A 71,623-nucleotide genomic window follows, 5' to 3' on the forward strand; every position below is an offset into this window, starting at 1 on the left:
AAACGCTGGCTTGCATCCATAGATGCTTCTTGAGCAAATCCCGGGACGTCATTCTCCCCTTGTACTCGGCCTTGGTGAGGCCGCAGCTGGAGTACTGCATCCAGTTTTGGGTTCCACAAGTCAAAAAGGTTGTGAAGAAGCTTGAGAGAGTCCAGAGGAGAGCCACGCACATGATCAGAGGTCAGGAAAACAGATCTTACAATGACAGGCTGAAAGCCATGGGACTCTTTAGCCTGGAAAAGTGTAGGCTCAGGGGTGATCTGATGGCCACCTATAAGTTTATCAAGGGTGACCACCAGGTTCTGGGGGAACGTTTGTTCACCAGAGTGCCCCAAGGGATGACGAGGTCGAACGGTCACAAACTCCTGCGAGACCATTTCAGGCTGGACATAAGGAAGAATTTCTTTACTGTCCGAGCCCCCAAGGTCTGGAACAGTCTGCCAGCGGAGGTGGTTCAAGCACCTACATTGAACACCTTCAAGAGTAAATTGGATGCTTATCTTGCTGGGATTCTATGACCCCAGCTGACTTCCTGCCCTTTGGGCAGGGGGCTGGACTTGATGATCTCCCAAGGTCCCTTCCAGCCCTAATGTCTATGAAATCTATGAAACTTAGTGGGGAGCAGGAGCAGCCCACCTGACTTCAGTCACCTCCTCCAAGAGATTCGTGAAGAGGAAGAGATATCCAGACTCCGAGAGACTATGTGGGTCCCAGAAGAGGTTTCCCCCTGGAGAGGACCCATGGGTCGGGTGCTAACAGTGGCTCCCCATGAGGAAAACTTGTTGGGAGTGGAGGAAGAGCCTATGGCTCCAGCACTAGCAGCTGCTGTGTCCAGAACTCCCCCCCGGAGTCGGCCCTTTCTCTGTCCTCGTGCCTTGGGAGGACCTTGGCCCCATACCTGCTTTAGGAATCTAGGAAACTCTTAGATTCACCTCACGAAATCTAAGAACTCTTATGCCTCTCCCATTGTGATTGCGCTGAAGAAGAATGGCCAACTCCATATGTGTATTGATTACCGGACTTTGAACGCCTGGACCATCACTGATCAATACGCTGTCCCGCAGGAGGCTTTGGACTGTTTAGTAGGGAGCAAATGGTTTTCAGTACTAGACCTCCGCAGTGGCTACTACCACATACCTCTGCAGGAAGAGGACAAAGAGAAGACTGCTTTTATTTGCCCTGTGGGGCATTCGTTCAAACTAATAGAATCCCAAGGGATATCCAGGGCTCCTGCCACCTTCCATCAACTAATGGAGAAGGTGGTTGGGGATATGCATATGACCCAAGTACTGGCTTATTTAGATGATATTCCTGTTTTTGGAAATACCCTGGAGGATTAGCGGGGATTACGGAAATGTGGTGGGACTCAACGCATTATTGGGTGGTGAATGTCAAGGGCTATAGGCTGTACAGGAGGGACAGGATAGGAAACAGAGGTGGGGGCATGGCACTCTATATTAGGGAGGAATACACATCCTCGTCAATTAGCAAGGAGTCAGGGGAGTGGCACTCTGAAGTGCTTTGGGTTAGAGTACAAGGCAGTCGAGGGGAAAGAGACTTAATGGTGGGAGGCTACTACAGACCTCCCAACCAGGGAGAAGAGCTTGACCAGGAATTCTTGGGTCAGCTCACAGAGGTAGTGAAGGCTAAGGATGTGGTAGTCATGGGGGACCTGAACTTCCCGGACATCTGCTGGGAAGAACAGTCAGCCAGGTCTGAATGCTCCCGTAGGTTCTTGGCCAGAGTGCAGGACCTCCATCGAACCCAGGAGGTGCACAGCCCCACCAGGGTAGATGCCTTATTGGACCTGGTGCTGGCCACAGGTGACAACCTGGTAAGGGGGCTGCGGGTGCTCAACCACCTGGGTGACAGCAATCGTCACCTGCTGGAATTCACCATCCAGCGCAAGGTGGCAAAGGCCTGCAGCAAAGCAGCAGCCCTAGATTTCAGGAGGGCAGACTTCAATGACCTAAGGAGAACAGCTGGGGAAGCACTGAGATCCCGGAGGGGAGGGGAGCCAGGTGTCCAAGAAGAGTGGTCACTCCTTAAGGAGATGATCCTCCAAGCCCAAAGGGAGGTAATCCCAACATGGATCAAAGCGGGCAGGAGGGCGCAAAAGCCCCCATAACTCACCAAAACCATCCGGGAATGTCTCCTAGCTAAAAAGGAGGCGCGCGCACACCCAATGGAAGGGAGGGGCCGTCACCAGGGAGGATTATACTGTGATTGCTCGGGGATGCAGGGGCACAGTCAGGAAGGCCGAGGCGGAGATGGAACTGGGACTAACTTCCCAGATCAAGGACAACAAGAAGTCCTTTTTTAAATACATAGAGGGCAAAAAGAAGGTTCCGGGTAACGTGGGGCCCCTGCAGGACACGCTAGGAAATTTGGTCGTCACACCAGACGACAAAGCCAACCTATTTAACAATTTCTTTGCCTCCATTTTCCTGAGCAGGGACCAGAACAGTCTCCCCCCTTACACCCTATGGGAGGCCCATCTAGGCCAAGGGTTAGTGAGGAACTAGTTAGGGAACTTCTGGAAGGACTGGCTGTATTCAAATCAGCTGGTCCGGACGATCTCCACCTTAGAGTACTGAGGGAATTGGCTGAGGTCATTGCAGGACCCCTGGCACGGCTTTATGAGCACTCGTGGTGCTCTGGTGTGGTGCCAGAGGACTGGAAGAGGGCCAATGTGGTTCCCATCTTCAAAAAGGGGAGGAAGGAGGACCCGGGAAACTATAGGCCAGTTAGTCTTACCTCAATCCTGGGCAAGCTTTTTGAGAGAATTATTCTGGCACATGTCCACAAGGGGCCAGCAGGGGAGATTATGCTTAAGGGAAACCAACACAGGTTCATTAGCGGCAGGTCCTGTCAGACCAACCTGGTGGCCTTCTATGACCAGATCACCAAATCCTTAGATGCAGGGGTAGCAGTGGACATAGTCTTCAACACAGGCCTTCAACACTATCTCTCACCCCATTCTCATTAAGAAACTGGGGGACTGTGGTGTCGACACCTACACAGTCAGATGGGTCACTAACTGGTGGGAGGGCTGCACCCAGACAGTGATAGTGGATGGGTCATTTTCGACCTGGAGGGATGTGCGCAGTGAGGTCCCCCAGGGCTCAGTCCTCGGGCCTGCACTGTTCAACATCTTCATCAGCAACTTGGATGAGGGGGTAAATAGCACCCTGTTCAAATTTGCTGATGACACTAAGATGTGGGGGGATGTGGGCATGCTAGAAGGAAGGAATAAGCTGCAATCAGACCTAGACAGGTTACAGGAATGAGCGGACGAGAATAGGATGGGATTCAACACTTATAAGTGCAAGGTGATGCACCTGGGAGGGAACAATCAGCACCATACCTACAGGTTGGGGAACTCCCTTCTCAGCAGTGCGGAGGCAGAAAAGGATCTTGGAGTCATCATTGATGCCAAGATGAACATGGGGAGGCAGTCAGGAAGGCCAATCGTACCTTGTCATGCATCCACAGATGCATCTCAAGCAGGTCCAAGGAGGTGATCCTCCCCCTCTATGCAGCACTGGTCAGGCCGCAGTTGGAGTACTGCGTCCAGTTCTGGGCGCCGCACTTCAAGAGGGATGTCGACAGCATGGAGAGGGTCCAGAGGAGGGCCGCTTGCATGATCAGGGGGCAGCAGGGCAGGCCCTATGATGAGAGGCTATGGGACCTGAACTTGTTCAGCCTCCACAAGAGAAGGCTGAGGGGGGATCTCGTGGCCTGTTATAAACTAGTCAGAGGGGATCAGCAGGCACTGGGGGAGTCCCTGTTCCCCCGAGCACTGCCAGGAGTGACCAGGAATAACGGTCACAAGCTGGCAGAGGGTAGATTTAGGCTAGATATCAGGAAGCGTGACTTCATGGTCAGGGCGGCTAGGATCTGGAACCAACTTCCAAGAGAAGTGGTGCAGGCTCCTACCCTGGGGGTCTTTAAGGGGAGACTAGATGTACACATTGCTGGGGTCATTTGACCCCAGTACTCTTTCCTGCCATGGCAGGGGGTCGAATGCGATGATCTGCTCAGGTCCCTTCCGACCCTAGAAACTATGAAACTATGAGACCTAGGTATCCAGATGAGAGAATCCCAGTGGAAATCACCAATTCGCAATAACTGAACGTGAACAATTGAACTTACACTTTATCTTACACAACAAATATTTATTTTTTGTCTGCACTGGGTTCCCTCTAAACTTAAAAAAATAAATATGCTGCCAATAGACAAATGTTGGAGATGTGATACATTGCAAACAGAGGTTCATCACATGTTTTGGTCATGCCCTATTATCAATTTTGAAAAGAAATTATAACTAGAGTTAACATGGCTTTGAACACAGTGCTGATGCCTTTAGCAAAGGTGTGTTTATGTACAGGAAACACAGGAATTCAGACTGACTCCTTTTCACATCACAGTCTTACAATGGGCCTTATTGACAACACACTGTAACCCATACATATTGCTGTGTTGGAAAAGTCTGACATCTCCAAAGGCTGAAATTTGCTGCAATGAGATGGCATAGTTGGCATCTATAGAGTCATGTTTACTGGGCTTAACAGCTTTTAGAAATTCAGTGCAATTTGGAAGGAATTCTTGGAATACTTTGGTAGCTAGAATGTTGCTCATTGCACACTTCTCTCCTTCTATCCAACCCTCTTTCCTCCTTTTCTTCTTGTTTATTTTCCTTCTATTGCTTATTGTATGTGAGATCATTTGGGTGCATGTGTACATTTCATTTTTTTTCTGATTTTTATATTTGTATTTTAAAAAATCAACACCAATTTCAAAAAATGATTTGCCATACTTAAAATATGTGGAGCTACTTTCAGGCTTGAACACCAGTGTTTTTCTTTGGCAGAACTTATAAATTCCACAAACTCATTAACCATACTTGTTTAGGTTTTTTTTCTTTTACTTGTGCCTCTTCTCAAATCCAAGTAAGGAAATCAATAATTTGGAAAGTTTGGAGGGATAGGAAAGGTGGTATTCATGCAAGTTTGCACAAGATAAATTGGACACATACAAATGGGTTTTGTATTCCAGCCCTAGAGACTCTGGTATGGAAATATGTTTCTTTTGGGTGCTGGTGGAGCTGAGTGATATAGAAAAAAGATTTGAAAACTGAAATTTTTGAGAGTTAATGTGAACAAAAGCACTTGTTCTGTTCCAATCTTCTCTTTACTTCACTGGGAAAACCGACTAGTTTAGACAAGCTTTTCCGGAGTTCAGACTTGTTTTTTGCAGGAAAGCAGGTGTGACTGGCAGACAGTGAGGCAATGTATATACTGATGCCAGTCTTGCCTAATCTTTTATTGCACCATTTCATACTACCCCTTCTGGCTAATGTTCCCAGAGAAAGCAGCAGAGAAAGTCACACCCACAGTCAGGTTAGGATGACTGGATTTGGAACAGCAAGGTTTAGAAGTGGAGGTGGAAAACTGCCAAAGCTTTTTCTTTCAGATTCCAAGAATAGATCATTTTCAAAGGGCATCACTTTCCCACTGCAAGCCACAGCTTTACATGCGTCAACTACTCATTGATGGTGTAGCTTCTCATTGGCGGAATTAAAAGACTGTAGCCTGGCTGTCTCAGGAAAGTGGTTCACAATACCACACTGTTCAGCCAGAGAGTTGCCAGAATTATTAGTTAGATATCCATGAATAATGTTAAACTTGTGCTCTGACTGTATTTCAGTAATCAAGAACCATAGATGTAAAAGCCAGTCATTTGACACTGATACTTCTGCCTCATTGGTGAGGTTAATTGAAATAATTCTAAAAATGAATAAAAAGAACAAGTAAGAAAAAAAGGAATAACCAGTAATTCAGTTGAGTAAGCTTGAAAACACAACCACTTGGACCCAAATGTTCAGAAACTACAAGCCAGTCAAAAATAACTCAATTTTAATTATTCTCATAATATTTGGGGGGGGATTGGATTAGTTGGTTTTGAATGCCGGGTACCAGCAATACTGGAATAAGCCTCTCATCTAACATACTATGCCCCTACAGCCCACAATGCTTTTGTAACAAGATATCCAACACACCATCCAGAGAGAGACAAAGTTTGTGAAGGATCATGGCCAAAGAACTGATGTAGTCTTTTCGCATTTAGAAACCTTTAAGATGCTCAGGAGGAGGCATTTAATTTCTTATCAGGTTATGCTATGCACTACAAGAAAAGTAAACTCTCTAATGAGCCATGTGAATGAGATTTGCTGGCTGAAGACTCATTATGGGGCTGTTGAAAACTCCACTGAGATTAACTGGAGTATTTCAATTTGATTTCACGGTGCTTGTATTGGCACCTGTGATAGTTACCTATAGCAGAATTCTGCTGCCTTTTCAAGGACTGCAGAGTGCTCCAATGTGAATGATGTGGCCCATAGGAGACAGGGTTCAGAAGTCCCTGTGGTCTCTATAACCCACAGAGCTTTGTTTTATATAGATACATTTGCCACTCTCCCGAGAAAGGAAAATGTATTTCTAGCATCTTTATCAAACCTGAGTGTCCTGGCATTCATATTCAGTAGTTGTGCCTAGCTAGTAATGCATATCATACACAACAGAGATGCATCAATTAAAGAGAAATTGTGTACCACAGTCTGAGATCTTATACCAGCTGTTGAAATACTATTATTAAGTTCTCATAAACCTGCCCAACAAACCTCATATAACAATCCCCATATCCTAGCCAGCTATACACCCTTCACTGGGGCCTGGGAAAAAGGTCAGGCCCAACAGCCTACTGGAATGTTAATATATTCCAGAGGTCAGCAATATTTTTGGGCAGAGTGCCTGCTGAAAACACCCACAATTTCAATTTGAAAGATGTTGGTGTGTCAGGGGTGGATGATGAGGGAGCTACAAGGGGCCCAATCCTTGCTGTCACCATGTAGCCCAGCTGCTTCCCTGGCATCCACCTAGAGGCACGTGTGCCAAGCAAAATGCCTTAGAGTGCCACACTCTGGCACCTGTGCCAGGGGTTGCCTACCCCTTGTCGCACTAGGTTGAAAACGCCCAGTTGTGGCTAGGTCAGTGGGCTGGACACCAATGAGGACACAGTTTATGATTAATATGCAATATTTATTTGGCTTTAACCTATAAAATATTGACAACTTAAGCAAATGATTTCCTATATAATACTACTCTGACAACATACAATAATCAAACAATCAAAGCTGAGGAGCGATGTCCGTTGGGTCACCAGGTTCAGGTCAAGGCCCCTTGCTTTCAAAACCACGAGTGGTTTTGGTGCGGCTGGCCAGGACCCTAGTCTCAGACCTGGTCAATGGCTCATATTTCTTAAAAGGTCATTTAACAATCAAAACATAATCAATCAAAACAATTACAAACAGCTAAACAGGAAATTACGTCCGTTGAGTCACGGGGTTCAGGTCAAGGCCCCTTGCTTTCAAGATCGCGGACGACCTTGCAGCTAGCCAAGACCCTAGACCCAGACTTGGTCAACAGCTCATGTCTTTTACAGGAAAGACAGACAAATACAAACATAAATAGCTACAGTCTTACGTGCACGCTTACCACTACAGCAAACAAAAGGAGCGGCTTCATGGCTGGGAACGTTAGTCTCTTTGCGGAGGCCTCAAGAACAACCCGAGGCAGTGTTCGGGGTGGGGGGCGACCCTGTGGGTGATCAGTCCGCGGGCCCTTTGATGCTTGAAGTTACAGTTCGAACTTCCCCCGTCAGGGCCTCATGGCTCTACCCTTTTATACCCTTACTCTTTTTCACTTATTTTTACTGGCCAATTGTGTTACCTTCCTGCCAGCGTTCTGTTCACTCGTCAGCAGCCCCTTCCTCAAACAGTCCCCTCGTTGTCTTCTGCTTAGCCAGTTATGTTGTAATTTCCTTCCTGCTTCGATGGCAGTTTGATGCAATTGACTTCCCTGCCTCATGAGCGTGACAGGGGTCACCCGTCCAGAGGCTTGTGTTATGGCCTAGCATTCTGCCATTTTGCTGCAGCCTGGCCATTCATCTGGGGAGATGCCCGTGATACCCCTGAAATATTCCATATCTGGCAGAGCAAAAAAAGAGGCAAATTTTCAAGTCAAAGGGCCTTCAAAAATATATCCTACCAGCATCCCCCTTTTAGTAATATAATATAATGGAGGCCCACATTTACTACTTCTGCTGAGGTTACCACTCATGCTAGGACAGGGGACCAAGTGGTCTTGCTTAGCAGGTGGGATTGCTCAATAGGAGGAGGATTACTAGCAAAGGAAAGGAAGGAAAGTATAACATCAGGTATCAACCCGTTTGTGGTCTGAGAAGTTAAAAGCAAAGTACTGAATGGTCAGCTTATGTAAATCAGCATGGTTCTACAGACTTCAATTGAGTTACATCAGTCTGAGGTTCTGAATTAACATTTTGAATAGTACCCATGACCCTGATGGTAAGTAGTTCAAACCTTAGGGCTATGGTACAGTGTGTTCTGGCATAACGTACCACGTTAAACAGGCACAAAGCTTCTGAAAAGCCTCTGGGTTCAGCACTTTGAGGACTGCATTGCAACACTCAAATCTCAACAAAGTTGGGGGTTTATCTTTTTCTTTTCACCCCATTCAGCTTTAAGGGTTTCAGCATGTGGTCAGTGGAAGACCCTTTCTGAGACATTTCTAGTTCACTTAAAGTGGAAGTTTCAAAAGCATTTAAATTACTTAGTAGCACAAGTGCCACTGAAGGTCAATGGGTTGGGAGCTTCTAAATCTAAATTACCCCTCCACATAGATCTCTAGCCTTTCAGTAGGAGGCCCAAGTGCTTTCATTAATGGCCAAAGGTATCTAAAACTGCCAGCAAGAGTGGGGTGTCTCACACCCTCAGAGCACCAAGTAGTGATTAGTTCACAGGCACCAATCGCTCAGGCACCAATCGCTCAGGAAAAGGGAGACATCATGCTCTCAAAAGGGCTTTATTGTAACAACTAATACAAAGATGGCTGACAACTTCCCATTGATATCATCATGTCAGACCTCAGGCAGGGAGTAACCCTTACCACACTTGTCTGGCTTTCATGGTATCCTGAGATCATCTGAGTCATAGTGGTTTAGTACTATATTAATCATCACAACCACGTAAACAAAATTCCAGAAACAGATTATATCATATAACTACCACTAATCCTAATCTGTGAGAGCAGGATTATAAGTGATGTTTATCTTATAATTATTGTTTTAATGAAATGTCTGTTGTCAGAACACATGGTGATTCCACAATCTTTTTTTTTCAATACACTTTCTTTATCTTATCCATCTTGGTGGCCTAATTAATGATCCAGAAGGACAGAACCGCCCTCCTCTTCCCTTCCCACCCCTTCCCTTTATAAGCGTTCTCCCTAAACTCACAGCAAGCTCAGGTACTGCACATCAATAAATTAGAGAGATGTGTTAGGGCAGGGGTATCCAACTTGCCTCTAAGACAGATCTGGACTGTGATGAGTTGAAACTGGCTGGAGTAGCAAGCTTAGCAGCAGTGGTGGCAGGGTGGATGGCAGCTGCCACAAGGAGGTTCATGCAGCTTACCCCTAACATCCCCAGTGGGGTCCATACCCCAGATTTTTGGTGGCAGGCTCTAGCCACACTTGCCCCTTCCCTAAATTCCTGGCCCTCTGGGATTAGATCTGGCTGGCCCACAGGCCATATGTTTAACACCCACATATCAGGGTACACTCAGGAATTAGTGTATAAATACATTTTGTCCTACCAGCAACTTGACCCTGTGAAGACCATATGGCTACCCAAAGGACCACTTTGGAATATAAAATTCAGGTAACGGTGCAGAAGTTTTCAGTGCATGGTTTGCTCTAAGAAATGCTACTTTGTAGCACTCTCAAAAACAAGGTTTCTTATGAGAAAGCTTAGACCTATCTCTTCCTTAGGGGCTGTGGTGAGGCTTATGGGATCGAAATAGGTTAAATGGCACCTCTCCGGTGTGCAGTTATGTACATTGGAGAAGAGGGGAAGGAACTGCTGTAGGTGCAGAAGTATTTGACTCTTTGCCACTCTCCTTGTGAAGTCTTAGCATTGGAAAGAAAGTTGATCCAGGTACTCCTCTGTACTCGAGAAACAAGGTTGTGTGGTTGTACAACAAATGGCTGGTTGTACAAACCCAACAGACAGAACATCATTAATAATGTAACTGAGACAGAAACAACAACTGCAACAAATCTGCTGTGAAATTTACAAAAAGCTGGATTGTGTCACCAAAAGGCACCAGAAATAAGCTGACTCTGTTACTCTTGTAAATGTCATCAAGCAACACCAGGTACAAACATACAAGAAGGTGTTAATGTCTGCCATGGAACTGGTCTTCCACCCCAGGCCTGCCTGAAGCTGACAGGCATGCTAAGCACTCTTCATTTTAGCTAAATGGAAGAAGCAGTAAAGCCTCCTTATGCAGTAAAAATTTCCACTAGTTTGATTTAAATTAATTTTTTGGGAACATGAGGGTGGTTAATCATGGGAACAGATTGCTGAGAGAGGTCGTAGAATCTCCATTGCTGGAATTTTTTAAGTGAAGGTTAGAAAACCATTTTTCTGGGTTGGTTTAAACAGAGATGATCTGGCTTTGAGCTGTTTTTTTACTTCTTCTCAAATCCTTGCATGTCTGTATGTTGCTATGAGTGTTCCAGGTTACTATGTAGTTTTACTTATATATCTACACTGACAAAAAATGTGGCAGCCCATCTGGAGCTGGACAGCTCATGCACCTGACATCCCTCTTACTTTCTGTATCAAGAATCAAAAACTGCCTGTCTATAAATTTAAATTAATAAACAAACATGTCCATAATTGGTATCTATTTCTTTAAATGAAGGCTTTGTATATGAAACTGAGGAATAGCTCAGGTTCAGAATAACAAGTTCTGTTCCCATCCAGACTCAACCACCAAGTCCCACGGTCTGCCAGACCCTTCTTTGTTAAAGGGCCAGGTCCTCCTTTTGTGGTTTCAAATCTCCTTGGGTAAAACCCAAATCAACTTCTCAGGTACTTCTAATCTGCTAAAAAAATGAGGTGTCTGACAACTGGAAATGATTCAAGGAAGCAGAGTTTGGAAGCAAGGTTACCTAACAAAGCCAGCAGGGAGAGTTTGGTGCCTCCAAAGGGCAATTCAGAAACCCTGTAGGTTGAGCTGGAAGCCTTCTAGAGCCTGCCACATTGTGTTAAGGTCTGAGTCTGATGTCCTGCACCTCCCTGGGATTTAGATACCTGATTCAGGTCTGCACAGTAAGTACCTCCATCTGCTTTGTTCCAAATCACTGAGCCCTCTTCTGAGGTTGAGTGCCTAAATGAACAGCACTTAGTAGCAGTAATATTTCCATCCATCCTGGTGGTTACAAAACTCATCCAGGATGTAAGAGACCTAGTTCTATACTCTGGCCATCAAGGGGACTAAAATACACATCTTTCACCTCCAGGAGAGTGCATAAGGCAGAACAAGTGCCACAGCCCTGGAGCACCCAGTGGCCACAGTGCTTCCTGCACTTTCCAGACCAGCTTGCAGCTCCCACTGGTGGTACCATGGAGGGTGAGCTCCAGAGAAAAAAAGGATTGTGCCCCTTTAAGATCAAGTGGCACCCAGCCTTCCAGGAACCTAGCACATGTAGGGGGTCAGCTCCAGAGAAAATAAGGAGTGGGCCACTCAGGGGGCACCCAGCCAGCTGGCAGCTCAGGGTAGGGCAGCATGGGGGGTTGAGGAGGGTGGCAGGCTCCAGAGGAAAGAAGGATTGGGCCCCTCAGAGCTGAAGCAGCAAGCTAGTCCTATCAGTGGTGGGAGGCCAGACTTTCAGAGTGTCAGATCATTATCATGCAGAGCAAATTTTTCATTCTCCACCTCAATTCTGCTTCCTGTTCTTCTGCAACAGACTAAAAAAGAAACATGAAGACATTGTGGCTGACAGCACTGACTTAGTTTACACTAAGCAGCATTATACATAGGCTACAAGTCCTGTCCCTGCTCACCAACCTTCTAGTAGCAAGTCACAACTGTGCAGGTGAAGGACAGCCAGAAATAGGGGTTTTTTGCCTTAAGATGTCACTGCTCCACTAAGCCAAACACTAAGTCCATTAACATTTATGCAGCTTGCAGCATAAGGTATGACAAGGCCCTAAGTCCTCTTAGACACATACTAGTTGGCCTTGTGTATATAGAAACAAAATATACAAACAGTCAAGGGATTGGATGAATAAATTATATTCCTGCTGACAATTCTAAATAGAAAAGTGTCATTCACTAAGTACACTGACACAATCAGCTGTGTATATTAACATTACTTAGCTCATTTTCATGTTACAAAACATTCCCAATAGAAACACGTAATTAATTCCACAGTCACAAGAGCACATATAAATTATATTGAGGCTAGGCTCAAGTACCATACCCTTTTATTTTCTTCCAGTTCTGTGAATGCAATCCTCCCTTTCTTCCAACCAATTGACAACTGCAAATTGGTAATGTACTCTTTTGTATAGGGTGTTGTTTTATTTAGCATCTTGCTCTGCTACACCCAGTCTTTTAACATTGCTGGCTGATTCCTTCTAAAGTCACACTCCTTGACACCTATCAGTCGCCTTGTCTACATGGTAGTGGTGAAATGGAAAGCTCACATATGACTCTCAAAGGCTGACAAAGTTTAATAGAGGTGGAGAAACTGAAAAGACAATAAATAGCATTTTCAAGTTGTGTTGCACCAAAGCTTTTATTCCACTCTTTTTCCTTACCATTGATTAGATTTTTGCCTAACTTCCCTTTTTTAATTGATATTTTTATACTGAAATCATTGCAAGCTTTGTGCATATAAGTTTATCATTTTACTTTATTCTCTAATTAGTCATTATCACTACGAAGCAAAACTTATATTGATCCTTTAGGCTGACTTTGCATATGGTTGAAGGCAGGGGAGGGGTGTTTTAATTAGAGTGGTTCTTGGGCAGCCGCTCTAATTAAAATACCTCACCATTATGTGTATTAAGCCCCTACACAGTTAAAAATGGCTGCAAGATGCTTTATCTAAACCCTTGATAGGCGCCTGCCCCCTGGTCAATCTTGGGATTGGGCATCCTGCTCCCTAACCCCCCACCCTTGCCAATGGAAGTCTCACCTGTTGCCTCCGGAAGTACTCCTTTTGGGAAGGGGGCTTGCTGTCTTGGAACCAGGAAAATAAACAATTATATACTAAAAATCAACTATCCACAATAACATATTGTAATTTTATTTTTAAAAACTATTTTTGTCCTGATCTGTTTGTGTTTGTATTGTGTATATAGAGGTGATTGCATAGTAGCTCAAAACAAAGTCTTACTCTTGTATATTGGGGCGGTATGGAGGGCTATGGGAGTATGGGTGGGTGGGTATGGGCTTTGTGGGGGGCTGTGAGTAGGTGGGGGGGTGTGAGTGCGTGGGGGGTTGTGGATGTGGATGTGTGTGGACATGGGGTATGGGGGAGGGTGTGGGGGATATGTGTGGATGTGGGTGGGTGGGTATGGGGGGTTTGTGGGGATGTGTGTGGAGGGGGAGAATGGCTCTGTGTGTGTGTGTGTGTGTGTGTGTGCACACACGCACATGTGTAGCAATAATCAGGGTTCCCCATACAGACATGAGTCTGTGTGGGGGGAGTGTGAGGGGAGGGTGTGGCTGGGTGCAGTGTTTGTGGGGTATGTGATTGTGTGTGGAGGAGGGTGTGGTTGCGGGGTTTATGGGAGAAGGTTTGAGGGTAGGGTGGAGTGTGCATGAGAGCCCCCCATGTATGCCTCCCTGAGTTGGTCATCACCCACCCGCACCCCCACCCCACAACAGCCCAGAGCCCACGTGCCCTGCAGCCCTTTGGGCACGCCTCCCCACCACCAACAGCACACAACCCCGTGCTAGCCATGGTGCATCCTGCTGCCCCCTGGGCACACAGAGGGGCTGGGGCAGCTCCACAGCTGAACTGCCTTTCTAGGCAGTCCAGGTGCAGCAGCGGCTCCTTCCTGCTTCTGCTGCCACTGGCTCCAGCCCTGTGGTACTAGTAGGGACTCATGCACACAGTCCCAAACTGGCGCACTCTATACCTGCTCCAGACTCACCCGCCTAAGCTGGGCAACAGCAGTGGTGGCCAGGCAGAAACTGTTGCTCATCATGGGAGGGGGGGAATGGCCCCTCACCCTTGCCACTGCTGGCACTTCCTGGTGCAGCCAGCAAAGCCTGCACCCTGCTGGGCTGCCCTGCATCTCCAGCACTGTCACCACCACCTCTGGGCTACCCAATGAGGCAGCAATGACAGTGCAGAACAGCTTCTGGACAGCCTAGAGGCAGCAGTGATGGCACTGGAGATTCAGGGCAGCTTAGTGGGGTGTGGGCTCCACCAACTACAACAGGAAGGGCCTGGCAGCAGTGAGGGAAAGAAGCCATTTTTCCCCTGTGCTGAGTGACAGCTTCTGCCCACTGCTGCTGCTTAGCTTGGATGGGTGACTTCAGAGCAGGCACAGGGCATGCCGAGTTGGGGCTATGCATATGGGTCCCTGTGGGTACCACAGGGCTAGGGCCAGCAGCAACAACAGCTGGAAGAAGCTGCTGCCACCTGTCTATAAAGGCAGTCCAGCTGCGAAGCTGCCCCAGCCCTACTGCATGCCCAGGGGCCGAAAGACGTGCCACGGGCATACAATGTCTGGTCCAGGTGGGACCAAGGGACCCACCACAGGCTGGACAAAGCCCCTCTGTGGGCTGAATCTGGTCTGTGAGCTGTATTTTGCCCATCCCTGCTCTAACTACTACCTTGGACAACACATAACACCAGCAGAGTCTCCCTATGCCTGAAGAAGGGCATGTGTGCCCAAAAGCTTGCGAAGACCATTTTTTCCAATTATTTCATAGTTTCATAGTAGGTAGGGTCAGAAGAGACCTGAGCAGATCATCAAGTCTGAACCCCTGCCCTGGGCAGGAAAGAGTACTGGGGTCAAACAACCCCAGCGTGATGTTCATCTAGCCTCCTTTTGAAGACCCCCAGGGTAGGAGCAAGCACCACTTCCTTGGAAGTTGGTTCCAGATCCTAGCCACCTGACTGTGAAGTAGTACCTCCTGATACCTAGCCTGAATCTATTCTTGGTCAACTTATGGCCATTATTCCTTGTTACTCCCGGTAGTGCTTGGGGGAACAGAGACTCCCGCATAGCCTGCTGGTCCCCCTTGGCCAGTTTGTAGATGGCCACCAGATCCCCTCTCAGCCTTCTCTTATGGAGGCTGAACAGGTTCAGGTCTCGTAGCCTTCACTCGTAGGGCCTGCCTTGTTCTCCCCGGATCATGTGGGTGGCCCTCCTCTAGAACTTCTCTGTGTTGTCCACATCCCCCTTGAAGTGCGGCGCCCAGAACTGGATGCAGTACTCCTGCTGTGGCCTGACTAGTGCCACGTAGAGGGGGAGGATCACCTCCTTGGACCTGCCTGAGATGCATCTGTGGATGTATGACAAGGTGCGGTTGGCTTTCCTGACTGTATCCCCACACTGCCAGCCCATGTTCATTTTGGCATCAATGATGACTCCAAGATCCTTTTCTGCCTCCACACTGGTGAGAAGGGAATTCCCCAGCCTGTAGGTAAGCTGCTGGTTCTTCCTCCCCAGGTGCATCACCTTGCACTTGTCAGTGTTGAATCCCATCCTGTTCTCATCCACCCACCCCTATAACCTGTCTCGATCTAGTTGCAGCCTGTCCCTCTCCTCCAGCATGCCCACTTCTCCCCACATTTTAGTGTCATCCGTGAATATGAACAAGGTGCTTTTCATGTCCTCGTCCAAGTCACTGATGAAGATGTTGAACAGTGAGGGCCTGATGACAAAGCCCTGGGGGACCCCACTGCCCACATCCCTCCAAGTCAAAAAAGACCCATCCACCAACACTCTCTGGGTACGGCCTTCCAGCCAATTTGCGACCCATCTGACCATGTAGGCATTGACACCACAGTCACCTAATTTCTTAATGAAAATGAGGTCAGAGACAGTGTCAAAGGCCTTCCTAAAGTCCAGAAAGACTATGTCCACTGCGACACCTGCCTCCAAGGATTTTGTGGCCTGGTCATAGAAGGCCACCATGTTCATACAACTGGGCCTGCCTCTAATGAATCCATGTCGGTTGCCCCTAAGCATGATCTCCCCTGCTGGTCCCTCGCAGATGTGCTCCTGGATAATTTTCTCAAAGAGCTTCCTCAGGACCAAGGTATGACTAATGGCCCTGTAGTTTCTTGGGTCCTTCTTCCTCCCTTTTTTGAAAATGGGGAAATTAGAACAAATTGAGTTGGTCTAATAAAAGATATTACATCTACCCAAAGAACCTTGCCTACTAAAGCAAGAAGCACTTGCTCAAAAAATGGGAGACCTGGGTTCTTGGCCCTCCTCAGCCTGAGGGAGATTCAGGGCTCCATTTCCAACTTTCCTCAAGGTCACTATAAATACTAGCTTTTAGAATAGTTTGGGGGGAATGCAACTGTTGGTGTCAAACTTTGTCACTGTACAGAAAAGAAAGCAAGATTAATACAAGCAAGAGGGAGACTTTGCAACACTGTACCTAGACTCCTGGTGGCCCTGGCCAAAATTTAGAATTGGGTCTCCCCTTCACCAGAGATAATAATCAATCAAACAAATAACAATAATCAGACAAATTAACATTTTCAGGCCCCCTTTCTGTTCAGGCCCTGGGCAGAAACCTGGTTTGCCTATGCCTTTGTCCAACCCTGAGCATTTACCAAGTTTAAGAAGCCATGAGGTGAACATTTGTTTCAAAACTGCACGTGGATTCACTTGCAACTCATGTACTTTAAAGAAACCTTACTATGGGTACACGAATGAACCATCCTGAGCTGCAGGAAGACCAGCAACTATAGCGGAAGGCCAGCTTGGCCTAGCAGAGAACTCTTCAGTGAGTTAAAATACAAAAAGGAAGCTTACAAGGAGTGGAAACTTAGACAAACAGCTATGGAGAAGTATAAGAGTATTGTTTGGGCATGCATGGAGGAAATCAGGAAAGCCAAAGCAAAACTGGAGTTGCAGCTAGCAAGGGATGTGAAGGGTTTCTACAAGTCAGCAACAAGAAGATCAGGGGAAGTGTGGTGGCCCTTACTAAATGCGGGAGGCAACCTAGTGACAGATTATGTGGGAAAGGCTGAATTATTCAATGTCTTTTTCACCTCAGTCTTCACCGACAAAATCAGCTCCAAGACTACTGCACCTGGCAGCACAGTTTGGGTAGGAGATAAGCAGCCAACACTGGCAAAAGAAAAGGTTAGGAGCTGTTTAGAAAAGCTGGTCATTCACAAGTCCATAGGGCTGGACATAATGGACCTAAGGCTGATGAGGGCATTGGCCAATGTGATTGCAGAGCTGCTGGCCATTATCTTTGAAAACTCCTGGCTATCAGAAAAGGTCCTGGACAACTAAAAAATGGCAAACATAGTGCCCATCTTTAAGAAAGGGAAGAAGAAGGATCCAGGGAACTACAGACTGGTCAGCCTCACCTCAGTCCCTGGAAAAATCATGGAGCAGATCCTCAAGGAATCCATTTCTAAGCACTTGAACGAGAAGAAGGTCATTAGGAAGAGTCAGCATGGATTCACCAAGGGTAAGTCATGCCTGACCAACCTGATTGCCTTCTGTGAGATGACTGGCTCTGTGGATGCAGGGAGAGCAATGGATGTGATATATCTTGACCTTAGCAAGGCTTTTGATATGGTCACCCACAACATTCTCTCAGGCAAGCTAAGGAAGTACAGGTTGGATGAATGATGTGTAAGGTGGATAGAAAACTGACTTAACCACTGGGCTCAGAGGATAGTAGTTAATGGTTCTATGTCTAGTCGGTAGCCAGTATTGGAGTACTCCAGGGGTCAGTTCTGGGGACAGTTTTGTTCAGTATCTTCATCAGTGACCTGGAAGATGACATAGAGTGCACCCTTAGCACATTTTCAGATAACACATAGCTGCAGGGAGTAATATACTGGAGGGTAAGGCTATGATTCAGAGAGCTCTCAACAAATTGGAGGACTGGACTAAACGAAAACTCATGAGGTCCAATAAGGACAAATGTCAAGTCCTGAACTTAGGGCGGAACAAACCTATGCACCAGTACAGACTGGGGACCAACTGGCTAAGCCACAGCTCTGCAGAAAAGCACCTGGGGCTTACAGTGGACAATAAGCTGTATATGAGCTAACTGTGTGCCTTTGTTGAGAAGAAAGCTAATGGCATACTGGACAGCCTTAGTAGGAGTGTTGCCAGTAGATTAAGGGAAGTGATTATTACCTTCTATTCAGCACTGGTGAGGAATACTGGAATAAAAAATCTGGAATACTGTCCAGTTCTGGGGCTCAAGCTACAGAAAGAGGGTGGACAAATTGGAGAGAGCTCAGCAGAGAGTAATGAAAATGGTTAAGGGTTGGGACACATGACTTCTGAGGAGAGGCTGAAGGAACTGGACTTTTTTAGTCTAGAGAAGAGAAGACTGAGAATGGATTTAATAGCAGCTTTCAACTACCTAAAAGGTGGTTTCAAAGAGGATGGAGCTAGACTGTTCTCAGTGGTGGCAGATGACAGAACAAGGAGCAATGGTCTCAAGTTGCAGCAAAGGAAGTTTAAGTTGGATATTAGGAAGAATTTTCTCACTAGGAGGGTAGTAAAACACTGGAGCAGGTTACCCAGAGAGGTGGTAGAAGCTCCATCCTTGGAGGTTTTAAAGACCTGGGAAGAAAAAGCCTTGGCTGGATGATCTAGTTGGGAATGGTCCTGGTTTGAGCAGAGGGTTGGCCTACATGCCTATCTGAGGCCCCTTCCAACCCTCATTTTCTATGTTTCTAGTCTGTCCTTGGCAGCTAGTGTCCTTCAGCTAGTCCCACCATTAAAAAGAATTCCTCTGCTACAAAAGCATGGCCCTTTTTTCTTTCCTCAGCTCAGGTTTCCTCTAAATAATGCGGATCTTAGCCAATAATTTGACCAAGTGTGCTCCATTTGAATGCATAGTCATCAAAGTCTAATGACACTCTGTTTCCTCCGAATTTCTCAGGCTTTGTGCTTTTTAAAGACCAATAACCACCACCAGATCTGTTGGTCTGGGAAGTTTCTGTTCCTCAAACCATAGATTTTTGTGGAAAGACTGGACAAATGATTTCATACAGGAAGTTTTTATTCTTTAGTTCTCCCCAGGTGAGATGATTAATGATGGTCTTTAACAATTGGCTGATTCATGTCAATTTTATTATCCTATGCAAACTCAAAATACCCCACAGCTCAGATTATATAATTTCCTTTATAGTAGTATCTAAATCACTAACAAATTCCTGTGATTTAGGATCATAATTTTACATACTACTTTTCATCAATGATCAACCATTCTAACAACTGTATGCAGTTGAAATGACAGGGGAATGCTAATTATCTCTCTCTGTTTATTGCCATTTGCTCACGTGCCTGGGATCCCAGCAGATTGAGCCAAGTCGGAGCAGCCCTGGCTGGCAGGGGACCCCAGGGGTCAGCCTGCCAGCCTGGATCTGCTCCCTCCAGCTCAACATGCTGTGGAGGGGCTGCCTGGGATACAAGGGTACTCCGGTGTGGGGTGAGCCAGCAGGCAGCCCCAGCACTAAAGCACCCTTGTGACCCAGCCAACTGGCGTAGCATCTACACATGAGCTCCTGTGGAACTTTTTACTTCATAGCAGGCTAGTACTTTATTTACTGGACACATCTATATGTGCAATTAGTGCTATATGGGTTGACTGTGCAGTAATTTAATGCACAGTAAACCCACCCTGGGCAAGTGTCTACATGTGTGGCCATTTGCGAGCTGATATGCTCCTCATGGCACTAGCCTGCTCTTAGCCTTCTCTAGCCCTGTGCCAGTTGCCTCTGGCCAGGGGCCCTCCCTTAAAACCAGCTGCATGGCCACCTGCATTTCGGGCCTAGCGCAGTCTATAGCATGCTGGCACAGCACTCTGTGGCTCTGTCACCAGAGCCTGTGCTCACTGCACAGTGGCTGCTCTACCCCCAGGAGCGACAACCCATCCCCTAGGCTGTTCTCCGTGCTTTGCTACTGCAGCACCCGCCACCTGGCCCATGTCAGTCTCAGCCGAGTCTGCCCCCCCCCGTGCTGTGTGGCTGCTTGACCAGGTTTACAACAGTGTCTGAGGCCCCTTGCCACCACAATGATGCTGCCTAGCCCTTAAGCTGCCACCCAGACCCCAGCAGGGACACCGACAACATGCACATGGATGCCACCACCAGTGTCCTCCATGAGCTCCTGGGGCTCCAGCCCCACCACCTGTGGGCCATCCAACCAGCCAGGACTGGTGGCTGAATGTCGTTTACAACACCTGGGACAACAAGCAGTGGCTAGAGTCCTTTCAGATGACACAGGCCACCTTCCAGGAGCTCCTCGAGCAGCTCCACCTGCACCTGGACTGGTAGACCACTACTGTGCAGTTGCCCCTCCACGCGCAGCCCTGGCAGGCCATTGCACTGCTCAAGCTGGCCACTCCTACCAGCCTGCACTACATCAGCCACCTCTTCAGCATGGGCAAGGTGACTACTGGGGAGGCCATACTGGAGCTCTGCAGCGCCCTTTAAGACATGCTGAGGCACACCGTGCTCTGGATGCACAACCTGCTGGAGGTGATGGTAGGGGTTCCACGCCATGGGCTTCCCCCCATTCATCAGGGCCCTGGATGACACCCACATCCCCATCACCTGCCTGTCCCATGGCAACCACCCCTACTACAGCCAGCAGAGCTTTCATTTCACCATGCTGCAGGCTATCATCAACTACCGGGGCACCTTTACCAGCATGAGCACCAGCTGGGCTGGCGGTGCCCATGATGCCTGCGTGTTCTTGAACTCCAACCTGCCAGCGCTGGTGGAAAGCAGGCACTGACAGTTTTCTGCAAAGCACTTTATTCCCCTCCACAAAGACCCTGTCCCCCCTTTCCTCTCCAACAACAGACTCCCCTTCCCCCTCACTCTGAAACCAGAGAGCCCCTCTCCCCTCCCTGCCAACCCACAGAGCCTCAGTGGGGTGGGGGGCACCTATGGAGCAGAGCCTGGGGGCAGGAGCCCAGCACCTCAGCCTCTGGCTGCACAACCGCAGGTGTGCATGCCGCAGCAAGACTGGTGGTTGGAGGGCTTCCCTTGGAGTGAGGGTGGCCACTGGTCTGCCAGCATGGCTAGCTTTCCCTCATGAAGGCAGTGGCCATTGCCAGCAGGGCCCACACACAGTGCTGGCTCTTCTGCAGGCAGCTCCTGCTCCAGGGGTGGCATGGAGTCAGGGTGAACAGGAAGAGGGAGGCAGGGAAAGGGGAGGGCTCTGTTATGGAGGAGTGAGGAGGAATTGCTCTGTTGTGGGGGAGGTAGGGTGGAGGGGGTTTGTGTTTGTGGAGGGGAATAAAGTGTTTTTCAGAGAACTCTCTACAGTGAGCATGGCGGAGCACGAGTGTGGTGGGGCTGAGGCTGGCTGTCCAGCCTACAGCAGGGAGTGCAGAAGGAGGCAGTCAGCCAGTGTCCTGGCCCCCACTGGCAGGTAAGTGGCTCACCCAGGGCCTCAGCAGGAGGGGCTCATTGCAGTCACTGCTGCTGCAGCTGGTGCTCCCAGTGGCAGGCATCCTCTGCCTGCTGCACCTCCTCCATCCAGGCCTTGCAGAAGCGCTCCCCCTGGGCCTCATAGATGTTATGCAGCATGCAGGCTGCAAGAATGACCTGGGGCATGTTGGCCTCAGTGACCTCAAGGCTGGCCGTGAGGATGCACCCACATCCCTCCAGGTGGCTGAAGGTGTACTCCACCAGGGGTCCAGCCCAGGCACCTGTTGAAGTGTGCCTGGTGGGGGTCCAGCTGTCCAGTACAGGCCTGCATGAGCCAAAGAAGAAGGTAGGTAGGGTCCCCAATGAGGAGGGACAGGATGGCCACTGTGCCCATCTGGAGGTCCGGCACACCTGGCGTGAAGTGCCCATTCTCCACTAGGGCTAGAAAGGTGAAGTCGCAGAAGACCTGAATGTCATGGGTGCTGCCCACCCAGCTGGCACTCACATTGGTGAAGCCACCCGGTGGTTGACGACAGACTTGAGCACAAGTGGAGTGGACACCCCACTGGCTGTAGTAGGGGCAGTAGCTGTGGGGTGGGCAGGGGACAGGGATGTGGCTCCCATCCAGGGCCCCAATCCACTGGGGAAAGCACAGGGCACAGAACCCCACCACCACCACCAGGTCGTGTACCCACAGCACAATGTGCCCCAGCACATCCTGGAGGGCACCACAAACCTCCAGGACAGCCTCCCCAACCATCACCTTGCCCATGCTGAAGAGGGGGCCAGTGTAAATGAGACGGGTGGGCATGGCCAGTTTGAGCAGGATGATGGCCAGCCAGGTGCTTGTGGGGAGGGCCACTTCATGGTGGTATCCTGCTGCTCCAGGTGTAGGTGGAGCAGGTCGAGATCCTAGAAGGTGGCCCGGGTCATGTGAAAGGACTCCAGCCACTGCTCATAGTCCCAGATGCTCTGAACAATGTATAGCCACCAGTCGTGGCTGGCCAGGTGGGCCCACAGGTAGCAGTGTTGGAGTTCCAGGAGAGCATGGATGGCAGCAGTGGTGGTGTCCAGGTGCAAGTCATCAGTGTCCCTGCTGGGGTCCAGGCCGCAGCAGTGCAGTGGCAGGGGGCTGGAGATGGCACAGTGAGCCTGGGCAGGAAGCCGTGTCACACAGGGGGGCCGCCAGGGCTGAGACTGACCTGGGCCAGGTGGCAGTCAGTGACGCAGTGCAGCATGGCAACCAAAATTTCCAGCCGAAGCCTGGGGTGCTAGATGTCTATCCCAGGGCCGGGGGATGAAGCAGCCATGGTGCAGTGGGCACCGGCTGTGGTGACAAAGCCACAGTAGGATGATACAGAACTCTGGCCCAGAACACAGGTGGCCAGGGAGCAGCACTGCCTTTTAAACATGGCTGCCAGCTGCAGGCAGCTGTGGCCAGAGCCTCTAGCTCCCCCTGGTTGTTGCAGGGGGCTGGTGCTGGGCCTTAGGGGGCAGAAGCAGACTGCTGCCAGGAGCAGCAAATCTGCTTCCAAATTCCTGTGCACGTAGACACCTGCCCAGGGTTTGTTTAGCATTTGCATGCATAGATATGCCCTGCAACAACTTTAATTCTCTGACGTGGCATGAATAAGATGCCGTGATAAAAATGGGAGAGGACAGGAGCTATTGCAGTAAAGCCCACACTATTTTGATGCAAAATTTTGCCAGCACATATAAGGAAGTTTGCCCATGAAAGCAGCAGTTGAAGGGAGTGACTATTAAAATGATGCACAGTTCAAAGAGTCTTTTTGCCAAAGTTCTGGTCCACTAAACAGGGTTAATTAATGTTCTGTGGCTCATTAAGGCTTTTAGTTTTCCTCATTTATGGCTGTCTGCTACCACCATGTGGTTATTTCAGGCTAGTCATTAAAGCTTCATTAACTCCTTTAAAGCTAAAATAAAAACTGTGTATCTAATACTCCACTAAAATAAAGTCTGCAGACACTCAGCACAGGAAACACCTTTGAACTGTTTCTGATATGCACAAAAGAAACCTTGTAACATCTTATTTAGAGAGGAAGTTCCAGATTCTGGAAGAACAATGGCTCTTCAGGAATCACTAGAGAATGCCCTGGGGTGTCCATGGTAGCAGAAATCTATAGGTAAGCTCCGTTCTTGTGTTTTTTGTGGTTCTCCAGAATAGCATACCCCAAGATACCTAGTGCTAGTGGACTTCCATTGAGAAGAAAAATACAGCTCTAAAATTGCATTTTTTAGATATCATAATTTAAAAATTGAGACTTTATACAAATTAGTAATTTGAAAGTCTAAGACTCTCAGACATACGGCCATTCAATTTCTCTTGGGAGAGTTTTAAAATGTTCAGAATTTTTCCCTCAAAAATGGGTACTCTAGGCGAAAATAACCTGGGAATAACAAGGGTTAAACCACTGGGAGAGCAAATGTCTGTACATGTTCTGAGTGAAGCCACAGCCCAGTCCTCCAGGGTGCTTTGTTTCCCTTCCCTAGGGGACAGTGGGTGCATCTACACATTTGTTAATATGTTGTAATTGCGGTGCGTTAAGTTTAGTACCTGTAATAACATGTACTAACTTAATGTGCCATAATTGGTGCCACTGTGCAGTAGCACCAGCACACACTTTTTTGCAATGCTGATGCACAGCAGACTAATTCTACTGTGCATTAGCACATTAGCATGGTTTTGGACTGCTGCGCCAATGCACAGTAGAATTAGTCTGCTGCACATTTAGCATCTCGTGTAGATGCACCCAGTGTGTCACTTGCTATACTCTACTGCTCCAGCCAAGCAGAAAACAGAACATAATCCCTACGTTGTGCTGCAGAGAAACACAGGCTGACACTAAGCAGTCTGGGTCAGCCAATCAGGGCTGCCCTGTGCACTGCTGTCATCTGTCACCAGGCAGACTGAGGGAGCCTGCAGAACATGCTGAGATGTATGCACAGGGCCCCTACATGTGCAGTATCAGCATTGCAAGCTCTCCTTTTCAGGGGCATAGCATATGTATGTCTGTTCAAGTGTCTCCAGGTAAGTTTTTCTACCAGAACAAACCCAGGCAAATTCTCCAAGATCACTTGAACATGTGTACATAGTCTCAGCACCTGAAGAGCCCAGAACAATGAAAGCTACTATAGAAAAATTGTGGATAACTGCATAAGTCAGCACAGCTGGGAGACTTCGAGCAGAGTCAGCATATCTATGAAGGGTTCCTTCCAAGTCTGGAGAGATTCTGTTTAAGGAACAAATGAAGCCAGGCCACCAAGCAAAACTAGGCCCAGATTTTAGTGCTGTGGGATGGACAAATTAGATTTATCCTAAAAATTTTCTTCACTTGAACAGAACTGTCTACATATTCTTATACAGTCCTCATCCCTGTAGTAACTGAGCATTTCCAGTAGTACATTAAGCAATATGGACCGCAAAACAAATGTTAGTTATTTTTCTCTCTTATCTTCACCCAGCAGGATTGTACAGTGTACAGTTTTTGCTTTCATGGGGCTTACTTTGTTTAAAGTATACAGATACACCATCTTTATGTTGGAGAGGACATAACTGAAGTAGACTTTCTTATATTTAAAGAGAAAGGGGATGAGGCCTGATTCAGTCTCAGACCAGGCACACAAAAGATCTGTCTTCTGCATAAATGAGTTTCTCCCTTTGTATAGCGCAGCCTGGGAAAGAGGGGGAGTTTTGTTACTTGACTTGCTCCTCACTCCTGCCTCCAAAACATGATGATGGGGAAAAAAAAGGGAAGAGGGGGGCAAAAATTACAGAAGTCCATAGGATTTAATTTAATTTACAGCCTTTATTCAACACTTAGAATTCATAACTGTAATAGTGCTTTATTTCCATTAAAAATAAAACTTGAATATTATTCACAACTGTGTGTCCAGAGAGAAGGTACACTAGCCCCTCCTGAAGCCTTCCACCTTTTGGGTGGCAGCCAGAGAAGGGAAGTCACATTCCTTACCTAGTCCTTTCTGGATCTGAAATCACCTGTTAGCTTAATTTGAAAAGTTGTCAGGCAAACTGTTCAACTGCAGTGAGTGTCAGGGAGAGGGAAAAGCACAAGGAAGGTGCAGAGACACCTCGTAACATATGCTTGTCTACATGACAGCAGTAGTGGCTGAAGAGAAAAGGCTAGGCCCAAAACCCAGAAGGGACGAGCTTGAGACTTAGAGAGAAAAACATTATGGGGCAGAGAAAAGGAGGAGTTTTGTGCATTATCCAATCAGATCTTTAAGCATGACAGGTCCTACCTTTAACTTAACAGTTGTGGCATTTGGTCTGGTAAGTGGACCCAATAAAAGCAGTAAGGATAATACTCTTTAACAGAGTTACACAGAAGAACATACTTCGTTGAAGCATGTGTTAGAGGCACTTCATGTAATGAAAACAGCTGCAGCATACTGACTGGTATGTGTGTGCACAAGTGCACCACTGCCTTCTGTTGGCTGGAATGTTGAGATTCACTCTAATGGTGCCCAAAATGCCTGACAGTTAAATAAGATTGGTCTTTAGCTCATGAAGGAGCATGTTGTGCTTTAAGAGCAAGAAATCCAGTTATCTTCCTATTTATGAAGGTGTAGTAAGCATGAAATCTCAGGTAGATACAGCTCAATTACACTTTTACTTCCTAATCTAAATTGCTGGAGGCATTTTAGTAACTAATCTAGGAAACTAGAAATCCATTTGCACTATTTTTTGTCTCTGTGGTATATCAGTAATTGGTCCACTGGCAGTTTCATTTGTAGGAGTATGACACTGAGGAAACTACCTCTGGAAAAACTTCTGTGGTAACTGACCTGGAGATCCAGAGGCTTACTCTCCTACATCCTTGAAAACAGCACAAAAGGCATGTATATAGCAGTATTCCCAGGGAACACATTGTGTCAAATGCTCCACTACTGTAACTCTGGGAGAAGAGCCTGGCCACTCCCCAAATTTCCATCAAGGCCTCTTTGGGCGTGTATACATGTGCTCTGGTGGGGGGTGCATTTTAATTAGAGTGGCTCCAAGAGTTGCTCTAATTAAAGCATCTGGAGCATCACGTGTATCACCATCCCCATGCTGGAAAATGGCGGTGGGAGCACTCTAACTAAAGCTCATCAAATGGACTTTAGTTAAAGCACCCCCAACACCATTTTTCAGCGCAGGGATGCTGATATACGTGATGCTGGAGTCTGCTGGAGTGTGGTAATTACCACGCTCCAGAAGACTCTATTAATCGACTCTGCTCCAACAGACTGTAATAACAGCACGCTGGAGCAGCCTTCCTGCATGTGTATAGGTGCCCTTTATGGCTTTGGTCTTTCTTCTCTCACTCATCCCTAAAAAAGTAGTCTAAGCCTTGTTCAGTAGTTTAGCTTTCTTCTCTATCCCACTCCACCATGGTTGCGACACTTCCTTTGCAGTGCTTAAATGCACAAATGTGTTTGAAAGCATAGTCCCTAGTTTCTTCTTTTTTCAAATACTTGCATTTCTCCTTTACTTTTCCTCCTCTTCCTTCCACCACTCCTAAATTTCCCTGTTCACTGACTTCAGAGTGTCCCAACTTCCTTGGGTCTTTCACACTGAATATAACCTATGTTAGCTAAGAGGTTTCCTTCCTTTAGCCACAGCAAGTGAAAGGCCAGGAGCAGGAAGGACTTCAATTCTCAGTCCTATGGCCTTCAATTCCCAGACCTCCTCTCTGGTGTGCATAGTCTTCTCCATTCTGTTCCTCTCTATAACTCAGCACCAGAAAGGAGGAATGGGAGAAGCATGACAGATTAAGAATCAAGATTAAAAATCAATAAAAAAGAAAACATTCAATACTAGAATTACGCTTGCTCAGTTCCCTACCCCTGGCTGAGCCAGCTGCCTGCCCTCTGTGCTTTGTCTTCATGCATACCCACTGTAAGATGCAGTGGAGGTGGGTAAGTCCGCTGTGAGGAACTGCTGCTTCCTATTTATGCAGATAGGCATCAAGCCAGAGTTCTCCCGAATCCTTCAGCGAGCTGAGTGAGAGAGAGAGGGCCAATTAGTTTCAAAACAAGATGAAGAAGTGCAGCAGCAGTGTGTGCACACTTCTGGAAGGGGGAAAAAAATCAAGGGAGAACAGTGAAATGAGGAGAAACATTAAAATTCCCTTCTGTGACACAAGTGAACAGGATATTCAGACATACAATAACTCAGGCCATGGCTTTTGGGAAGGATAATGAATGAGGAAATTACTGTGGAGTCATAAGAGAATGATCAAAGTGCTGACAGTTAAAGCAAACAAGCCAAGTTAAACTAAAAATCAGGGAGGTAAGCACAGAAGAAAGTCAGATAAGGTTTCTTGGAAACAATGTCACAAAAAGAATAAAGTAGAATGAATAAATGAGGCCTGGACTCGAAATTGTTGAGGACTTCACCTCTCTCTTCATAACATATTTTCAGAGACAAGTGCACAAGATCTGGAGCCTCATTGATAGAAGACAGGGAAGCAGGTGGTTAGTGTTTACTGGAGAAACTATGGATGTTATGTGAAGGTGGACTGAAATCAGGGCTAGATTTTAAAGGATTCATTCCATGCCCAGGCCCATAAGCCATCAAGGCCTATTTCCACTGCATCAAGGCTTTTCTCCTTATTCGCCCTTCTTCTGTGCTTGCCTCCCTGATTTTTAGTTTCACTTAGCTTGTTTGCTTTAAACCTCAGCTACCTCCATCCTGCCCCAATGTCACTAGATCATTTACTTCCAAACAAGGGGAAATTCTTCACTTGTAAACATCAGTTGACTGATACCTACTATACAATATCTGCAAAGGCAGTGAACAGAGGCTTGCACTGGTATTCAATGCCATGTTTGGCACACATGGACTTCACTAGGGGAGCCACCTTCCAGTAGTTGTGTCGAGGCATCGTGGGGAAAAGGCTGCAAAGATAGAATAAGGTGGTGTCACTGGTATCTGGTCTCCCATATAGTGCCCCATAGGGTTCCAACTGCTCCTTCCAGACCCAGTGTCACAGTTGCTTTATTCTCCCCTTAACCTTGTGATCCTCAGTGTGCTGTAGTGCCCTATCTCACCTCTGTCCATCCACTATAAACTGCTAAGTCGTACTTTCTACTCTCTCCTGTGTCCTGTGAGGTTCTTGCCTCTCCAGCTAAGAATGTGCTCAGTAGTAGCACAGAATTCCTTTTCCTCCTCTTAATCCCACTCCTCCTCCACATTCTTTGCTCCAAAAGTTTTCTATGTTTGTGCTAAGTGGCAGAAGTCAAGGTAGATTTGTACCTTACAGAGTAACTGAATCAGAAGTATATAGGCTATTGTAAGCAGTTGCTTACTTCTGCTTACAAAAACTTATGCATCTCTGATTCTGTTAGTCTACAAGGTAAAACTCTATCCTGCCTTCTGCCTGACTTCAGACTAACACAGCTAACTACCTCTGAATGTTAAATGGTGCCACAGTGTCCATTTTCCTCCCTTAGTGGTCATATTGATGTATACCCTTTAAGATTCCTTCCCCGCCCCCAGTACTGGAACTTACTGGTGCTCGATTTGGAAGTTTAGGTGCCCACTAAACCAATCATTGAACAGTGACTGCTGAACATTGCATGTTGCCTGGAGCTGAGGGAATAAAGAGAGAGCACGGTGTTTGTTCCAAGCATACTCCCTCTCTCATCTTCTTCATCCTCAAACTCCTCTACCCTGAGCACAAGCATCCTAGGATGATGCTCACAGCCCTTCCTCCTGAGGACTTTGGGACTTGGTCTGGATGATAATGGCAAGCTTGATATGAAATCACTGCTGTCTTAACCAACTCTTCACAGAGCTGGCATTACAGAGCTGCCCTGCTTCTCAGTTTTGGAGATCTCCTCACACCTCTCACTAAAGGGAACAGACATAAGATGAAGGAACATGATGAGAGGGGAACACAGACACTACCTGTATAAGAAAAGGGTCCCATAAAAAGGTCTTCCCAAAATTTCTAATTCTCATTATGGTCTAGCCTCCAGTATTCTCCATAATACTCCTATGCAGCCCCAGTTCCTTCCCACCACCACACACTTCATGGAACAAACACAAGTCCTTTTTTAGTATTACCCTGTCACTGAATTCTAGTAATAGTCTTTGAGCTGAATACTGCCCCCCTCCCCTCCATCCTCCTGTATCTCAAAGAGTATGCATTTGGTCTAGAAATCCCCCTTTACAACCACAGATCCTTAGAAAGAAAAGGATCATACCTGAGTAGAGAACCAGTCCATATTGTTATCATAATCGATGTGCATTGGGATGTGGTTCATTTGTGTCACCCACACAAACCAGTTACTCTCTATGAACCTGTGCATATAAACACATAAAGCACTCACTGACGACATGCATGCCCAAGAAGTGAGAACCCAGTAAAAAACACTTTTACTAGGCCAAATTAGTCCTCACTTGACAAAAACAGTCCTACATGTTCTAACCAACTGGTCAGGAAAAGGCCCCACAGAGGATGATGCCCCAAGCAAACCAATCTCTTATTATACAACAGAAAGGCACAATGGGCAGAAGAGGGGAGACATGACAAAATGGAGAGATGGGAAGGAGAACTAAAGGACTAGGGAATGACAAAGTAGAGGGATCAATAGGTAACAGGCATAAGCTCAAGCACCTATAGGAAATTACACATTGAATGTTACCTGACCAGCAGAAAGAGCCCCAAGAGACCCTTCACCCCTAGTAAGGGCGAGTAGCTGAAAAAGAATCGGATGTAGAAGCTCAACATCCAGGCCAGGTCCTGTATGACAGAAGACAAAATCATTCTTCAAGAAGGGAAATTCTATTACCATGTATCATCCTGCACTGGCTGGCCAAGAAACCACTGCTGCAATCTCCAATCATCCACACAACATAGCAATCCTTTCCCTGCCCCACCCCCATCTCCCCCACCTTCATATACCATCTGAAGGATTCCCTATGTTCTTAGAGTCCATGAACTCTAACTTCCTGTCCTTACTCTGCACATAATGAGCTTGAGCTAGACTAAGGACTGGAGAAGACATGCTCTGTAGAACTATATAGCATTCATCTCTGAAAATAAAGTGAGCAATAAAAAGAGAAAGCAGACACCCCTCCCACTCATCATTGTTCCTCTTTGTTGTTCCTGTGGATTTTTCTCATTTTCTTTTTCTTCTTCCTCCGTTCATTCTCTCTGGGTTGTGCCTTCTGCCCATATCCCCAGTCACCAAAATCGCAAACCAGCACTCAACCATTACTACATTCCCTTTGAGGTCTCCAAAATCCATTACCGCTATGAGTACTGCTCCATCCAGTTCTCTTCTATCCACTCCAGAATCCCTACATATTTCTCTTTGTTCCATTCCACCCTGCACTGCTGAAGGACTGCCTTCTAGGCATGTGGGATGGTCCAAAAGCATGAAGGGGAGATGGTAAGAACATCTCCCCTTCCTTATTTCAGGGCACAAAGAAGTAGCAGATGAAACAAAACACTGGGATGCTACCAGGAGACTGGCATGCAATTTCTGGGGCTCTCTCATGGTAAACTGTGGGATGAGAGCCTGAAAACCAGCTAATGAAAACTGGAAACCTAGGACTAAAGAGAAACAAGGTCTTGGCATTCTCCCAATGCAAAGAGAAAGATCTACTCATTCTTTTAGCATGTGGTTCTCCTAGGTAGAGGAGCTCTGAATCTGACTCTCAGCACCCTCTACTTTCTACTGTTTTCTTTCCCATTCCTCCAGCTTTCAATGGATTTTCCCTTTAGGCAGCCAAAAAAGTGTGCGCATCATTTCTCTTCTGTCCTTTATCAGCCACTGGTGCCATCTGATGTTCAAATTTTGTAGAGCTGCACCCAGAGACGACCCAAGCAGAGTGTGGGGCCCAGCTGCAAATCAGCCTGTGCACGGCCCTGCCTCCGCATGCCCTGGATGCAGAGAAGTCGCCAGCAGTAACAGCGGCAGATGGATGTGGGGGTAGCAAGTTGCCGGACATGAAGCCAATGGTGGCGGCACAATGTCGTCACAGCTACTCTGTCCAGCTCCATGGGCCACCTGCAAAGTGCAGGGCCCGGGGCATTCTCCCCATTCCCCCCAACCAAGGACAGCCTTGGCTGCGCCTAGTCCACAGTAGAAGGAAATATCTGTAGAAGCCCTCACCCCCTTCTGGAATGACCACCACCACAGCACAGGGATGCCATCTGTTACCCATGTGCAAGCTGTTCTTTCAGACTGAGAAGCACACACATTAGAAGAAAGACATCTGTCTTCTCCTCCTCTCAAAAAATATATAACTGTCTATGATATTGCACAGATCCTATACCCATTTCTCTTTGTTCTAGGGAAACATGATGACCAGCTTCCCTCTGACCTTTCACTCCCAACTCGCTTCACTGAATCTTGACCATAAATGTAGGGACTCCATAGGGCCTGGTACGCTGGGATCTACTTACCACCCATTGTTTCCGTTGCACTGCAAAGTAGAATATATACCACTGGAAGTAGAGGGGCACCAGGGCTGGGGGTCCAACTAAAAGAAAGAAAAAAAAAAGGCACACATTAGCCAAATAATTCCATCACAAAGGAATTAATTCAGAGGGTCCTGGTGACTACAGAATGAAGGCCCCACAATAAAACAAAAAGGTGGAGTTACTCACTTATGAAGAAGTACTTGTGCTGGTAGTTATACGGCATGAATTTCTTCTTCTTCATCCCAAGCTGTGAAAAGAAAGCAAGTTATCCAAGCTGCAAAGACACCTAAATGAGCATTTCCAACCAGCCCTCTGCAAAATGCCATGTCCCTATCAGTTCTTCTGAGAGAAACGCCTGCTTAGACAGACTTTCCCAAGACAAGGTTTTATTAGCTGCCCTTTTGTGCTAGTATCTCACCTACCCATTGCTCCACTGACCCCCTTTTTATAACACACTATGTCTACTAAAAAAAGCCTTCCTTAGCCTGTTTCTTTCACACAACAAATTAACCTAGTCCCTTACAATATGAATAAGATGTATCAAAAGTTCTGCTCCAACAGGGGGCACTGGAGGTACAGCTAACATCAGATGCAATTTATTATTACCATATAACCCAATGATATGCCCAGGCACCCTGGTGTGATGCCAGATCTTTTGAAGAATGCCATGAGGTGTGAGGAGATAAGTGAGGTATTAGGAGATAAGCAGCTAAACTAAGGAGATAAGCACAGACTCAGGCTTGTCCCTGCCCAGAGGATCCCTCCTCTGCAAGAAAGTAAGCACTGTGATACATTATTGAGTTGTTGAAAATTTGATGTCACTCAATTAAAAAAAGTTATAGAACGGTGCCTTGAGTCCAAAGAAGGGCACCTCAAGTCCAAAAAGGTTGAGAACCACTGGTAGAACCACTGCTAAGGTTTCATCTTAACACTCGCTTTCTCAGAACACAGCAGAGCTAATAAGAGCCCCAAGAATCAGACTGGCAAATACTGGCACTTGCTAATAAATAATACAACAGTACCAAGCAAGACTTTGGGTCATCGGGTTTCCCTGTGTTGCCAAAGTTAAGTAATGCCAGCCTGGTAAAGATAAGATAATAAAGATGGGAGACAAAATTTTAAGATAGTAAGGGATATCTGCAGCATGGTAGAAAGAGGGCATAAGATCTTGCAAAACTCTGTCTCCCTCCACTAAGCAAACAGAGAAATTGTTCCATGTGCCCTTCTACCTGCCCTTCTTTTCTTCTTGTTTATGATCCTCCTTCCTAACTTGTTTGTGCTCTTTCCCCATAAGGTGTAAAGCAGAAGTTTATTTGATTCCCTTGTTTTAATATTAAGGTTCTGAAATGGTTTTGCTTATGCATGTTAATATTCTTCTGCAAGTTACAGATGCTTACTTTAAGTTTATGATATTCAATTTTGATGTTTGAAATAAAAAGTAAACAATAACAAAACCTTAACACAAATACTGTCCACACAAATTCAAGTCCAGCAAAGGCTTTTCATTATGTCACATCACACTGAACCCCAGCCTAATGTTGCTATCCTGACTGCTTAGTAAGGTTCTGAAATGAACCAAAGAGCAGTAGGGCCCTAGATCAGAATAGATACCTTCCATAAAACCATATCCACATCCAGAATCATTCCCACATCTGCAAAGAGAGCCAGGCAGCAAAGATTTGTACTAACATGGTCTCTCACCAGCATTGTAGAGACTCTAAGCCAGGGGCAGGCAAAATGCAGCCCACGGGCCAGATGCAACCCAATAGGCTATTCTATCCAGCCTGCAGGGCCCCTAAAAATTCAGACAGGGGCCCCTGGCTGCCTGTCATGTGGCCCTTGATGGCTTGCCAAAACTCAGTAAGTGGCCTTCCACCAAAAATAATTGCCTGCCCCTGCTCTAACCCATCCTCCAAGGGCTAGGTGGGATGTACTTGCTTGATAACTAAAGTATTATTGCAAGTAATAAGAAATATCCCTAGAACACCTAAGTCGAGGCATAACAGGGCAGCTCCACACCCTGGGCAGCGGCAGCGCACAGGACAGCACTTGTTGCTGCACTGTCGGTGACAGCAGCAAAGCCAGCCATCAGCTACAGCTATTTTTATGCCCTTCCCAGCAAAGGCTGCTGTCCCAGTTGCCCCTTCTTAATCACATTACTGCTTCTAAGACTCTCTCAAGGTTGCTCAGGACTTTTTTCAAACTTGCACTGCAAGGACAACTATTTTATAATCATCAGTTTTGAGAATTACACTACAAACAGGACTAGTAAGGATACATAAAAAGATCACCATCCTGATATGGGTAAGAAAACAGGAACCTCCCAAATTAAACTCTGCAGCTTAAGCTAACAGTCTTGAATCATCTGCAAGACACAAGATAAACAACTTTTTTTTAGATGCTCTTTAACCCTTCCCTTTCCTGTTTCTATTTTTTCATTTCCATTCTTCCTTTTTCAGGTTTTCCTGTGCCTCTTTTCCCCTTTCATGTTATATTTTGAGTACCTTATACCCAAATAGAAGTCACCATTCTTGCCCCAAAGACCTTGCAGACTGGCTAAAATACATCATAAACACAAACTTGAGAAGGTACAGAAATCTCACAGAAGTTTGACATAAGGTTTCAGCCAGTCAAAGCTGAGACAGATAATTATAGCAGCTGTTTCAATGGAATGGAAAAGATGAGATGAAAGCCAGATGTGGAGGATGAAAAACAGGCAAAAGATTTTTATTATTTACATTGTTTTTCTACCACTAGTTTTGGCTGCCTAGTTACTCACAGACTGGAATTTTTCAATATGAATTTTTGAATGCAAACAAACACAAATCAGCAACAGATTTCAAAAATTGAAAATATCCATCTTTGACATTTTGGCAAATAAATTTCTAGTAGCACTAGATGCTTCCCACACACAAAGGCAGGCACACAAATACAATGTGAATGTATTTTTGGTGTACTTCAGTGTGCATCTTATTGATCATGCTGTGATCACATACTAGTCTAGTGCATCCTACAATCCCTGTTGTTTCTAAGTTCCAATCATTCAAATGTTTATATGTCATCTTAACTTCCTTTACGTAAATAATCCTATTGAAGACAATGGAACTATTTATGAGATTAAAATTAAGCATGTGCATGATGAAAGCCTTGCAGTCCACAGTAATTTGTTTTTGGTAACAGATGCTTGCAATATCTAGGCCTATTTCCCTTCAGTACAGCTGGTGAATGCAATTCCCAGAATTGGAAAAATGCATGAGTCAATGAGCATAATTTGTGTAAATTCCTACGAAATAACCTGAATAAAATATTATTCTCTTGATATATAAAGCAATGTTTAAAACCTTCGCCTACATCAGATTAGTTTCCAAAGCAGAAAGATAACTATCTAGATGTTAGGCTGTTGCCATGGAAACAGGGATGAACATATTTTTCTATGACATATGTTGATTTTCAATGTCATTTGGTCAAACAAAGAGACCACATTGCTTCTGTCCTCAAACAACTTCACCAGCTCTTTAAGCAAATCCAGAGGCAATTCAAAACAGTGCTCCTAACTCTTCAAATCTGCACTTGTTTTCCTTCATCTTCCCTAAACTGGAGGCTATCTCTTTCTAGTCATCTTCTAGCATTTTCTCCTCACGTATAACCCAAACCTCAGTCCTGGAGCCACTCCCACTGACTTCCCACTATTGGGCTACAAAGGGACATTGCATTTATCTTTTCATAAATGCCTAAATAAATGGATAAATCATTTCATCTCAGGACAGAGTGTAATCATTCAGACGTCAATGCCAGTTGTTCCAAATAAATCCTAAAAAGATAAGATAAAGATTATGGGATAAGATGTACAAACAGTTCATTCTGGGACACTGCAAAGTGCATCTGAGTGGTTACTCAGGACTGCATAATTGAATTAATGGCAGAAAAGCAGCAGTGCATTCAGCCACTTACTAAAGCTTGATCAGAAAGGTTGATCTACATGTACATGCATGTACATAACAAAGGTTATGTACATGCGAATCCTGAGAAATTTCTGTTCTGGGACAAATACAGGCACAACTTGTCCAAGGACAAATGTAATATCTGTTCTGAGTCTCAATGTAGTTGTCTTTTCTGCAGTTCCTTTCCCATTGAACTGCCTTCCTGTATCTTCCTCCTCCATATCAGTTCAGATCCCTCTGAAAGCATTTCATCTCCCTTTCCCTAATTGTTTAATGTTTTTAGCCCTCTATTATTATATATTCTTTCATTTTTCACATTCCAAAAGTTAAAATCATTCGAGATGCAATTTCCCGGAAAGATGTTTCTTAAATAAAACTCTGTCCCACTTTACCTCTAAAATATCTGTGTAATTCCTCACAAGTAATACTGCAAACAACAGCTATGACACCTATCACTTGAACTCACTTCTTTGCTTGAATCATCCTTTCGGAAATCTACTGAAATCAAATTTAAAGCACAGAGAAATCAAACCATAGCTTTATACAGCCGTATTCAAATTTAACTGTGTTCCTTGGAATAGATAATCTTGACGAGGGCTGGTGGAATCCTATATGGATTTTTGTACTAGGCTTTCTGATTTAGATCTGACTGTGATTCTGAATATATTTATGCAAGTTTATGCATGTGAGTTATCCCACTGGCTTTAATTTGCTTAACACTGGCCACCTCTACATGAGACACTGACTGTGCAGTTGTTATTGCACAGTCGTTTAGTACTGCATACACAAGTATTAAACGACTGCGCAGTAACTGGAGTTACTGCACAGCAGCGTCCCCAAATGGCGTTTTGGTGATGCTGACTGTGCTGTAGCTCATTCCTACTGTGCAGTAGCATCACATCATTGCCATGCAATGCTACTGCACAGTAGTAACGAGGTACTACACAGTCAGTGCCTCATGTAGGCGCAGCCATTAAGCATGGAAGTAGCCCCTAAAATTACTCAGTACTTAAGCTTGCAGAATCAGAGTCTAAAAATACACTAAGTCTAGTTTTTTTCAGTTCCTCAGTTCTAATGAAAAATCAGACAATTTGACTAGGTGACGTTATTCATTTGGGTTAGTATTTTTTAAAAACGCTGCAAGTGCCAAAGACCTTCTGGGTGTACAGGAAACCCTTGGTATTTGTGGGTTCAGCATTCGCAATTTCAAATATTCACAAATGCCGAACACTTTAAACACTTAGCAGAGCACCTTGGGAGCTCTGCGCTTGCTGCCACCAGGTTCCCGCCACCACTGCCATGCTCCTGCCATCACCACCAGAGCCATGCCCGCCCCTCCCCCACAGCTGCCGGGGGCACTGCGATCACGAACGCAGACTGCATTCATGAATGCAGTGCCCTTTCACAGATTTTGCCATTCGAGGGGATTATGGGAACGTATCCCCCACAAATGGCGAGGGTCACCTGTAATGCCACTGATCTCAGTGGAATTACCCTACAGATATATTTGGATTCCAGCCTGGACCCAGTCCAACATGCACTGACAGAATCCCATTGATCGAGGCAAACCCTCCACATCTTCTAATGCCACCTCCTTCTACCCCAGACACCACTCAGACTCACTTCTACAGACAATGTCTTCCCCAAAGCAAAAAATAAGGGGTGCATGTTAACATCAGGGTCCTTGCGGAAGCAGTTGGGTTTGGCATGGTGCTGAAAATGCAGATGGTTCCACCAGCTGGCTGGTGCTCCCTGCAAAAACAGATGAGACAAAATGATCCAAACTAAAATGCTGTCAAAATTAAGCCAATTCTTCTATCGTTTATTCACCCCTCCCCAAAATTGGCATCATGTCCAAATCTTTGCCACATCTTGCAGACAAGATGCCTTCCAAACCCAAGGGCCTGTCCCTCTCATTAGTCCTGTTAAAAATCTGACAGCCATTTTCATCCCTGAACGCTTACCTTCAAATGGCCAATCACAAACTTATGAACCACGTGGTTCCATTTAGATTTGCTGAAGACAGAAAGGTGCCCAAAATCATGCTGAAGCCACCCAGCCTGGGCCTGTGAAAGGCAAAAAGGGTCACTGATAAAACAGCCTTCATGTCCATCTACAACAAAGTGCATTCCTTGTACACTCAGTTCTAAAGAGTGCACTCTCGTTGTTGACTGTGCCCTCCAGCCAGGTGAGAGCACCCCCACTCTTGATAGCAATGGAGTCTTTCCATTCTCCACAGGTGATCCCAAATACTGCTGTCTGTATAGATTACTGCTGCTCTTTCATTGCAGTGCCAACAGATTCCACCTGGGACCTGGGGAAATTATACAATATTAGGTAGCTGCTTTCACAGGGAAAATAAGTACCATGAAGAAGAGGTTATGGAATTGAGAAAGGGGGCATTTATTCTCTTTCAAATTGCTCTGAGCTCTGCAACAAAGTTTTCTTTGAAGAGGTGCCTGCTGCTGCCTCCTCTGAGTATCTGCAATTCCAAAAGGACCAGCTGGGCATGGGAAGCTGAGGCTTTCACAGCTGCTGTGCCCTCTGCAGTAGTTCACTGGACGTTCCCATGGGAAAACAAGAAAGGTCTGACTAGCACAGCGTATCTCAGAAATCAGGGAAGTGCAATGTGGGAAGAAGATTGAGAGGAAATGAACAGGTGTCTGGCGGGCAATGGGAAGGACACTGTTCTAAATCCACTCAGTTAGAAAGTGCATATCATCTTAAGTCTATTTTGCCTCCCTTCTTCTAGAAACTGGGAGGAACTAGGACTTCTTAAGAGCCCACCACATCCAGAGCTTCCAGCACTTCTTACAGCATCTCCAGCTGGGTACACAAGACTAAAATGGCTAGGAACTTCTCACAACCAGTTTCCTCACTTTCATTCCCACAAAGAGTCCTGCTAACAGAGGCAAAGGTGGAGAAGTTGTCACCTCCCCACATCCAGAACTCCTACACCCTTCTCCTCAGCATCTCCTACTGGAAGAAAGCAAATATATAGTTGTTGCCAGATCCCTGTTCCCAACTTTCCTGCAGCATTTAAGTATTTATCTTTGCCTGAATCACCTAGAACAAGAACACCCTAGATACAGACAAAAACACCAGGGAGCACCAAGTTGTTCTAGAGATTGTGGGAGGAGAGGTTTGTTCCCTATTTTGGGGGGCTTAGACCATTTACCTGGACAGTCCCTAGCAGCAAGGCACAGAAAAGGAATGGCACCAAGGATGACCCGAAGTACCAGAGGGTAAGCCAGGCAGCAATATCCATCAGCAAGATGTGAAAGAGATGCAGAGCGAAAAAGAGATAGTTGGGCTTCAGGAGTCCCAGCCTTTCAACAGTGGTACGCAGCTCACGAAAGTCCTCTACCAGCAGTTTCTGTGGAAACAACCAACAATACAGCACTTTCTGATCTCAACATGCAACACGGTACCCTCAAACATCCTGGGAGATATTTAATTCCTCCACTTCTGGACAAGGCACTGCAGCAGTGGGGGAAAGCTGTGGTTCCCTCAGACACCAGGAGAAGCATGCAGCTGACATGCCATTGCCTCCAGGTAAATGGATCTCTCTGACACTGGGAGAGCCACTGGCTCAGTGGATTTGTCTTCCCCATTCCCACCTTCAGGCCATGTCCATATGAGCAGAGGTGTGTATTTGCAGCAGCACAAATTTGTGCCACTACTTTGTGCTGCAGTGCACACCCCTGTTCATGCACTTGGCAGCAGAACACATTGTCCTGTGGCTTCATGTGCTGCAGAGGGAGGCTGGCCAGGGCACAGGGTGCCTCAGTGTGGGCCTAGCTGGCAGGCAGCTCCCACACTGAGGCATCCTGTACTCCAGCAAGCTGGGGAGCAGCATGTGAAAACAGGGGAGCAGGCAGCCCACGGCTGGTTGGGATGCAGTGTTCCTTGAAATGGGAAAACATGAAGCCCTGGGCTCACTGCTCCCTTGTCTCCATATGCCTCAGTACAGGGGTTCCATTGTGGAGCCCCGTGCTGAGGCACATGGAGCCCCCATCTTGAGGCACACTGCACCACAGGCACCTGCAGAGCCTCTGCGCTGAGGCACGCAGAGGCAGGGAAGCAGCCAACCCAAGGCTGCCTGCTCCCCCATCTCGAGGCATGCTGCACCCTGGCCAGCCAAGCAACTGGCTAGTGCACAGGGTGCCTCAGTGTGGGAGCTCCACAGTGCTGTGCATTTGTCCCAGTACATGGTCTTTGGTGCCTTTGTGCCACCTTTTTTGGAGGGTTTTTTTTTTAACTTGGAAATAAATCCCAGTAGCAAACTTTGCTCCAGTGCTGCAAATTAGCAGCAGCGCACATGGTTTAACATGCAACATGCGTGGTTTGCAGCACTGCAAAGAGGTTTATGGCACCACAAACTGCACATGCCTTCACATCTGGATTCATCCTCAGGTGACAGTCACTGTGACACCAGAGAGATTCCTTAGCTGCTATGATTTCCCTCTTACGTCCATGTCTCTCTATCCCAAAGGGAACCTGTGGCTGACAAGCTCGGCACTCCATTCCTCACAGGGGACTGCTGTAACACAATATGGAATCCAAAATCTATAAGCCCTGCTCACCCAGACAGATAATGTTATGACACCAAGGGGAAGCCTCAGATGGGAAAGGTGACTCCAGCTGTGGACATACGAAACACTTTACACCAGAATTTTACTCTAGTGTAAGCTATACTGGGTGCATCTACATGTGAAATTAACACCGCTGAATAAACTCTGGCGCTGTCTGCACCAGAGTTTATTGCTCCCAGTGCAGCATTTATACATAAGCCTGGCACCACAGCACATTGAACTGAGGCAGTGCAACCTCAGTTGGCAGGGATGAGCCTGCCAGCCCAGGGATGTTCTGACCCGGGTCAGCATGCTGCAGAGGGGCTGACTGGAGTGCTAGGATGCTACAGTGCAGGGCTAGCTGGCAGGCAGCCCCCACACTGAAGCACCCTCATGCCCCAGCCAGCCCCACCAGCATCTATACATGCATTTTGGCAGAGTAAATAATTCTACCATTGGATAGTACTTGTATTTGGCAGTACTAACCTATAGCGAAGTCACTTAGTTTACTCTGGCCTAATAGCTTCACCCATGTAGATGGAAGATGTTTTACTGTGGAGCTAGTCTACTCCACAGTAAATGTTTTGTGTAGATGGGCCCACTGATGTCTAAAACAAATAGCTATCCAGCTCTCTGCAAGTAGCAGCGGGCAATATTCTACTAACGGGTGGTGGGAAGTCAGTAGTTACTTGTTTGCACTAAGCAAGTAACTACTCCAGGGTGAAATTGTCTCAAGCTCTGGATACACAATACATCACAATGATATACTGATTTTGAGTTTACCCTGGAGTAAGGTGTTTCACATAGAGTAGGGCTGTATTTGCTATGTCTGCTCCACATGTTTACACCAGTCTAAAGACATATTACACCAGATTAAAGGTGCTGTGTCCCCACCTCCTCCATAATCCACTGCCATTTATGATATATTGGGAGTTGTAACTGCCAGAAAATGAAAAAAAAAAATAGCATAGTGCCCTTCTAGCCAGAAACCTATTCCAAAGTGCAGATTTTAGGACACTTACATTTTTGCTGGGCTCAAAGCTGGGCTGATCTGGTGCCAGTTCTCCAATCAATAATGAATTCATGTATTTTCTCACCAGTGCCTTATCAAGGTGGAATGCTGTGAAGGGATCCTGGAGTTCACACAAAAAAAGAGAAGCAGGAAAACCACACTGTGGGGCATGTTCACAAGCAAGTATACTGTGTGAACACCCCCAGCTCAACAGGACTATGCAAGGGCTGAAACATACTGGACCTTTCTATTTGTCCTGCCCAAGATCTTACTGGCTTCTTCAAAGCCAAAAAGCATACCTTTCAGAGGAATACTATACCACAGTTTCTTGCTGGCTTTATCAATGCACATGTCACCAATGGAATCTCATTCCCTGTTTCTGAATCTGAAGCCTTCCTTTTCCAGTCCAATCTCATACCAAAACTCTTTGACTCATGGTTGTCCACTTCTTGTTTGCTTACATGTCCCTCCTTTAGTTTGTCTCCAATAATTCCTCTTCTGGCTCTGTAGCCTCCACCTTAAAATATGCACTTACATGCCCTCTTCTCTGTCTGGTTTCTAACACCCTATTCCTTTTCCCCTTTACCTTAAAACTCCGTAAGCAAGGGTTTTATTTCCATTCACACTATTTTCCACACTTCCTCAGAGCAGGCAGAAAAGTTTAGGGTTCAGTTCCTCCTCTGCCCACTAGGGATCACTGTGGTTCTCGCAGAGGCGGTTTGCTACTCAGGATCTTCCCTAATCTCCCTGCAAATTATAAACTGGTATGGCTCAACTATAGTAGAAGGCATCAGATCAGTGCATGTTGCCTCAGTGATGTGCCACCATCTGAACAGGGATTAAATTGAAGGAGCTAGGAGTTAGGGATAGGGGCAAATAACAGGGTAGAGACTGAATCTGGCTGCATTAGGAATGCTTATCTAGGCAAGTAGTGCAGTAGGGGAGGGTCCTGCTTCAGACTACGTCACTCCCCCACTTAACAAATTCCCATGTCTCCCCTAATTTCCCAGAATAGTTCTGCTTGCCTCCCCTGTTTTTGAGAGATCTGGTAACAAGCTTGTGTCTCCCCATAGCTACTTGAGAGAATTCAGCAGGAGAAATCAGACTTTTTGTCACGGCAGCAAAGTGTCAATCATCGGGCTTATCTAGGGACCTTCTGCCTTGTCTGGCAAATTATAACCTGAACCAAGCAGCCAGGATTTACACAGCTGTGTGGTTACAGTCCACCTTGCCTTAGTCTCCAGGCCCACAGGAGGAATTTTCAAGGTCTCCATCTTTGTCTCTTACTGCATATTTTCTTTCCTTGGTGTCTCCCCTATCACCACGGTCTCAGGCTCCTCCAGTCTAACTTTGTGCTCTCTTCTCCAGGGAATCCCTGCCACTGCACCCGTTTCCTTTGTTTCCAGCATGTTGCTCAGTACTGCATATGCTGTCACAGCTTTGTGTGCTCCTAGACTGCACTGCCCCTTTAAATGGTCCTCAGCCAGGCAAAATTTTTTCAAATGCTTGTATTTGAAAATGCTTGCCATCAGGAAGGCAATACAGCACCATCTCCGCTCAGGCTTATCTGAACAGGGGAGGGAGAAAGCAAGAAGGGTATTTCTGTTTGCATTCTCCTATTGGAAGAGGGCAAAAAGGGGGTGGTACAAGGGCAGACCAGGAGACGGTGGTACCACAAGCTTTGACCAATCATTACAATAGCGGTTGTAAAACCTAGCAGCAAACTCTTAAAGGGGAGTGTGGATGGGGGGATTGATGGGGTTTTCTAATGTACTTTCTGGGAACCATGGTATTCCTAACAGCAAAGGCAGCAAGCTACATACTTAAAGGGAAAGTGCTCTTGCTTACTTTCCTTGTCCTTCTTTCTGCTTTTTAGGAGGCTGATTTGGGATTTCCAAAACCGATATTTCCAGAAAGTTGGGATTCACTCCAGCTGGACTGCTTAAAATGTCAGCAGTTCAGTTTCAGCAAACTATATCTTCAGAGAATATATAGTATCATTTTTGTTATGTGCTCCCAGGGTTAGGATTCAATGCTACATAAACCCAGCCCTGGGTACCAGTAGCCCCTTTAAAAACAAACTCCTGGTGCCTCATTGGTAACCGGGCTTTAAAACGGTATGCAATTTTCACAATCTTGCACAGGATATGCCCTTATTGTCTTGGGCTATCTGCTATAGTCAAATTGTGCAGCACTGGGATTCATCGAGTCCTAAGCTCTAATCCTCACCGTGTCAGGGTTTAATATTAAAGAACACCATAGTCTTAAATTAAACTGTAGTCTACCAAAATAAATTACAAGTACTTTCAGATACAGTATCTCCATGGGCGGAATTTCGCAATTTGGAATCACATCTTCCTGATTTTAAAAATACTTTTCTTTCCCTGTACTCCGTGTGACAGACACAAGAAACCAAAGGAGGGCAATTAACCAACCAGGTGGTGACTACATACAGTCAGGGCTGCCAAGTACAACATTCCTCCAGTTATATGATCGTACTTGTCCTTTGTGAAAGAAGCAGATTAAACATTTTCAGGAAATAGACTGATTTAAAAAAAAAAAAAAAAGTTAACAACATCCCTTCAATAATAACTTGCACTAATTTAGCCCTTTGTAAAAACTGTGCAGCATTTTTAAAGTTAGAGGAATATAATAGTACACATTCAAGTATTTTTTTTTGGAGGGATAGCCTGGCTGGCTCTGTTCAAACTTATGTGGCAAGAGCAGGCATAACACCTTGAAAAGCTGCCCCATTAGCAAGAATGTGCTTAACAACTTTTAGTTTTCCCTTTGAGAATGTAACCCCTGGAATCAGCTACTCAGTGGGCACGGCTACATGAGCCACGGCATCACCGGAGCAACGAGCTACAGTGACGTAGCTTGTCACTACGGCAATGCAGCATTGGCAGGCACAAATCGTGATGCCGCCACTACTGCGCAGTAGCTCATTGCTACTATGCTCCAGGGTCAGAAATGACCCATGCAGCACCAGGACTGTGCAGTACCGGCAATTACTGCACGGTCGTTTAATAGTTGCTAAATCAAGTGCTAAATGACTGCACAGTAACAACTTTATAATCGGGGCACATGTAGACACACCCACTTTATACCTACGGCTATAGCTTGAATTTCCTATAAAGAATACTGAACATTGTAAATATTGATGTTTTGTCATTCAAATCACTTGAAATGCCAACAAGTTCTAAAGTGCTCTTACACTATGTACACAGGTGCAAAGTGTTAACTGTTTTTCATTACATTATACCTTGTTACAGAACACTGCAGTTAAGTGGAGTTAAGGCAGGAAGCTGCAGCTCTGTAAACACAAACCACAGTAGAATTACTTAAGTGAGTAAAATAAAATCCAAAATCTGTCCATAACTAATAAGGGCTATAATGCGCAAAAGTATGCACTAAATTTGGGTGCTCCTTCTGGAGAAGACCCTTAAACAAATGGATGACATTAGGCTATGTCAATGTTGGCCTTAGTCTTTCTAAGCCTTATTTTACAACTGTGTGAAATAATAGCAATTCCTCCCTACCCACTTGTAAAAGAAAGTATTGCCTCCTGCCTCATTCCTACAAAAATGGAATAAGAGCCATGGTATAGATAAACAACTCAATTTCTATTGAGTATTTTACCCAGTAATTTATACCTAATTTCTTCCTTGGTAAGAAGTGTCTGCTCTCTCAGTAGGCACTATCAGAATGCCTGGTCAATAGGTGGTGGAGAAGCCAGTTTGCTGCTTCTGGATGACGTTGGTTGGGTGAGCAGAGACACACCTAGTACACAGGTGTAACTCCTCAGCATGAGGGGTAACATGACTTTCGAGTAGAGTGATTTACACCACTGTGTGACTGCACCACTCTTCCTAGGAAGATAAGTCAATTTACTCTGTATTAAGCATGCTCTGTCCACACCGCCAGAGAGGAAAGCCACATTTCTTGGATCAGGAACATGGGCCAAACCATTAGAAGATCTGATTCTTTTTAAGATACTTGTTAAAATTTTCTCACATTTCATTCAAAAGACTTAACAGCACATGGCTGACCTTTAGGATGCAAAAATATGTGCCATACTCTAATACCTGATGTAGATATTTGTTGGCAACTAGCAAGGCCCAGAAATTCTGGGACAGACCCTACCTTATTAGGTGCCTATGTGGACTTAGGAACCTAAGTGTGATTCTAGTCTACCCTGCTCCAGTCCCTGAAAAACAGTTAGTGCAAAGGGTAGACAGGTCCTCATCCTGTTCACTGCTCTCTGTGATAGCCTTAAGGCCAAGATGATGGTGCACTAATGTTCTTTTTTTTCTGGGATGTGAACAGAATAAAACAGAATCAAACTTAAGGCACTAAAGTGCACTTAGCATCAACAGATGCCCTTTATATGCAATGGACATTGTGTTCACTTGAAGCAAGATGGCCACCAGTCATGTTTTGTTCCATAATGTTGCGTTCTTCTTACCACCTCGAGTAAAATGAAAACAGAAGTTCAGCAGGGCAAGGATTCTGGTCCTTGTCTGGCAGAGATTATTTAAACACCAAATCTATCTCCAGTGCTATGTAACAAATAAATTAGAACTATAATCTGGAAAGCAGATACATTTTAAAGACCCACTCTACAACTGCATTTAAGCACAATGCTTAGTTTTAAACATATGAATGGTCCTGCTGACTTCATGCTTAAAGATAGGCATGTGCTTAAGTACTTTGCTGGACTGGAACTTATAGGAAGAACAGAAGATACTAGGGACAGCGAGGTCCTGTAGGGGACAAACAAGAAAATGTCATCTCTACAGATGACCTCTTTTTTGACAAATCTAGAGAACTGTCAACTTTCTACTAGGACACTTGCCCAGAATCTCACTGCTGCAGCCTTCTTTTCACCAACCTCTCACCACTACATTTGGCACTAAAAATATGACCTTTTGGTTCAGTCTGCAGCTTCAAAATATCAGATACATAGCCAGAATTACATATACAGTCAAACTACCTGTTGAAACAGAGACAAAGAGATCACACTACTTTCATCTCTTCCTTCCTATCACTGTATCCCTGGGCATAGCTGGTGTGCACGTTCTGCAGACCTCGTGCCCCACATTGCCTTCGCTTCCCTGCTCCTTCACAGACTGTCAGTAATTCCCACTGCCGTACAGCAGCTCTACAGATCCACTTCTCCAGACTGGCAGCCAGGTACACAAAAGAAAATGGATTCCACCATCACCCTGTTGATCTTGAATAGGATTAGGCTGTGCGACTGAGTGCACCCACAACTGATTGCCTGCAAGAACCTGCACAGAACTGAAAGAATTGGTGCCACTTCAGAACTGGCAGAGCTGTCTCCCTCTGAGCAAAGATACAAGATCTGGGGAAAGCGACTGGAAAGACACGCTGTACCCGTGAGCAGAATTTGAAGAACCAGTCTGAGTGGGAAATTGAGGAGGAAGCAATCATCCTCAGATGGGACCAAGTTAAGCATGGTTTAAACAGGAACTATGGATTCCACCCCCTTACCTGGACTAACCAATCAGGGCTCGTGTACAGGGGTGATATCTTTTATTAGACCAAAAAGATTTTTGCAAAAAAATCTTTCATTGCAAGCTTTCAGGGACAAACACCTTTCATCAGGCAATTCCCCTCCAGGAGCAGGCAATTATTTCAGGGGGAGGGTTGCTTACTGAGTTTTGGCAAGCCACTGAAGGCTGCAAGACAGGCAGCCAGGGGCAGATTAATATTAATTTTCTAAATTTTTTAGGGGCCCCACGGGCCAGATAGAATGGCGTGGCGGGCTGCATCTGGCCCGCAGGCCACATTTCGCCTGCCCCTGATCTAAATCAATACTGCTACAACCTGAATACCTTACCTGGACTAGTGTTTGTGACCCTCCCCCCTTTGTTCCTACGGGTGCTTTGCCCATTTGCTTCTCCCAGCACTGCTCCCCTCTGGCCCCCTTCCTCCTCTTTCCCCACCTTCCCTCATCACGTGGCGCCCTCCGCTTTGTACCCTGCAGACTGCTCGTCCTTTTGCAGCGTCTGCTGAAGCTGGGGAACGCCTGTGCCCTCTGGACAATGCTCACCTCCCCGCTTCCTGCGAAGGGAGTGGAAGGGCTCCCCACTCCCTCCTGCCCTTGCTGCACCCAGGGCCGCCCGGCACGGCGATAGCCCCCGGGCTCCTCACCGTGGCGTCCTGGCCGGCGTAGTGGCTGATGACGCGGGCGCCGCCCGGGTGCCGCCGGTGGAAGTGGCTGATGTCGTAGACCTTCCTGTGGATCACCAGCCAGCGCGGCTGCGGCGGCTGCCCCCGGCCCGTGCGCGCCGCGATCTGCTCCCACGTGAAGCGCCGCCCGGCGGAGCCCCCCTCCGGGCCCGGCTGCGGCTCCGGCTCCCCCATGGCCGGCCGCCGCGCTCCCCGCCGCAGCCCGTTCAACAGCACCCGCGCGGGCGGAGAGCGCCACCACCTGGCCCCGCCCCCCCGCGCGCATTGGCCCCGCCCCGTCCAGCCCTGGTGCCACCCGCAGCCCGCCCCCCGCCGGGCGCGGCGTGAGGGGACAGCCGGGGCATGCTCGCAGCCGTCGCGCCCGCTGCTCCGCTTGGAGCCGGGCGGGCGTCTTGGCGCGCGTGCGGTTCGCCTCTTGTTGGCGTCCTGCGCCTGGGCTGCGGGTGTCCTCAGGGGCCTGGGCTTCTCCTCGGCCGCCGTGTCTTGGGTTTCCTTTCCCAGAGTCGCAGAAATTTAGAGCTGGAAGGGCCCTCGTAAGATCACTGGGTGCAGCCCACCTGTTTTGGGCAGGAAAGACAAATAGGGTTAAACAGCCCCAGCGAGGTGCGCGTGCTTTTGAAGGTCTCCAGGGCAGGTGCCTGCCACTCTCCCTTTCAGCAGCCGCTCTCTGCCACACTGGGACCCTGCGCCACATGAGTAGGAGCCTGGATGATCTAGTTGGGGATCATAGGCAACACATAGGCGAGCACGGAGGGGGGACGTGCCACCTCTGAGATGTGACGCTGCCACTGGCGCGTATGGGCAGTCGCCGCTCGCCACTCTGCCCCCCGCCCCGCTGCCGACACCTCTGCAGCTGCCTGCGGGCGGACCCTGCCCGGCCCACCCTTGCCACCAACGTCACCATGGTTGCCTGTGGGCAGCCCCCACTCGCTGCCGCCAAACTGCTGCCTGCAAGGGGTCGCCATGCCTCCCCCCACACACACACACACACACCCCCTCAGGAGGAATGAGTCCTTCATGTTGGGGATGGTCCTGCTTTGAGCAGGGGGTTGGACTCAGCAGTTCTCAACCTTTCTTGTACCAGGACCCATTTGTAAACATCAGTGGCCAGTCCTGACCCAGCACCCATGGCCCCAGGACACAGCCAGGGTTGGACACAGGCAAGGGTGAACCAAGCAGCGGCTTGGGGCCCAGACAGAAAGGGGGCCTGAAAATGATAGGTTTTATTATTGTTGTTATCATTATCTCTGGCAAAGGGGGGCCAGATACTAAAAGTTCACCTGGGGCTGCCAGAAGTCTAGGTACAATACTGGCTAGTTTCCCACGATTTCCTTTTTTAAAAGAATCCATTTTTAAAATTTGTTTCTGACCCTTTCATATAGTCTTGCAACCTACTTTTAGGTCACGACCCACGGGTTGAGACATGCTGGACTAGATGACCTCCTGAGGTCCCTTCCAACCCTAACTTTCTATGATTCTATGTGGAGGGAAGTGATTCTTCCCCTCTATTCTGCACTGGTGAGGCCACATCCAGAGTCCCGTGTCCAGTTTTGGACCCCCTCCCCAGTTGTTGTTGGGTTTTTTGTTTTTTGGGGGGCGGGGTTGTGGATACACTAGAGCAGCATTTCTCAACCTGTGGGTCACAACCCAGAAGTGACTGACAAGAATATAGGACAGGGTTGTGAACAAACACTAAAAATGGCTTCTCCTTTCAAGGAGAAAAACCCAGGAAACCGGGGCTTTTCATAGATTTATAGATGCTAGGGTCAGAAGGGACCTCAACAGCTCATCGAGTCCAACCCCCTGCCTAGGCAGGAAAGATACCCCAGCCAGACGTCTATCCAACCTTCTCTTAAAGACCCCCAAGGTAGGGGAGAGCACCACCTCCCTTGGAAGCCCAGTCCAAATTTTGGCCACCCTTACCATGAAGAAGTTTTGATATCTAGCCTAAATCTGCTCTCTGTCAGTTTGTGACCACTGTTCCTTGTTACCCCATGAAGTGCCCTGGTGAACAGAGGATCTCCGAACCCTTGCTATGTCCTCCTAATGAATTTGTAGGCAGCCACAAGATCACCTCTCAGCCTTCTCCTAGGGAGAAGTTTGTCCTGTAAGCCCCTGACCATACGAGTGGCCTTCCTCTGGACTCTCTCAAGTCTATCAACATCCTTCTTGAATTAGAGCGCCCAAAACTGGACACAATACTCCAACTGCAATCTGATCAATGCCACATAGAGGGGAAATATCACCTCCTTAGTTTTATTTAGCATGCATCTGCTGATGCATGATAAAGTCTGGTTAGCTTTGCTGATGATTTCATCACACTGATGACTCATGTTCATCATGGAGTCCATTATAACTCTGAGATCTCTTTCCACGTTTGTGCTGCTGAGAGGGTCACTTCCCAGCCAGTAGGTGTGCTGGATATTTTTGCGGCATAGGTGCAGCACTCTTCACTTGTCCTTGTTGTACTGCATCCTATTGTGTACTGCCCACTTTTCCAACCTGTCCAGGTCTGCCTGCAGTCGTTTCCTACCCTCCAGAGTGTATACTTCACCCCATAATTTAGTATCATCCGCAAACTTGGACAGAGTACGCTTCACACCCACATCCAAGTCAGTGATGAAGATATTGAAGAGCACATGTCCAAGAACCAAACCCTGCCTACCCACACATCCTTCCAGGTTGATACCAACCTGTCTACTACCACCCGCTGGGTACGACCTCTAAGCCAATTTGCCACCCACTGGACCATGTAAACATCTCTATCACAGCCTCTTAATTTATTTATGAGAATGGGATGAGATACCGTATCGAAGGCCTTGCTAAAATCCAACAAAACGTCATCCACCTCTACTCCTGTGTCTAAGCATTTTGTGACCGTGTCATAAAACGAAACCAGATTGGTCAGGCATGATCTACCTGCTACAAATCCATGCTGGTTTCCCTGCTGCATTATTTTTCCTGCTGGACTCCCAAGGATATGATCCTTCATAATCTTTTCAAATACCTTTCCAAGGATGGAGGTGAGACTGACTGGCCTATAATTACTTGGTTCCTCCTTCTTCCCCTTCTTAAAACTAGGGACCACATTGGCCATTTTCTAGTCCTCCAGGACCTGACCCAAGTGCCACAAGTGCTCAAACAGCCATGCCAGTGGTTCTGCTATGACACCGGCCAATTCCTTCAGTACTCCCGAATGAAGCTCATCTGGGCCTGCTGACTTGAACACATCCAGTCCATCCAAGTGACTCTGCACCAAGTCAGCGTCAACATTTGGTGGGCTGGCGTCCATCTGATGCCTGTCTAAGAGCCCGTTAGGAGACTTATCTTGACCCCTGTTCAAGAACACCGAGGCAAAAAACTCATTGAATAACTCAGCCTTATTCTCCTCCCTCCCTCTTCCCCCCAGTCTGTCACTAATTGCTCCTACTATGCTGCCCTGCATCTTCCTTTTACTCCATACATACCTAAAAAAAGACTTTTTGTTGCCTTTAATTTGTGTTACCAGCCTCAGCTCTGTAGTTACTTTGGCCTTTCTAACTGCCTTCCTGAAAATGCAGGCCAAGTAGATATACTCCTCCTTGGTAGCTTCCCCCTGCTTCCACTGCCTATATGCCTTCTTTGTTGCCCTTAGGCTCCCCTGGATTTTCCTGTTTAGCCAAGGAAGTTTTTTGGCTCCTTTCCCCCTTTTCCCTTGTATAGGGTTCATCTCCCTTTGTGCCTGAAAGATTGCCTCCTTTAGGAACGACCACCCTTCCTGGACTCCCATCTCACCAATATTCCTATCCTGCAGTGCGTCCTTGACTACACTCTTGAACACACTAAAATTAGCCCTCCTAAAGTCAAGCCCCTCCACCCTCCTAATTATCTTATCCACCCTATGCCATATGGTGAATTCAGTTGATTGGCGATTGCTCTCCCCAAGGTGACCACAAATCTGCAGCTCCCTACCAGTCCTCCCCCATAGCCAACACCAAATCCAGTAAGGCATTCCCTAGTGGGACCATATACCCCCTGCATTAGGTGAAGGTCCTGCACACAGGTTAAGAACCTACGTGAATGGTTGGATTTGGCTGACTGCTCCTCCCAGCAGATGTCAAGGTAGTTTAGGTCCCCCATGACAACCACGTCCCTAGACTGTACGGCCTCTGAGAGCTGCCTCAAGAATTCCAAGTCTAGCTTTTCCTCCTGGTGTGGTGGTCTGTAGCAGATCCCCACCACCAAGTCCCTTTCCTCTCAAGCTCCATTTATCCTAACCCACAATGCCTCAACTTTCTCCTCCTCTGGTCCCATTTTGATTAGGGTGGATGTATAATGCTCCTTTACATAGAAAGCAACCCACCCCCTTTCCTCCTTACTCTGTCCCTTCTGTACAACCTGTAGCCCTCAATGTGTACTGTCCAGTCATGGGTAGGGTCCCACCATGTTTTCACTAACTTCAAGTTATTACCTGCAAGCAGAAGTGCAAGTTCTTCCTGCTTGTTCCCCATGCTCCTAGCATTAGTATAAAGGCACTTGAGCCCTCCAAATGGTGCCTTTCGTGCCCCCCTGTTCTGTTGCCCAAAGGGCCCCTTGGTACTTACCTGGGGTGTACTGCTGCATGTCTCGCAGTTTGTAGGTTCTAGACTCTCTCCATCTCCTGTCTCCCTGTCCCACGTCATACTTAGTTTAAAGCCTGACATAGGAGGTCAGCCAACCTGTAAGAAAAGAGACCCTTACCTTTTGCAGAAAGATGAAGTCCATTGTGTCCCAGGAGGTCCCTTGCATGGAAGTGTGGATCATGGTCCAGGAAGCCAAAACCTGCATGATGGCACCAACTCTGGAGCCACAGGTTGACTTCTCTGGCACAGGTGACATGATGCCTACTGCAACCGCTGACTGGAAGGATTGACGAGAAGACCACCTGCACCCCCGTCTTCCTAAGCCTGGTCCCCAGAGTCCTGTAGTCTCTCATGATATGGTCTGGACTACTCATGGCCAGATCATTTGTTCCCACATCAATGAGGACCATGGAATAGTTGTCGGAGGGCCAGATGAGGTTGGGAATTCTCGCCGTGATATCCCTGATCCTGGCTCTGGGCAGCCAACAGACCTCGCACACCATGAGATCTGGATGACAGATGGGTCCCTCTGTTCCTCTCAGCAGGGAGTCACCCACAATGATGACAAGGCATCTATTCTTCTGCTTATCTGGCCAGCCCTCAGCTCGCTCAGTGATGGTAGCAGGCTCCTTCAGTACACTTTCCCCCACTGCACACTCCTCCAGTGCAGCCAGGGCCTCATATTTGTTCCCCAAGGCTGTTTTTATGGCAAGAGGTCTGGCCCCAGGGGTGACTGTCCTCCACTCACCAGCTTCTGCTTCCAGGGGTTTCCTCACAGCTTCTCCGCCAGGCATCTGTCCTGCAGAGAATGAAAGTAGGCATTAGCCTCTTCCTCAATTGCCCTGATCCCCCGCAGCCTGCTCACCTCTGCCTGGAGTTCCCTCACTTGCCCCTTCAGGGACTCAATCTGGGCACATGTGGGACAGACGAGGGAACACCCAACCCCCATGCTACCTCCAGGCCTCAGAGGTCCCGCTAGGCAACAGCTGCAGATAGGGGGCCAAGGCACTGCCAACCCATCCCAGGGGTCTGTCTGGGTGGAGGACTCACAGGAGGTCCAGACCAGGGGCAGCAGCAGGACAGGGATCCTGACTGCGCTCTGTGTCACCACCCCCATAGGAGCACCCCTCTTCATTCACTTACCTGAAGTCTCTGGCAGAAGCTCCCATGTACTCCTGCTCATGAACTGGCCTGCAAACTGCTTGGAAACTGCTCCTGTTGGCAGTCCGTATTCACTGGCTCCCTGGTCACAGACTCCCCTGCAGAGTTCCAGCCTGCAAGGGGCTGCTTGGGGGCCCTCCCTGCCCCACATGCTGGAGGTGGGGGAGCAGCAGGTTGAGAGTGAGGGGCACTGGGCCTGGACTGGCCGTTGACGTTTACAAATGGATCCTGGTACAAAAAAGTTTGAGAACCACTGTGCTAGAGGGCAGAGCTAGGATTCAGCATAACCTAGCCAAATTGGAGGACGGGCCAAAAGAAATCTCATGAGGTTCAACACAGACAAGTGCAAAGTCCTGTACTTAGAACAGAACAGTCCCATGCACTGGTACAGGCTGGGGGCTGTCTGTCTGGGCACCAGCTCTGCAGAAAAGGACTTGGGGTTTACAGACAATAAGTAGACAATAAGCTGGATATGAGTCAGCAGTGTGCCCTTGTTGCCAAGAAGGCCAACAGGACACAGGGCTGCATTAGTAGGAGCATTGCAAACACATCGAAGGAATTAATTATTCCCATCTATTGTGCGCTGGTAAGGTCACATCTGGGGTACTGTGTCTAGTTTGGGGACCCCACTACAGAAAAGATGTGGACAAGTTGGGAAGAGTCCAGTGCAGAACAACAAAAATGGTTCGGGGTCTAGGGGACACAACTTCAGAGCAGAGCCTGAAGGAACTGGGCTTTTATGCTGCATTCACAGGGGTTCTTCCTCATGTCATGAATGAATATAGTCCTTCTGTGCAAATAATCTTTAGAAATGTTTTACCTGGTCCACTTTTTGCCTTTATGATGGTGATAACTGCAACATTGGTCAGAAAGAGTGAATTTGAGAAAGGAACTGAAGTCATGGACAAAAGTGGCAAAGTGGTAGGAGTGTCACAGAAAGTTGGAGAAAAGGCAATAAAAGAAACCACAGTATCCAGAGCAGCTTTGTTTGGGACAGCACTAATTTTTCTAAACTTCCTTCTACACTTCATAACATGCAAACACTTTTTCCTCCAAAAGCTGCACTTTTTCACGCCACTGAGACTGCTGATGAGCACTGTCATACTGGGAATGATGCCACCAGTTTTATTTAGCATATACCTGCAACTGGGAAAGATACACTGAGTTGACTTTGAATCAGGAATTCTGTCATCCATAGAAGCATTTGAGCTTTTTTACAACAGGGGAAGTTAAGGAATATCTAAAGTGTTCTTTGCATGTCCATGCAAGGTTTCAAGCCTAAATGACTTATATCCTGAATAATGATGCCATGGGTTATTAAAGCAGAGGACACACAGAGGGGACACAGTGGGTGTATCCAGATGTGCATGGATATTTGGTTCCCTAGGGACAAGAAGTAACAGCACACCTTGAGCTGCCACTTCTTGTCTCTGGGGAAGCCTATGTCATGTGCACTTTGGTGCATGGCAATTTGCCCCGGGTGACATAAGGAATGCTGGGGCTAGCACTGTGCTGGCCCCAGCAGCCTTACCTGGGGTCCCGGGGGCTTCTCAGAGCTGCAGCCACAGAGATCTTGCTGGGCAGAGCTTGGCCGGCAGCCACAACACAGTTCCAAGTGGCCTGACTTAGCTTTTTAGTAGTGCATGCTGCCTGAGTGTGCACTGCTCCGGGTTTTTTCTTCTGCAGGTTTTTTTTTTCGACCCTTGAATATCCAGGAATCAAAAAAAATGCAGGAAAAAAATGGAGCAGAGCATACTCAGGTAGCATCCCCTTGCAGAGAGGAGAACTCTGGACTGTGCTGTATGTGGTGCTACAAATGTGTTTGCAGAGCTACATACGGCATGACCGTGCTCATCTGGACATACCCAGAGGGGCTTTGGAACAATTTTTTTTCCTTTAAATGAACAGGAACATGAAAAGTATCTGCAAGCCCAAACATACAAGCAGGTAACAGCAGCGTAATGCTTATACTGAAAATGAGAATCAATCAAGAAAGATACATAACGTTCCGTACCATCTGGACTTTCTCTCATGGTAATGTGACTGATTAGCTCATTAAAGCTTGCAAATCTGACAAATCTAGCAAGCCTGCATCTTGCAATGCCAGATCAAATGAAAGCTGAGTTAGCTGAGTGAGAGTCGGACTCTCAACTGACTACGAGCCAAAACCAAAGACAACCTGATCTTAATCACAAAGTTCTGGTACACTGATGATGCCATAGTCTGCGCTCACTCAGAAGCATTCCTTCAGGCAATTGTCGATGTCTTTACTGAGGCAGACAAGAAAATAGGGTCGACGCTTAACATTCAGAAAGCTGAAGTCCTCCATCAACAAGCTCTTAATGAGTAGTCCCCAGCTCTGGTAATTCAGATTTACAGTGAGACTGGAGAATGTTGAGCATTTCCTGTGCCTCGGTAGCCATCTCTCACAGAAGGCTGACATAGACGAAGAAAACCAGAATCTTCTTAAATGTGCAAGTGCAACCTTTGGACACTTGATGAAACAGTCATTTGAAGATCACTACTTCAGATCTGAAACCAAGCTCATGGTTTATCAAGTAATTATGATCCCCACCTTGCTGTACAGACCTGAGATGTGGACAATATACAAGAGACACCTCAAGTCATTGGAGAAGTACCATCACCATTGCCTGCAGGAGATCCTTCAAATCCAGTGGGAGGATAGATGCACCAGTACTGCCGGCGCTTCGCACAGGATGCGCTCAGCACTGGTTCCAACAGGCAGCAGCAGCCTCCTTTCATCCAGCACGCAGATTGGGGGCCCACCACACCTACTCGGATCCTGTGTACACACAAGTGGCCCAGCCAGACAGCACAGGGCTAATTCATGTGGGACCTGGACTGGCATGACCGGCAGTCTCCGCGAGCAGTGCATAGCCCCGGGTAACAGCCCGGAGCTGCCTAAAAGCACACAGCCGCACGCTGCACCGAGCTGAGTTGCAGCAGCATGCTGTGGCAGAGACTGCATGGATACCTGGCAGCTGGGGCAGAGCCATGTTACCCCCCACTGTGCAGAGGGGCTGCGCCACAAGGCCAAGAATACAGTTGCTGTTGCTGGCAAGCTGTCAGGGGGGCTGGAGCCAGCACCAATCCCGGGAGAAGCAGACTAAGCTTCCTCCCATCCCAGGCACAGATCTGGGGGCTCGCACCCCCAAGAGGGCTGCTGGGCTGTGTCAGACTCCTCCTGTAGATGTGAGCCCCCAGATCTGCACCAGATGAATGGAGGCTGCTGCTGCCGGCAAGTGTCAGGACTTTTGGTTTAAACTGTTTTAGGTGCAGTTTCCCAGAAACCTCTCCACCTACATCCTTGAAACTTGGCAGGGTTCATGCCCTCAAATGGGGCTACCATCCCTGCAATTTTCATCCAAATCAGGCAAGAAATGACAAAGTTTTAGACATTTTCATGATTCCTTATTATAACCTATGGGCAAAATATTGAAGCTCGTTGAAACAGCGAAGCAGTTTCAATGGAACAAAACAGGACAGTGCTTCAAAAGGAAACAAAATGATGAAATGAAACACTGTTCTTTCGAAATGGCAAAACAGACATTGAAAGAAAACAATGGTCTTTCATACAGCCCTAACAGACAATCATAGAAAGCTATAGCCCCAGCAGCGTAATGGATAAGGCATTGGCCTTCTAATCCAGGGACTGTAGGCTCCAGTCCCACCTACAGTGCATCTGCGTGTCTTTGGGGGTATGCACAAATGTGCAGGCTGGACTGGGGGCAGCTTAACCCCTGTAGAGAGAGCAGAGACCTTCTGACTAGCCTTTGTGCCAATAAATATCTTTGCTGAAGATGCTGTGGTATACTTGTGGATTGCTCTGGTTCTCCCCAGCCAGAGGTCATCAAGTCCTTCACTCAGGAGCTGAGCTCTTTGCTTCTGGAGTTAGGGTCACAGGAAAGGTGAGAGGCCAGAGGTCTCAGAGAGGGAAGGAGCCTAGACTTTCCACTTGCTCCAGAAGGTACTCTATAACAACTTCAGGCTAACTATTTCTTTTCCCCCTATAATGTTGCCTGTAGTTCAGGGGTGCTTTTGACTAGGTGGTAGAAAAAGGCATTTCCTGGAGATTACATCCAGCTCTGAATGAAAATTTTAGTGGCCTAATACATAGCGTAAATTGCATAACAAATTGCAATTTGTCCATAGTGGTAAAACCTCCTGCACTTGCCATACGCAGTGTCTGAAAGGGCCTCACACAGGCAAGAATGAGGTTTTTGTGATGGAGAAAAAACAGCTGCTATTATACACTCACTAGTACTGTACAACTAGTTGTCACCATCTGCATTAGCAGAGTTCATCTCCGGTGAAGGGCAGCTAACAGGAAAGTACCAGATTAGGCCACTCAATAGACACTACTTTTCTAGTAATTTTCTTTCTTTTTTCCTCTTTCCTTTTGTCCAGTTGTCATTCTCCCACTTCTTTCATTTCTACTTCAACAACTCAATTCATGTGACAAAATGTATAAAATGTAGCAAGCTTTAGTACATCCAATGTGTTTTTAGAAGTTTCCCAGGGTTGCATCTTACTTGCAGCGTCCTTTTGGCTTACAGTTTGTTTCAGGCCTAGGAGAGTTACTGATGTCATTTTCCTTTCTACCAAGGCTTTTCAGTTTCCTTTCTTCAACTTCAGCAAAACGTTTATAACTTTTGGAAGGCTGAGAAATTTCTGCATACATCTTTATATTTTAGGCCATAAATGTGAAATATGTCTTTTAGTCTCTGGTTTAACTCTTTCATACTAGTTACCAGATCCATCCATTTGGGGTTTCTGCTGGGCCTTATATTCCTGAATTCCACATTGGGATCACATTTGGTAAGAATCTAAGTCTTATATTACTCACATATACATACATTTTGTGTGTAATATATATGTATGTGTAATCACATAAACATCCATGCACACTCACACATGTGCACATACAGAGTCACCCATTCACCCTTGTCCAAATAAATTCATTGTCTGCAGTAGCAATCTCTCAGCTGAAGCATGAACTCAACCATAGCTCATTAATTGTTCTTGAGCTGACTTACGAGTCCAATTCTTGAGCCACAGATCCATCTGCAGAAGTTACAGTTCTTTCTGCAGGGGACAGTAGGCTCCAGGCTGGAATTCCTCTCCTTTTCCTTCCCTGCTTTGAGGGCAAGACACTTTACCTCGAAACGGGCTGCGGCTTGCTTGAGGTTACAGCACCACTAGAGTTGGTCAGCAGCTAGCTCCTCCCAACTCTTGATGTCAGCATCCATTTTCTGGAAGTATGCCTTCAATATGTCCTTGTAGTGTTTCCTCTGGCCACTGCAAAAGTTCAGGCCATTACTGAGCTAGAAGTACAGCACTTGTTTTGGGAGGCAAGAGTCAGGCATTTGCATGCAACGTCCAATAAAGCAAAGTTGGGTTTTGTGGTTTTTGTTGGTGTTTGGGGTAGCAATGCCTTCAGCAAGGATGCCTGCATTTGTGTGATAATCTTTCCATGTGATGTGGTGGATTTTCCAGAGACACCTCTCCAGGCTCTTTAGATGACAGTAGGTCACCCACATTTCACATCCACAGAGGAGTGTGGGGATGATGACTGCTTTGTAGAGGTCCATTTATGTTACTTGGGTGGCATTAAATGTTCTCCAAAGGGAAAACTAGAAAGTCTTCCAGTAAAATCACCAGCAAATTAAATAATTTCACTATTTGCCACTCTTGCTCAAGCTCAAATTCAAACTGGATGCACCATCTCTAGAATGCCAATTGAGACAAAATACACTATAATGTAACTGGAGCTGTTTCTGATTTCTATTCTGGGTTGGAATAGCACTAATAAATATGGAGGGTCTCCTTGAATTTAAGGATTTTGGAGCAAAATTTTCCAAGTTCCTCTTCCTCCATGTTAATGGATTTCCCAGGGGTTATGGGAGGCAGTACAGCAGACCAGGCAAATCCTAGGACACCAACGTACAATATATTAAAGGTACAATCCTGCTCCAATTGAAGTCAATAGGATTTTTGCTTGTTGATTTTACTAAAAAGCTTGGGTAGCCCCTTGCAATTCAGTCGGTATGTACCATTTGCTCTCTCCAGTTGGGGACTTCTCCAGTACATTGACCCCATGGTATCTACCAAAGTGAACCTTCTCTGTACATTTACAGGACCATATCAGCTACAACAACACTCTAGCCCTTCTCTGTGGAAATCCATAGCCACCTGTACTGGTTTGTTGTATCTTCCTCCCATCTCATCTCTTCAGAAGATGAGGCATGAGCACCAGGCATGAGGACCTGGTCCCCATTAACAATAAAGTTGCTGAAAGTAACTCACATGCCAAGGTAAGAAAACTGATGCCTAAAGTGATATTCTATTACCATTTAGTCATCTAAGTGGCTATTAAATCTAATGGGCTGGATGACTAAACGGAAACAGAATTTAAATCACTAAATGGCAACCGAATGTCAGCCTAAATGTTTAGATCACCATTCATCTTTTAACAGAATTGTCTTGTATTATTGCTTTGAACATTAGTCCTGTTTCTCTCTGCTGCTCTTGCCTACCTGAAATTGTATCAAAACTTACTGAAGCCAACTGAAGACTTTCCATCAACTTAACTGAGCTTGAATCAGCCTTTTTCCCACCCCCACAACATGCTTCTGTCCTTCCCATCAACATTTCCAAAAAAATTCTCAACTCAGCCTCCACTTTCCCTTCCACACAACTGTGAATGCAGCCAGTTATGCATAACTAAACTGACAACATTTTCATGTAAGCTGCTATTTACTCAGGCCAAAACTGTCACTGCAGCTTAATCTCCATGGCTGCAGGAATGGGGTCAATTCTTGAAGCTAGACTACTACAATGATCACTGCATGGAGATGCCCTTTAGGACCATCTGGAAGTTGAGGCTAATGAAGAATAAGGCACCCTGGCTTCTGATGGGGCTGGGTTACACATTATTCTGATGTTCCACAGTTGGCACTGGGTTCCAGTAGTTTTCCAGGCATAATTCAGACTACTGGTTGTCACCTCCAAGGCCCTAAAGGTCCTGGACCCTACATGTCATGGATCACCACCTTTCTTATGTTTTATCATTATCCCTAAGATCAGCCAAGAGCAACTTCCTGCAAATACCATCTGTGTGGTGAGTCCATTTGGTGAAAAAACCTAGGAAGTCTTTCTTGGTAGTCACTTCTCAGCTCTGGAATTTTCTTCCCCTTGTGATTCATCAGAGCCTAAGCCTTTTCATTGTCCAAAAGAAGTGTTAAACCATTTTATTTGGGAAAGACCTCAGTAGGTGGGGTTAAGATTGGGACACTGCCTGTGGAATTGATTCTATTACATATTATTTTATTTTAATACTTGCAAATTGTCTGTCAAGAATGACAGGCAGAGTAGGCGGGGATGGAATGCCAGGCACCATCACCCCACGCTGCTGCTGCCTCCCAGGAGGGGGGTAGGTTGCCACAGGCTTGCGCTGCTCCATGTCCAGCCATGTGCCATGCCCCCCCGCTCCATATCCAGCCTCGTCCTCCCCCACCACCCCATGCTGCCACCGCTCCACATCTGGCCGCGTGCCACCCACCCTCACTCCACATCTGGTCCCGTGCCACAGTCCACCCCTGCCCCACAACCTTCCACTCTGTCCAGATACATTCAATACATAAAATATCTACAAAGGCAATCTGGTACACTTGCAATTTTGCACAAGAAAAATGAAAGGCTACACTGAGGAACTTTGGTCATTTCTTTCTCTCTCTCTCTCTCTCTGATCTGTATTAATGTTAGTATCCCCCTTTAATGGCTTTGAGGCGCAGCTATCAGATTTTGAAATACCTGCCCACTGCTGTGGGAAAATCCATCCCAGATCACAGTATTCTGTTCTCCCTTTATCCTGCATGGAGGAAGGAAGGCTACATCCAGCCTCAAGTCCTTGATGATTCTCAGTTCCCCATGTGCATTCACTTTGGGGCTGCTGCAAAAAAAGGCAGCTTTCAAACCTCAGACAAGCCATAGCATTAGTTTCTAAAGCTACTGGGAGGGTTATCAGTTTACAGTCTGATGCTGCTTCCTAACCCTGAGACAGAAATAGCCTGTATCACACTCTTGCTGGCTTTGTTATAGCACAATCTGTCTGCTGCTTCCCTGCAGGTATTTCCTTAATTTAACTACAGCTTCTCCTGCCCACACAAAGGAGATGAATATTGCTGTTAAAATTCATTCTTAGGCTGTGGAGCAACCCATTTAATTAGCATTTCCTGAGAGAGAAAGTGAGTCTGTGGGCGCATTTACACACGGCACTACATTGCCATAGCAACAAGCTATGGTGACATAGCTCATCACTACAGTGACATAGCGTCAGTGGATACAAACTGTGACACAGTAGCTCATTGGTACTACTCAATAGGGTCAGAAATGGCCCATGCGGTGCCTGGACTGCGCAGTACTGACAGTTACTGCACAGTCAGACACGTGTGTAGACATGCCCAGTAACACCAGAAAGCAGCAGTAAGAAATAATAAGCAGAAGCCTGTTCTGAGTAGGCTTTGGAACAGACCCTAGCAGACATGCTGTGGGTCACCACCCCTCAGAAGAGAAATTAGTGAGCAATAACTACCTGTTGATCCCCATGTTCTAACCTGACATATTAGAATAGGGCAGTGGTCTCCAAACTTTTTTGATCGCACACCCCTATCAGTAAAAAATTTCTGGGCACGCACCTCCAATATATGTGTATGTATATAAATATACATCTAAATAGAAGTTCTAATATTTTCTTCCCACACCCCAATAGATCGTCTTGAGCACACCCCACTTTGGAGACCACTGGAGTAGAGGTCTGATGAGGGAAAACAAGGTCCTTTTACATATTCTGTCTCTCACCCTAGTGAGGACAGCTCAGACACTCATATGTTCTCTTTCTGCCTCTTCCTACTGTGAGAGTGGAACTTTATTTCTACCAGGGGACTGAGAATCACATTCTGGCCTAAACTCACCCCAATTTAGGAAATGAACAAACTGTATCAGCATTAAGTGTCTGAAAGAGCTACTGGAGGCACCTTATAAGAAGGAAGAAATGCAGCAGGTACATCTATAATGCATTAATGCACCTTTTCTAATGCGCATTACATTTAGTACCTCTAATTGGAGGTACTAAATTAATACACATTAGGCTGAGCTAACACGCAGTAGCACATTTGCATGCTTTTTTAGTGATACTTAATCCCCTGGCTGCTGAGTAGCAAACCGCAGCACTAAACTGCCTCTCAGCTACTCCTCAACATGGTGAAAAGAGCAAGACTAAAGGTGCCACTGCACTGCAAACATCTGCCACAATTTAGATAGGTCCCTATCCATAAACCCTAGAGCCGTCTTCAAAAGACATTTTCAACCAAACCTTCAATCATATCTTTCCTGCAGAAAAATTAATAATTAAGGCCTGCAGCCTGTCCAATCTGTGAAAAATTTGGAGTAAATGATCCTGTTCCCTAAGTGTGAACGAACCTACTTGAACATTCACATGTATAACTGACTTTGGTGCTCAAGATTTGAAACCATACCAACTCACCAAACACTCTGAGAGAGAAGAGAGACTGTTTGAGAGTATTCTACATAGTGCCAAAAAACTGAACTGAAAATTGCAGCAAAATTTAGAGAGAAAGACATTTGCAACTCAAACTGAAAATGCCAGTGACATCTGGAATGTGGCTACTACATCATTATTATACTGCTGCTCTGAGTTTCTGGCCAGCTGTCAATTTACAGCTCTTTCATTTTCTCTGTGATCTGAAGCCAACATTTTGGTTGGACTCTCATCACCGATGCTATAATGAGATACTAAGTTATGAACATGCCTTTCAGTCTTTCATTTGGTGAAAGGAAGGGGATTTCAAAGGTTGTATCTGTCAATGGAGAAACCAAAATGTACATACCACATGAGAGCCATATGTATCAGGGCAGTTGATCTTAAAACATCTGAGAATCCTCACTATGTTATGAAACTGGTTCTGATTGTCCTTTCAAATTATTGGGAAGACATAAGGCCCCTTAATCATGTAGGCATTGGATAAACCCTAACGCTTAAGCTATGAGCACTTAAATCATCATTGGAATAGAGGTGGTTAGCTGTACTAATCTAAACCAAGCACAAGGTAGGGCAGGGTGGCACCAAGAGCATGAATAAGCACAACCTTAGAGTGGTTTTAGAAGGGGAGGGAGAGGTGCCACAAATAATACAAATGTAGCAAACCTACTCCAATGCTGGATGAAGCAGGCCTGAAAATAGAATCATACAGCTAGGGGATAGTGAGCTGCAGTAGCCAAACTAAGGTGGGGTGACTGGGCAAAAGCCCCATGCACCAACCTGGGGGAGGGGCAGGAAAAAAAAAGTAGCTGCCTCATGGCCATGCTGGCAGCACGGCAATAGCCAGAAGTTGTTGCTGCTGCTATGCATCACTGGTGCTCAACTGTCATGTTACGGTTCTGGTGAGCTGGTTCCTGAATCAACGGTATGAAAGCTGTACTAGCAAGGATTTCTATATCTGTTGGCACCTATGCAACTACTTTTTCCAATCAAGTAATATTAGGATAGCAAAGCACAATTTGGCCTGTAGAACCTTTACTCTTGGCAATTGTACATAAGCCAGAAATAAACCTGCCTCACCTCTTGATCCCAAGGTAAGCTTTCAAGCTTGGCAGCTAAAGGAAAAAAGCACACGCATACACCCCCTTTTAACTGGAGCTAGACAGGCATTATGAGGCTCCAAGATGACAACACCTCCTTTTTTTGGACAAAAAAACTTTCAGGATGGAATCCCACTTTGAAATGAGATTTGGTTATAAAAGTGCCAATAACTCACCTTCTAACTCATGCTTGCCTTCTTTGTCTTAAGCCCTGCTCTTTTCTTTTATACATTTCTTATTACTCCTAGCCATGATCACAGAAGTGGAAATTGGAAATTCTATTATATAAGCAATACATTTATGAACCAAATAATTTTTATTCCTGCAAAAACACAAAAGTAGAACAACTTGAAATATAAGATACTTGACTGAGTTTCCAGTAGATAGAAGAATCAGATTCTCAATTTGATCTTATTTTATAGGAAATAATTGAAAAATAACAACAATTTAAATTATATTTTCCAACAAGAGTCATTTCTTGAGCATAGTTTCACTTAAATGTAATGGATGTATAAAGAAGCCTAAACATCCTTTAACATATTCACAGCTCTTTCTTTTCATAGATGTTAAAGCTAAAAGAGACTACTTCTGTATCAAACTTAGTAACTTGTGTTTTGACTAAGGGCCTTGTCTCACATTACACTTCGGGCTTGTATTACCTAGATCACAGTGGGTGCATCTACACATTCATTAATTCTCAGTAGTTACTGCACATTTAGTTTAGTACTTGCTTAATGAAGTACTAACTAAATGCACAGTAACTATAGCTACTGTGCAGTTATGCTGGCAAATGGTTTTTCTGTGATGCTTACTGCGCAGTAGCCTAATACTACTGTGTAGTAGTGTATTAGCACGGTTTTTGCCCAACATGCTACTGTGCAGTATTATTAAGCTACTGTGCATCGTTTCATGTAGATGCATACAGTAACCATTATTATGAGCTAGAAAGCTTTGTGAGTAGTCGCACAATAATGCTAAGCTCTTAAGTGCTGGACCCCTTGAACACTCTGGTATGCTGAGGTGTGATGGGGACAAAGGGAACAACTAACAGCTCTTGGTCACTTCTTGCCATTTTTTTTAAGTTAAGCATTCTAAATATCAGATCAAAATAAGTGTAGTATCTCTGGCAGCTTTTTTTCTGGGATCCTTATATCACAGTTTGCAAAATTTCACATGCTTTGTGTATATATTTAATTCTGAGGTTTGCCCATTGCTAATGTGCATACAGTGTACTGATCACATATGCACAAAAACCTCAAACCAGCCAGCCAACCAAGAGAAACCCCCCAAAAAGCAGAAACAAAAATCTCTTAATACCTGCACACTCTCCACTTGCACTTCAGTGAGAAGATCTCAGGGAGATGTACAACAGTAGGTTGACCCACCAGGGTTTATCTAGAACAGGCATTGACAATGTTTTTGAGCCAAGTGCCAAAAAAAACCCTCAACCTGAACTTCAAAGGTGTTGACATGCCAGGACAGACAGCGAGGGACCCAATACTTGTCATGGTAGCATAGTGCTGGCCCCTTCCCCACCATGCTCTCTGACATGCATGTGCAGCCACTGCTGGCAGCAAGCCAGGCCAGGGCTTCAGACCCCAGTACAGCTATTTGCAGCTTTGTGGCTGCTTGCTGCAAGCAGCCCAGACTCCAGGCACAACCGTGCCACCCACCACAAAGCCCTGGCTGCTCGCAGCAGGAAGCCATGAGCTCGCAAGCAACTTCACCTGGGTTCAGAGGCTCTGGTAGTTACCAGCAGCAGCTGTACATGCACCTCAGGCAGCACATTAGGGAAGGGGCTGGGACTGCACTGCCCCCTACCCCTTCCCCACCGTGTGTCCCAAGGTACACATGCAGTCTTCACCAGCCACAGAGCTGGGCCAGGGCTTCAGACCCCGGTGCCGCTGTTTGGAGCCTGCCCACCACTTATTGTGAGCAGCCCAAGCTCGATTGCAGCGGTAGCTGCACACTCACCTCAAACCACATGGCAGAGAAGGGGCAGGGCTGGGCTGCCCTAGACCCCCTCTCCATCGTGTGCCCCAAGATGCACATGCAACTGCCAGTGCTACAAAGCTGGGTCAAGACTCCAAACCCTGGTGTGCCGGTTGCAGCTCTTCAGCTGCCTGCCACAGCTGGCCTGAGCTCTAGGCAGCTGGTGCCTGCAACAGAGCCCTGGCTGCTCTCAGCAAGGCTTGCAACCACCCTGCTCCCTGCTGCAAGTAACCCTGACTCGCGGCCGGCAGCAGCTGCCCAGAGCCTAGGCTGACTGTGGCATATGAAGCAAAATGGCCTAACGTGCCATGCTCTGGCACATGTACCAAGGAGTTGCTAACCCCTGATCTAGAACTTCTTTTGAAAAAGCATAGCACCCAAAGTTTAGAAAATATTAGTGGGTGACAGCTGGAGCTTTAATATACTCACTTTTCTAATTAACTGTTATTTCTATTACTTAATGACTAAGACTTCCAGTTATGTATCATGACCCCCATGGCACTGAGTACTGTATAAATACAGGACCAAAGATGGTGCTCACCCCAGGGAACTTCCAACAAACATATGAAACAACAGATTGATACATATTGACTGTTTGGAGAGCACAGGGAACTAATGAGCCAATAATAGGCAGTCTTAAAAGCAGTGTAATTGGCTCTGGTCCTAATACAATACATTTAAACTCTGGCTTGGGGATCAGTGAGGTTAATAAAGACATTTTTGGGCAGCTTTGTGGACTTTGTATAGAACAAAAGCTAGATGTGGAGTGGCTTAGCATACCTAAATCACTTTGTTAAGGCAAGTAAAATTGCCAAGCCACATTCCAGATGGAAAGGAAGCAGAGAGGGGACCTCCATTCCCAGAAGGAAATGCCTTTTCTTCCTCTGACTATTTTTCCAAAAAAGAACAGAAATCTGTTTTGGCCCTATATTTAGTTATGAAATATCCACAAAATGCAGTTTCATGCTGCCTTTTTGAAGGACTCTGATTTTTATCACAGCATTGGGCACGTCTATACATGTCCCTGACTACGCATTTGGTACTAGCACTGGGGTGGGCAAAATGTGGCCCGTGGACTGGATGCAGCCTGCTAGGCCATTCAGTCTGGCCCGTGGGGCCCCTCAAATGTTTAGAAAATTAGTATTTATCTGCCCCTGGCTGCCTGTCACGTGGCCCTCAATGGCTTGCCAAAACTCAGTAAGCGGCCCTCCACCTGAAATAATTGCCTGCCCCTGTACTAGCAAGTACTAACTGACTGTGCAGTACCTCCTGGTACTGAGCAGTCCTGGCAATGCCATTATTTTTAGATGCTACATTACCATAGCATTGGCATTATGGTTTATCCCTGCTGACGCTACGTTACCATAGCCATGAGCTTCATCGCCGTAGCTCATGTAATGTCTCCTGTACACATGCCGACTACAAATTATTTTTCTTTCTCTGTACTACAGAAAACTTCTTTGGCAGCCCAGATGAAGCAAAGATTCAATCCAGATAAGTAAAATGTACAATAGTTACTTCCTACCCCCCTAGGCAAAACAACTGCCTTCCACTTAAAATATTTCAGCTCTGCTTCTGGGTAACCCAATCTTCTGGTTAACATGGTCCTGAATTCCCCATACTGTTAATACATAAATCCCTTCTTTAATATATTATCAACCATCAAGTCCATCCCACCCTCTGCCACTCTCTACACAGTCAAGTAAATATTCCTCAAGAACCAGGAATTTACTCAAAATGTGAAAAAGATTCCATTATCATATTCATGCTAGAAAGGAAATATTACTACAGTCTGGTGCCCATTCAAATCCCTCAATTCATAATCCAGTGTCCATTCTTACTCTCCATACTTATCAAATTCAGTAAGTCATTCCTGCCCTTTAACGTACTATTCATCCACCTCAGCCCCAAGGTCAGGGTCTTATTCCAAGCCCTTCAGACCTTCCCTCCAGTACAGTTAAAAGGAAATAACCAATGGCCACTTCTCTCTGGGGCTGGTTTCTCAGGGATGGAATTATAAATATAATTCGATATCTTAGGGCATCTATACATGTGACAGAGCCCCAATGCGTGCTACTTAGTTTAACCAAGTGTGCTAATTAGTGTGCTCCAGCAGCGTCAGCAACCGGGAGGCGGGGGAGGAGTCCCACCACGGCCAATTTTGCTGACTGGGGGGGGGCGGTTCCCCCTGTGGCCAAACTTACTGACCAGTGAACGGCTGTGTTGCTCCCCAAAGTGGCTGCGGTGCTTCCAGAAGTGGCTGCGGTCTACATCCAGCGCTCCCACTCCCCAGCCAGTGCTCGCAGGGGGGGCACCGGCGCTCCTGCCCAATCCCCTCTGCCCATTGCCTAAGCAGGGAGTACAGCTGGTCATGGGGTGCACCAGCACCCTCAGGCGGTGCATATGCACCCCCATCCAGCACTTACGTGTCGCCACTGATCCTTGTGTTTCAAAATGGCAGTGGGAGCATTTTAACTAAAACTCATCGAACGAGCTTCAGTTAAAGCGCCCCTGCCACCATTTTGAAGCACGGGATGCTAAACAGACATGAGGCTGTGGGTACTCTAATTAGAGCGGCTCTGAGAGCTGCTCTAACTAAAGTGCCCCCCCACCGCAGAGCATGTGTAGACACTCATAGCTGCCTGTTTGCATCTTTAGAAACAACAGTTCCTTCACAAACCAGGCCCCTAGTCTCTCTCTCTCTCACTCCCTCTGGCTTTCCTCACTGGCTCCCACATCCATACCTCTTCCGCCTGCAACCTCTTCTCAGCCCTTTGTCCACCCTCCCCGTGCCGCCTCCTCTGCGCACTCACTGCCCACCCTCTCCACGTAACAGGAGGGAGGGGGCGTCTCAGCCCATTGCACACTCATACCAGCCGCTCACATGCTACGGCATTTTACCTGGGTGTACTGAGCTGGGATGAACGAGATTTGACAAAATCAGTAACCATGGCAACCCCCTTGTAATATGCATGGTTTCCCCTCATACAGTTCTGCGTAGCTGTTCTGCAGCTCTGCTCCTTATTCCCCAACACTAGAGGAGACATCAGCCAGTCAAGGTGTGGCTTTGACCATATGCCTGCTGGCTAGGGTGGCCATCATAGAGGACAGTCTGGTTGTCCTCTGTCCTCTATTGATATAAAACCAGACACCTTTGTGTCCTCTCTTTAAAAGAAAAACAGAGGACCTAACGGCATCAGGTTTCGTATCAATAGAGGACAGAGCAGTAGAAAACCTGAGTGTCCTCTATGATGGCCACCTTGCTGTTGGCCCCTTGTGGAGAGCATGCTCCACGCTCTCTGGGGTAGCAGTGGGGAACACTGAGGCTAGGTCCAGAAGTTACCCTTATTGTGGTGCAGGGCTGTGCTCTAGCCTCAGCCAGAGCTCGTCTCCTCTGCCTGAGCATTGGGCTTGTCCCACCCCCAGGCTGTCACTGACAACGCAGCAAAGCCCCTGTTTCCAACCCACTCCCCACTTGCTCCACCTGGCCAGCTATGAGCCACAGTCTGGTATTATCACTTAGTGTGCGGAGTCCATCTACCCCGTCTGGGCATTTGTAAAGATTGCAGCTTCTGATTAAGTGCTGTGCTGATTGAGGACACCTCATTCACACAGGGAGCTGTCCAAGATGTTCATCTTGTACAGTGTTGTTTTGAAGCTTGGCCCAAGCTTCTCCATCCGGGTCGTGCCCAATGGGGGATTCATTTGGTGCTGGTATAAAATGCTATAGGAATCAATTTCAGACTGGATTACTCTGAACAATCATTTCATTTCCATTCACCCCATCTCTTATCTAAATTTAGCACAACACACAAGGCCACAGTACCTGGCCTGCCAGGCTCTTCATGGGCCCAGAAACCTAGCCACATGGGAGCAGTTAGGGACTGTCTTCTTATGTCACTTGGTTTAATGCCCAAGAGTGCAGGGAATACATCTGTGTGTGTGGAAGTTGTGCAGGCTGTTATGAGTCTCTGCACACTGTTAAGTATAGAGTCGAGCTCTTTCTTGTGAAAACTTCTGAGCCATACAAGAGCACAGTAATCTGCTGAGGCATATACCATTGCAAGTGCATTGCTTCTGAGCACTTTGAAGTCAGCACTCCATGTCATGCTAGCTTAACATCATAAGGCACATACCCATGCAGAAACTTTACTTCTGACCTTCTGAATGTGCTGTTTATAAGTAAGGGAATGGTCTAATGTGACTCCTTGGTAAGTTGGAGTATGCTCATAGAGAAGGCTGCGGTTGCCTACTTTGATATTCAGCATGGTCTTGCCTTGATGATACTGATTTACTGATGTTCCTCCTTGATCTCATGCCTCCCAAAAAAATCCCCCAGCCCCCAAGCCACTGGCCTGGAATGAAGCTGAGGCACTGGTCTAGGTCCCTACTACTGTTGCTGGGGCCTTATCAGTCTACGTTACATTGAGTGGGGCCATAAATCTGGGGAATTGTCAACAGATTACCCCATCCCTCAAGCTCATGTTGCTTTCCTGAGAGAGGCCAGCATGTTACCTGGGACCACCTGACAAAAACCCTAACCCAGACAGACCCCAATCTACGCTGAAAAGGTTTTTTTGAGCTCTACAGCTGAGGTGAATCTGCAGGTCTTTGCTGGCAATCCTCCAGGCACCATTTGGCAGAACAGCTATGAATGAGGCAAGGTGCAGTGGGAAATGGGAATTCTCCCTAACAACCCTGCCTCCCCACTTCTCTCCCTCTCCTCCAGGAGAACTGGAGAAGGCTCATGACTCTGGGCCATGATGCTTGGGCTTCCAAGCACTCCTGGCTCCCACAGCAAGGAGATGTATCCCAGGCATCCAGGTTTTCCTAACCACAGGTAGCATGCAGACGTTCCACAGTGTGGTCAGTGCCACATTGTGAGCAGCTGTGCAGCTTCTGGCCCCCAGCAGGGGAAAGGGTTTGGACATGAGACTCACCACAGGTCCCTCGGTGTCTCCCTTATCTGCAGACTCTGCATTTGTGTGTGGGAGGCCTGGACATGGAGCCTAAGATGTTGGATCCAGGATGGTTGGCCGGACACCTGTAGAGCACCAGAAACACATGCATAGATGACACCGGCAACATGAGGACCAGAGGAGACCATCAATATGGAGGGCTGGAAAGGACAGGTTGGTGGTTGCTTGCACCAGAAACAGGCTGCAAAGGTCCAAAAATGAGGTCTATGGATGGCCAGCTACTATCTGAAGGAGGGTGCACATGCTGGTATGGAAGTGAATCACAGCACCAGAATCAGGAGTTTATGCACAGATTCAAAGACCACTTGGGATCCAGCTATGACACCCCTGAATGGCATCAGTGCCACCTCCCACAGTGGGATCATTGCCCTTCCGCGCTGGACTGATGGGATACTGTACCACCCATGCCCCCCACCGTGGAGAGCCCCACTCCAAGGCCTGCTCCCTCGGGTG

General features: G+C 46.7%; 1 protein-coding gene, 1 long non-coding RNA gene and 1 pseudogene across 6 annotated transcripts in view; all 3 read right to left on the reverse strand.

Annotated features, from left to right (window-relative positions):
- Positions 1–25,358: 25,358 nt before the first annotated feature.
- On the reverse strand, positions 25,359–48,005 carry LOC149871310 (acyl-CoA (8-3)-desaturase-like). 4 transcript variants are annotated; one of them, XM_090032291.1, is made up of 12 exons: positions 47,719–48,005; positions 41,549–41,659; positions 39,131–39,328; positions 37,917–38,018; positions 37,576–37,704; positions 32,198–32,258; positions 31,994–32,070; positions 30,225–30,322; positions 29,784–29,880; positions 29,087–29,166; positions 28,347–28,472; positions 25,359–27,572 (listed from the first exon to the last, which is right to left on the reverse strand). In XM_090032291.1, exons 1-12 carry the CDS (start codon positions 47,929–47,931, stop codon positions 27,521–27,523), a joined length of 1,344 nt encoding a protein of 447 aa, XP_089888417.1. In that variant the 5' UTR covers positions 47,932–48,005; the 3' UTR covers positions 25,359–27,520. The 4 variants fall into 4 exon arrangements, with proteins under 4 accessions (XP_089888417.1, XP_089888419.1, XP_089888418.1 ...); XM_090032293.1 differs by lacking the exon at positions 47,719–48,005 and adding an exon at positions 42,826–43,459; XM_090032292.1 differs by lacking the exon at positions 39,131–39,328.
- A 125-nt stretch (positions 48,006–48,130) lies between these two features.
- LOC149871311 (uncharacterized) lies at positions 48,131–53,307 on the reverse strand (annotated as a pseudogene). Its single transcript, XR_016440404.1, has 2 exons — positions 52,477–53,307; positions 48,131–48,314 (listed from the first exon to the last, which is right to left on the reverse strand). The product of XR_016440404.1 is annotated as an uncharacterized LOC149871311 (transcript).
- Positions 53,308–58,847: 5,540 nt separating this feature from the next.
- The window catches only part of LOC149871312 (uncharacterized), a 20,856-nt gene continuing 8,080 nt past the window's right edge, over positions 58,848–71,623 (reverse strand). The window contains exons 2-3 of the long non-coding RNA XR_016440524.1: positions 71,132–71,235; positions 58,848–59,470 (exon numbers count right to left, since the gene is read on the reverse strand). This is a non-coding gene — a long non-coding RNA (uncharacterized LOC149871312). The remainder of the gene's footprint in view (positions 59,471–71,131; positions 71,236–71,623) is intronic.

The sequence above is a fragment of the Crocodylus siamensis genome, chromosome 2, assembly GCF_052110815.1.
Source record: "Crocodylus siamensis isolate JL-2025a chromosome 2, ASM5211081v1, whole genome shotgun sequence".
In the NCBI taxonomy this organism is placed as follows: Eukaryota; Metazoa; Chordata; order Crocodylia; family Crocodylidae; genus Crocodylus; species Crocodylus siamensis.

Excerpts from the sequence above, each read along its gene's own strand:
- LOC149871310 (XM_090032291.1), bottom strand. The coding sequence starts at position 47,931 with ATGGGGGAGCCGGAGCCGCAGCCGGGCCCGGAGGGGGGCTCCGCCGGG. Across the intron at positions 32,259-37,575 it reads GGAAGACATTGTCTGTAGAA|CTTGGGATGAAGAAGAAGAA; the intron begins GTGAGTCTGAGT and ends TTCTTTTCACAG. Across the intron at positions 30,323-31,993 it reads TGCAACGGAAACAATGGGTG|GACCTGGCCTGGATGTTGAG; the intron begins GTAAGTAGATCC and ends TCTGTCATACAG.